Here is a 72,089-nt window from a genome sequence, read left to right on the forward strand (position 1 = left end):
TCCTTACTGAGTGACCATGGGATGCCTGGACCCCTTATTCCTGCCATCCAGGGCAGGATGATGACTTGACCCTTTATTCCTGCCACCCAGGACCCCTTATGCTGCCTCCAGAGCTCACACAGGGAAGGGGGTGCCTAGACCTTCCCAAGATTGCCAGGTGCAGCATCTGAGCTGACATATATCTGTGGATATGCAGGAGTCCAGGCCCTACAGTGTGAGCTCATGGAGGCCAGGTGAAAGTGAGGCCCCAGGCAGGTCCACCTCTCTGCTGGGTCATCCCATCTCCAGAGCTTCCTGTGAGATCAGCAAGGCCTTTGCTGTGGTCATATCAGGGTTCACTTCCCTCTGCCCATCTCTGTTCCCCTTATTTCTCTATAAGGGACAACCCCAGAGTGTCCCTACTTTCTAAGAAGCTTTCTGTGGGCAAATCTCTGTCTCAGCCACTGCTCTCCAATGACCAGACCTGTAGTCATTGGTGTGAAGAGTGATGAATCACAAACTAAGGCTAAAAGAAAAAGCCAGGGAGCATTCTTCACAGCATAGAAACCCATCTCCTGAACTTGGAGGACAGAAAAACTAAGGGGCAGGCCAAAGGTTTACCTGTGAAAGGAGCAGAGCTTCAGAGAAGGTTGACTTCTCAGCCTTCAGCCCTGCTAGGCCAAGGCCAGAAGCAGGCCCTCGAGACATGGATAGGTGTGTCTGGTTTGATGCACTAGGAAAGTGAGGATTCCCAGCACTTGTGAGACCTCTGGGCCAACAGGTAGCCCACTCCCCAGATATAGGCCAGTACCCTCCCTTGCTCTGCAGGACAACATGCTATTCCTCCTCCTCAGCTACCCAAAGCTCATGTCCTGGCCAGTAGATACACTTTGAAGGCTGAGGCTCACCACACCTTGGTTAGGGAAGGGGTGGGTTTGCTAGAAGAGCAAAGAGCCACACTCCAAAGGGTCCACAAGACCTGTAGTGGAGCCAGGACTGGGTCTTGGGAGTGCTGGGGGCTTTGTCTACAGGAGCAGAAAACAACCACACAAGAGCAAGTCTGTGGGTATGGGGACACCTCCTTGAGTAGAGTGACCCCTGACATGGACCCAGGAGAGCAGTCCAACATGCTGTGAGATGTTTCCTGCAACTTGGAGAAGTGGTAGCTCACATTACTCGACATGGAAGGGCAGGCCTACCAGGGGGATGGCAGAAAGTAGGGCTGAGAGACTCAGAGCAGCCATGATGGGTGGGTGTGCTTGACATTGGCATATGCTGCCTCCAGAGCTCACACAGGGAAGGGGGTGCCCAGACCTTCCCAAGACTGCCAGGCACAGCATCTGAGCTGACACATACCTGTTGACATGCAGGGAGTCCAGGCCCTACAGTGTGAGCACATGGAGGCCAGGTGACAAGTGAGTCCCCGGACAGGTCCACCTTTCTGCCTGTCCCAGGTGCACAGGCCCCCAGGAGGTCTCTTCCCCAGAAGTCAGTGGTGGCTATGAATGAGAACTATTGCTGCAAGGAAAGCCAAATCAAAATGACCCCTGTACTCATTGGCTAAGATAGTAAATAGGAAACTTGCCTAATTGGTCATGTTGACCAATAAAAAGAAAACAAAAAAAGAGTACTGCTGTATTTGCCAGGGTTCAACGGAGAGACACAACCAATAGCATGCACATACTACAGACGTGCAAGAGCATCTATCTGAGGACTTGGCCTGTGTCACTGTGGAGGCTGACAAGTGTGTAGGGTGGTGCCTGCAAGTCAGGCATGTAGCTCAGTCTGTGTCTGCAGGCCCCAGAAGCAGAGGAATAGAATGGCCTGAGGACCTGGAGTTCTGATGTCCAAGGGCAAGAGAACAGAAAGAGAGAATTTATCTTTCTTCTGCCCTTTTGTTCTATCCAGGCTCCCAGCTGATTGGATGGTGCCTGCCCATAATGGGTAAGGGTGAATCCTCCTCATTCAATTCACTGATTCAAATGCCAGTCTCTTCCAGAAATATCCCCACAGATATACCAGAGATAATGCTTTCTATCTAGCCAGGTTGACACCTAAAATTAAACATCATAACAAACGAGGGAGAATGGCAAAGATTAGCACTATCCTCAAATACCCAAAGGATGTGGCGGGAGGGGCAGAGTTGTCCCCATCATGTCTCCATTCATTAACAAGCCTATCCTCTACAGAAAGCCAGAAAGGGCTTAAAGAATGAAATAGTGGGTTAGCCAAACTCAACCAAACGGTAGTCCTGATTACAGATATTGTCCACATGTGGCATCTCTGCTACAACAGATGAACACGACCTGGACACATGGTATGTGATGAGAGTGCAAGGTCAGAAAGAGTTCATGATTACTTTAGAGAGTCAAGAGAATGCATCTGTGATCCTATCCCAGGACTATATTGACTCTCCCACCCTGTGTCATAAGATGTCAGTAGTGCCTCTAGGAAGGGACATGACAGGGTCAGAGAGCACAAGCCAGCTGTATGAGCAGGTGGCTGAGATCCCTGAGGCTTCCATGGATGAACTTGTGCCTCTCCCTCAGCCACATGGTGGTCCTCTCACGACTACCTGGCAATGGAGGGTAAAGGTCTAGCTTAGTTGGGTCAACGGATGGATCAGCTCAATACGTCAGTGCAGGCTGGAAATGCTCACAATGGCAGAGCTACAGGTGACTCACCCACTCTGCCCATCCCCTCTGGGTGGAAGTGGGCCTAAGTTAGAACATTTATAGACTCACAGACAGTAGTGAATAGTTGACTGGTGGGTCAGGGGCCTGGAGGGACAGAGATGAGAAGCTTGAGGATAAGCCACTCAAGGAGGGATTGCCACTGAGGATGATGCCACCCTCCAGGTGCATGGTGTGCCCTAAATCAACAGCCATGAGATGGCAATGCAGAAGCATAGAGATCCAGGGTAACTCTGCAGACCATCCAGCCCCCAAACTCCCTGAGGCATTAGCTGCAGTGCTTTGTGGCTGCAGCACAGTCCTCCCACTGTGCAGCCCTGATGCCTTCATGCCCCTCCCAGCACTCCCCGTAATCCACCTCATGCAAACCAGTGGAAAGAATGCTGGGTACTGGGAACCAAGGCATGGCCCCACTTTCCATCACTTCCAGGAACTTGCCTGAATAATTCTGTGTTTGGAGGCTCTGTAACTCTAGGTTCTGTGGTTCAGCGTCCCTGGTTCCCTGAGCGGAAATGCATCCACCAAACCTCAAACTATTACTTCCACCTGGCTGCTGTGGGCTTTCCATTCCAAGAAGCCAATATGGCAGCTGGGGTAATACTCCTTCCCCTGCTGATCACCAGGGGAAGGAGGGCTGCTGTCCTAACATGGGGGCAGGAGAGCCTGGGTGATGCTGTGTCATCTGCTTGGACAGCTCTTGGCCACCCTTGATGGAAAATGGACAAGAGCCTCACCTGTGGCTCACAGGTAAATGTGGGGTAGGTGCTACTCAGAAGGGCAGTGAATTCCTGGCCCAGCAGAGGTGCTAGGAGGGTACAGCTGTGGAGCTGGTAGCAGAGAGGGGTGATGAGACCACTTGTACCCTGAGACCAGCTGCAGTGGCAGTAATTGTAGTTCCCACCACTAACTTTTGTTTTAAAAGTGTTTTCCAGGAAAAAACTCCATGGTATCTGGAGGGAAGGAGCTCCCTGAGTACTCAGCCTATAGAGGGTGCAGGGGTGCTGTGCCAATGCTCTTCCTCCCTGTGCTAGAGGCTGACTGCTCTCATCTGAGTCCCTCTTGAGACTTGCCTGAAGATAACCACATAGGCGGAGGCCTCATCCCCTCTCCAGAGCAGCCCACATTCAATGACTGTGTCTGTCGCCTCAGTTCAGGACAACTCTGCAGCACCAGCCCAGCTCACAGCTCCCATAGGGTGAGCAGAGGCCTATATCATGGCTGCATCACTGCTGAGCTTCTTTCACAGAAAGCACCCCCAGTACCCTGGCTGCACACAGCCCCGCCTCAGAGTCCTGGAGACCCCACCCAAGCCCATTGCTGTGTGTGTTTTCCTAACTGGTATTTCATTTATAGGCTCCAGAGTGCTGTAGTCTGGCAGGCAGGCTCGTTGCTGTAAACTAAGTCAGAAGGGAAACTGGAAAAGGGAAGGAGCTGTTGTTGGGCCGGTCACCTAACAATTCAGCAGACAAGTCTTGCATGAGTCTTAGGCCCTATCTGTCCTCAAGTCTAAGATCAGCAATGATCCCAGTGGGTCCCTAGGGCTGTCCCCACTCTGTCACTGAGATCATCCAGTTCTGTGCCCACCTGTGATTCTCCTGACCTCACCCCAGCCCCTGGTGAGACATTAAGGAGTGGGACAGAAGACAACCTAAGACACAGCAGCAATCAGAAGTTACCTGTGCAGCGGGTCTGAAGTGCAGGCTCCTGGCAAATGCCAGCTCACCCCATCCAGTGGGGAGTAGGGCCTGAGGATCCTCCCATGACTCCACCCTGCCACCCACAGTGCGCCATTAGCCCTCCCAGTGTCCAGGGATGTGTCAAGCCTAAAACCTGTAAGGGTTTTTGTGCAGCCGCACCTGAAGGATGGAAAGAGGGGATTGTTTTGCCCTCAGTGACAGTGCATGGGTAAGGTGGCTGCATGAGGTCTCAGAAGAGCTGGCTGCTTGATGCCTGGTTCCCCTGGCCCCCGGCAGTGCCAGGTTTTCCTTTGGAGCCTCTGCAGGGTCGCTACCAGGTGACCATCTTCCCAGAATTCACCCTGCCATCCCTCTCCTTCATTTCTCCTCTCCCTCCATGCTTTCCCTCTCCCTCCCTGCCTTCCCTCTACTTCCCTTCACCTATACCTCCCTGCCTTCCCTCTCCCTTGCTGCCTTCCCCCTCCCTGCCTTCCCTCCTGCTCCCCACCTTCCCTCTCTTTTGCTGCTTTCCCTCTCCATCGCTTCTCCTCTCCCTCCCTGGCTTCCCTTTCCCTCTCTGCCTTCCCTCTCCTTCCCTTCACCTATACCTACCTGCCTTCCCTCTCCCTCTCTGTGTTAACTCTCCTCCCCTTCTCCTCTCCCTCCCTGGTTTCCCCCTCCCTCTCTGCCTTCCCTCCCCTTCCTTTCTCCCCTCTCTCCCTCCCTGCCTTCCTTCTTTCTCTCTGCCTTCCCTGTTCCTCCCTACCTACCCTCTTTCTCCCTTCCTTCCCTCTGCCTATCCCTCCCTGCCTTCCCCCTCCCTTCCTTCTCTCTCCCTCCCTACCTTCCCACTCCCTCTCTGCCATCCCTCTACCTCCCTACCTTCCCTCTCCATCCCTGTCTTCTGTTTCCCTCTCTGCCTTAACTCTCCTCCCCTTCTACTCTTTCTCCCTGCCTTCCCTCTCCCTCCCTGCCTTCCCCTTCCATGCCTTCTCTCTTCCTCCTGGTTCCCTCTCCCTCCCGGCCTTCCCACTCCTTCCTTTCTCCTCTCCCTGTCTTCCCCCTCCCTGCCTTTTCTCTCCCTCCCTGCCTCCCCACTCCCTCCCTGTATTTCCTATCTCTCCCTACCTTCCTTCTCTTCCCTTCTCCTCTCCCACCCAGCCTTCCCTCTCCCTCCCTGCCTTCCCTCTCCCTCCTGCCTTCCCCCTCACTGCCTTCCCTCTCCCTCCCTGCCTTCCCTCTCTCTCTCTACCTTCTCTTTTCCTCACTGCCTACCCAGCTGCGCACCTGTGGCCAACCTAATTGGAAGCTACTTGCCAACACTTTTCCTGAAGACCAGCCAGAGCAGGAGGGCCAGAGTGCTGGGAGGCAGGGAGGAGAAGACCAATCTAATTGCATGTGCCCCAACCCCCTTCAGACCTCTGTGCTTGCAGAGATGATACATTCAGCAGCTGTCACTGACCTTGGTTGTAAAAATCCCAAGAAGTTGTGAGCATGCTTTCTTAAGTTTGAGATTGTAGCGTCACCCCAATCTTCCTCTTTACTTTGCAGTTATGCTGAATCAGGAACCCCCACCTGGCACCAATTGGAATAACAGCCTCCCAGGTAGAAAAACAGTGGGTTGATGTTCTCATGTCTCTCCCCTTATGTAATTCATTCAATTATGTGCCTCCCTCTCACTTCCATGATGGGTGACAACACTGCCCAGCTTTTCTAGGATGAGACTTCTTGTTAATGTCAAATTTTACACATGATAGTGCTGTACTTTCAGTATCAGATTATTTTTAAAATATGTGATAAGAAGCATCTGGGTTCAGTAAATTTTAGGATTGATTTGTATTTTATTAGTCATAAAGGTGTCTAACTGTATTTAAAAACCCAGTGAGGACAGGGACCTTGAAGCACTCTGTAACTATTAGTGGGATGAATAGAGACACAGCTTGTGCTGAATATGAATTCATGGGCCCTTCACAATAACTCACAGAAGGGGGCTCACAGGAGGGTGAACCTCAGGAGACAAACAAGGGCCCAACTTGCCCAGCTTGGAGTGTGCCAGGCTAGGTCTGGGCAGCTAGTGAGCTCTCTCCCAGCATCTACGTGACCTAGGGGAAGATAGGTGTCAGAACAGGCCCACCGGGGGTGAGACAAGATGGCGGACTGAAGCCAGCTTTCAACAAAGGCTCCCGTCCAGAAGGAGAGTTAAGGGATAGGAATTTAGTAAGTATCCTGGTGGACTTGAGCCTCACCAAGAGAGAAGGCTGAAGAACGCACATCAACACCGCTGAGGCAAGTTGTGATCAGAAGGACGCAAACAAAAGGTACAAAATCCACCACCAAGCGGACGGGAGTCCTCCTCCCCCATGAGACCGGCTCTAGAGCCCCAAAATTGAACAAGCGGGCAGAAATTAAAGGCGCTCCCACTACACTCCACGGGAGAGACCTTCTAAAAACTGGACCTACCTCCCCTACTGGGGTGCCGTGGCGTTCTCCTGCCGGACATAGGGCTGAATAAAACTTTGGGAATCCTTTGCCGGCAACCCTGAATCCCTGGCGCTCCCCTCCCGCCCACTGAGGTCTGGAGGCCTGTCCCCCAGGACTTGGATCCGTGGGTGATTTCTCAAGGGGAGTGGACAGTCCCCGAGTTGCGACTGGTCAGCATTGACTCTGAGGAGAGCCGAGTGAGGAGAGGGCACCGGGCTGAGGGGGAGTCACGCCTCGCGGCACTTCCCTGCGGTGCAGTGCAGCAACCCTCCCCGGGCATACGGGGCCCAAGACTGAATAAGACTCTGGCCTCCCCGCTGAGAGCTGAGAGCCCCTACTCTCACTCGGGGTCTGAGGGCCTATCCCCCAGGAGTTCGGCTCCTTGGGTGATTTCTTGAGGGGAGTGCACAGTGCCTGAGCTGCGTCAGATCAGCGCCGACTCTGGGATACGTGAGCGAGGAGAGGGCACTCTGCTGAGGGGAAATCAAGCCTTGGCGGCACTTCCCTGCGGTGCAGTGCACCAACCCTCCCCGGGCATAGGGAGCCCAAGACTGAATAAGACTCTGGCCTCCCCACTGAAAGCTGAGAACCCCTACTCTCACTCGGGGTCTGAGGGCCTATCCCCCCGGAGTTTGGATCCTTGGGTGATTTCTCGAGGGGAGTGCACAGTGCCTGAGCTGCGTCAGGTCAGCGCTGACTCCGGGACACATGAGCGAGGAGAGGGCACTCTGCTGAGGGGAAATCAAGCCTTGGCGGCACTTCCCTGCGGTGCAGTGCAGGAGCCCTCCCCGGACCGTAGTGTTGCGTAAAACTGAATGAAACTCTAGCTTCCCCCCGCCCCACTCCCAATCGGGGTCTGGGGGCCCATCCCCCAAGAGTTCTGATTCTTGGGGGATCTCTTAAGGGGTGTGGACCCAGCACAAACTGCGGCCACTCAGTGCTGACTCTGGGGCGTGGGACAGAGGAGAAAAGGGTCGCCTGAGTGCCCACACCAGAGCAGCAGTTCCCTGGAGGTAGATCAACAGCCGTTTTTTCTTTAATGGCAGAACGCTCACTTCTGGATATTCTGAGGCTACACCCCCTGTCTCCCTGGGCAACCAGAGGAGGCCACCGGTGACACGGCTCACAAACCCGGAAGCCTCCAGGGCGGGGCCGACCCAGAGAGGTGTTCAGACGCAATTCTCCAACAGCAAAGACGTTTGAACTCAAAACAGCCCGTCTCCTGTAGGCGACGACAGGAACAGAGACAGAACCTCACAAAGTTGTCTGTTCTGTTCTGTTCTGTTAGCAGCATGCATCAGGGACGGGGCTAAGCCTGAGTGAACACCTCCTTCCCATCACCTGCATCAAACACTTAAAGATGTCAGGCCCCATCTCCTCCTGCTAGATAGCGGCAGTCTGCAGGGGCCTGGCAGACTTCCTTGCGATTCAGGCAGGTGCAAACCCCTGGAGTGTCTGTTCACTGCAGGCAACTGGGTTAGCCATCTGCAGAGATACCAGTGACTGGGTCCGACGGAGGGGCAAAGTGGGGAAGGAGACGTCAACCTTCCCAGACTGCTCTGTTTGCTGGGTGGCTCCTCCTGACTCCACGCTGCACTGGGGTGAGCTGTGTCAGAGGGGTCACCAGGCCCCTGTGATCCAGTTCCCAGAGACGTCTTGAACCCTTCCACCCAAGACAAGTGCCGATTGAGACAGTTGATTCGGACCTTTTGAACTGGGCTAATAGACTGAGGACTTTTCAGGCGGTGCCCTGGGTGTGTGATTGTAGGAAGGTTTGATTCTCCTTTTCCAAGGGGCCAGAGGTGGGCAGGCGGGGTGACTTAATTGCTGATTTTTCCACACAGCTGAGACTTCAAGCCAGAGTAGAAGTTGCAATAGGATCGAACAGAAACCAGCTGAAAACAAGACAGAACTACTTTGCTCCACCACACCAGACAGGGCAACAGTTTCTCAGGCCACAACACTGTACGGGCCCTCGATAAAACCCCAGGGGAAAAACCAAAGGGAGTAAACCATGGGGCGGAATCAGCGGAAAAACTCTGGTAACATGAATAACCAGAATAGATCAACCCCCCCAAGAAAAGACACGGCAGATGTGATTGAAGATCCCATTCATAAACAACTGGCTGAGATGTCAGAAGTCGAATTCAGAATTTGGTTTGCAGACAAGATTAATAAAATGGAATTAGGAATTCGAGGAGAAATTCAAAAACTGTCTCAAGAATTTAACGAATTTAAAGACAAAACCACCAAAGACTTAGACACACTGAAACAAGAACTTACAGCCCTCAAAGATATGAAAAATACAGTAGAATCCCTCAGTAACAGAATGGAGCAAGCAGAAGAAAGGATTTCTGACATTGAAGATAAAGTCTTCGAACGCTCCCAATCTCTCAAAGAGGAAGAGAAATGGAGAGCAAAAACAGATCACTCACTCAGAGAGCTCTCAGATAATTCGAAAAAAAACAACATAAGGGTTATAGGAATTTCGGAGACTGATGAAGTGGCTGCCAAGGGCACAGAGGCCCTTCTACATGAAATTATGAAAGAAAATTTTCCAGACATGCCTAGAGAATCTGAAATTCAGATAGCAGACAGCTTCAGAACCCCAGCACGATTCAACCCCAATAAGCCATCTCCCAGACATATCATAATTAGCTTCACTAAAGTTAACATGAAAGAGAAGATTCTCAAAGCAGCCCGGCGAAAGAAAACTATAACGTACAAAGGTAAGAATATTAGAATAACTGCAGATCTCTCTGCTGAAACTTTTCAAGCAAGAAGAGGCTGGTCATCAACTTTTAATCTCCTAAAGCAAAAAAAATTTCAACCCAGGATCTTGTATCCAGCTAAACTGAGTTTCATCTATGATGGAGAAATTAAATACTTCAATGACATTCATATGTTGAAAAAATTTGCCATAAGTAAACCAGCTCTTCAGGATGTTCTCAGACCTATCCTCCACAATGACCAACCCAATCCTATACCACAAAAGTAAACTCACTCAGAAACTTCGGATCAAACTCCAACTTCCACACTGGCGAAAGGATTAAAAATGTCCACTGGACCTTTGAAAAACTCGATACCCAAAATTCCACCAGACTTATCCTTACTCTCCATCAATGTGAATGGCTTAAACTGTCCTCTAAAGAGGCATAGGTTAGCTGACTGGATACAAAAACTTAAGCCAGATATTTGTTGCATACAAGAGTCACATCTCAACTTAAAAGACAAATACAGACTCAGGGTGAAAGGATGGTCATCCATATTTCAGGCAAATGGTAATCAGAAAAAAGCAGGTGTTGCAATTTTATTTGCAGATACAGTAGGCTTTAAACCATCAAAAGTAAAGAAGGACAAGAATGGTCACTTCATATTTGTTAAGGGTAATACTCAATATGACGAGATCTCAATTATTAATATCTATGCACCCAACCAGAATGCACCTCAATTTATAAGAGAAACTCTAACAGACATGAGTAACTTGATTTCCTCCAGCTCCATAATCGTTGGAGATTTCAACACTCCCTTGGCAGTGTTGGATCGATCCTCCAGAAAGAAGCTGAGCAAAGAAATCTTAGATTTAAACCTAACCATCCAATATTTAGATTTAGCAGACATCTACAGAACATTTCATCCCAAAAAAACTGAATACACATACTTCTCATCAGCCCACGGAACTTACTCCAAAATTGATCACATTTTAGGTCACAAGTCTAACCTCAGTAAATTTAAAGGAATAGAAATTATTCCATGCATCTTCTCGGACCATCATGGAATAAAACTTGAATTGAGTAACAACAGGAATCTGCATACCCATACAAAAACATGGAAGTTAAATAACCTTATGCTGAATGATAGCTGGGTCAGAGATGAGATTAAGAAAGAAATCACCAATTTTTTGGAACAAAATGACAATGAAGACACAAACTATCAGAACCTCTGGGACACTGCAAAGGCAGTTCTAAGAGGGAAATTTATAGCACTGCAAGCCTTCCTCAAGAGAACGGAAAGAGAGGAAGTTAACAACTTAATGGGACATCTCACGCAACTGGAAAAGGAAGAACATTCCAACCCCAAACCCAGTAGAAGAAAAGAAATAACCAAAATTAGAGCAGAATTAAATGAAATCGAAAACAAAAGAATAATACAACAGATCAATAAATCAAAAAGCTGGTTTTTTGAAAAGGTCAATAAAATAGATAAACCTCTGGCCAACCTAATCAGGAAAAAAAGAGTAAAATCTCTAATATCATCAATCAGAAACAACAAAGACGAAATAACCACAGACTCATCAGAAATCCAAAAAATCCTTAATGAATATTACAAGAAACTTTATTCTCAGAAATATGAAAATCTGAAGGAAATAGACCGATACTTGGAAGCACGCCACCTTCCAAGACTTAACCAGAATCAAGTGGAAATGTTGAACAGACCCATATCAAGTTCAGAAATAGCATCAACTATACAAAACCTCCCTAAAAAGAAAAGCCCGGGACCAGATGCTTTCACGTCAGAATTCTACCAAACCTTTAAAGAGGAATTAGTACCTATATTACTCAACCTGTTCCAAAATGTAGAAAAAGAAGGAAGACTACCCAACACGTTCTATGAAGCAAATATCACCCTGATCCCCAAACCAGGAAAAGACCCAACAAGAAAAGAAAATTATAGACCAATATCACTAATGAATATAGATGCAAAAATATTCAACAAGATCCTAACAAACAGAATCCAGCAACACATCAAACAAATTATACATCATGACCAAGTTGGTTTTATCCTAGGGTCTCAAGGCTGGTTCAATATACGTAAATCTATAAATGTAATTCAGCACATAAACAAATTAAAAAACAAAGACCATATGATTCTCTCAATTGATGCAGAAAAAGCTTTTGATAATATCCAGCATCCCTTCATGATCAGAACACTCAAGAAAATTGGTCTAGAAGGGACTTTTCTTAAACTGATAGAGGCTATCTACAGCAAACCCACAGCCAATATCATATTGAATGGAGTTAAATTGGAATCATTTCCACTCAGATCAGGAACCAGACAAGGCTGCCCATTGTCTCCATTGCTTTTCAACATTGTAATGGAAGTTTTAGCCACCGTAATTAGGGAAGAAAAGGCGATCAAGGGTATCCATATAGGGTCAGAAGACATCAAACTCTCGCTCTTCGCAGATGATATGATTGTGTATCTGGAAAACACTAGGGACTCTACTACAAAACTCCTAGAAGTGATCAAGGAATACAGCAGTGTCTCAGGTTACAAAATCAACATTCATAAATCGGTAGCCTTTATATACACCAACAACAGTCAAATTGAAAAAACAGTTAAGGACTCTATCCCATTCACAGTAGTGCCAAAGAAGATGAAATATTTGGGAATTTACCTAACAAAAGACGTGAAAGATCTCTATAAAGAGAACTATGAAACTCTAAGAAAAGAAATAGCTGAAAATGTTAACAAATGGAAAAACATACCATGCTCATGGCTAGGAAGAATCAACATTATCAAAATGTCCATACTACCCAAAGCAATATATACTTTCAACGCACTCCCTATTAAAGCTCCACTGTCATATTTTAAAGATCTTGAAAAAACATTACTTCGTTTTATATGGAATCAGAAAAAACCTCGAATAGCCAAGACATTACTCAGAAATAAAAACAAAACAGGAGGAATCACACTACCAGACCTCAGACTTTACTACGAATCGATAGTGATCAAAACAGCATGGTATTGGCACAAAAACAGAGAAGTAGATATCTGGAATAGAATAGAGAACCAAGAGATGAATCCAGCTACTTACCGCTATTTGATTTTTGACAAGCCAATTAAAAACATTCAGTGGGGAAAAGATTCCCTATTTAACAAATGGTGCTGGGTGAACTGGCTGGCAACCTGCAGAAGACTGAAATTGGACCCACACCTTTCACCATTAACTAAGATAGACTCTCATTGGATTAAAGATTTAAACTTAAGACATGAAACTATAAAAATACTAGAGGAGAATGCAGGGAAAACCCTTGAAGAAATTGGTCTGGGTGAGCATTTCATGAGGAGAACCCCCCGGGCAATTGAAGCAGCTTCAAAAATACACTACTGGGACTTGATCAAACTAAAAAGCTTCTGCACAGCTAAGAACACAGTAAGCAGAGCAAGCAGACAGCCCTCAGAATGGGAGAAGATATTTGCAGGGTATAACTCTGACAAAGGTTTAATAACCAGAATCCACAGAGAACTCAAACGCATCAGCAAGAAGAAAACAAGGGATCCCATCGCAGGCTGGGAAGGGATTTGAAGAGAAACTTCTCTGAAGAAGACAGGCGCACGGCCTTCAGACATATGAAAAAATGCTCATCATCTTTAATCATCAGAGAAATGCAAATCAAAACTACTTTGAGATATCATCTAACTCCAATGAGACTAGCCTATATCACAAAATCTCAAGACCAGAGATGTTGGCGTGGATGCGGAGAAAAGGGAACACTTCTGCACTGCTGGTGGGAATGCAAATTAATACATTCCTTTTGGAAAGATATATGGAGAACACTCAGAGATCTAAAAATAGATCTGCCATTCAATCCTGTAATTCCTCTGCTGGGCATATACCCAGAAGACCAAAAATCACAACATAACAAAGATATTTGTACCAGAATGTTTATTGCAGCCCAATTCATAATAGCTAAGTCATGGAAAAAGCCCAAGCGCCCATCGATCCACGAATGGATTAATAAATTGTGGTATATGTATACCATGGAATACTATGCAGCCTTAAAGAAAGATGGAGACTTTACCTCTTTCATGTTTACATGGATGGAGCTGGAACATATTCTTCTTAGTAAAGTATCCCAAGAATGGAAGAAAAAATACCCAATGTACACAGCCCTACTATGAAACTAATTTGGGGCTCTCACATGAAAGCTATAACCCAGCTACAACTTAACAATAGGGGGAAGTGGGAAAGGGGTGGGTGGGTAGAGGGAGGGGAATCGGTGGGATCACACCTGTGGTGCATATTACAGGGGTATTTGCGAAACTTGGTAAATGTAGAATGTAAATGTTTTGGCACAGTAACTGAGATAATGCCGGAAAGGCTATGTTAACCACTGTGATAAAAATGTGTCAAATGGTTTACGAAGTGAGTGTATGATGCCCCATAATCATATCATTGTATACAGTTATGATTTAATAAAAAAATTAAAAAAAAAAAAAGAACAGGCCCACCACAGGGAGCATGGTTTTGAGACCCCTCTTTTCATGGGTCAGAATCTTTCATAACAGCAAAGTCACCCTGCAGTCTGGGACTTCAGTTATGTCCTTGTGGTTCATGTTACAAACCTTATGAGGAAAAGTGACCTCATGGCACCTGGAGTAAGAGGGGAAGCTCAGTAGACCAGGCAGAGCCATAGCAGGTGCCTCCCCCAGAAAGAGTGATTCCAGGGTCTCTGCTCTCCCACAGATGTGTTGGGGACCGAAGAAGAGAGGTGTGTGCCAGAGTGTCAGCAACCTCTTCTCTGGCTTCCCAGGAGTGGGCGTTAACTCTTTGGCTGATGGATCAGGGAAAGGTGAGTGAACCCCAGTAGTTGGGTGGTCATGCCTCAGCATTTTCAGTATTGACAACTGCAAGATCCATCCCCTTGCACACTGGCAGCTGAGATCTGTCATCAAGAACTCTAATGTGTTTCATAGTAGGGCTCAGTACATTGGGTACTTTTTCTTCCATTCTTGAGATACTTTACTAAGAAGAGTATGTTTTTCACATGAAAGTTATAACCCAGTTACAACCTAAGAATAGGGGGAAGGGGGAAAGGGAGGGGAGGGAGAGGGGAGGTGGGTAGAGGGAAGGGGATTGGTGGGATTACACCAGCGGTGCATCTTACAAGGGTATATGTGAAACTTGGTAAATGTGGAATGTAAGTGTCTTGGCACAGTAACTGAGAGAATGCCAGGAAGGCTATGTTAACCAGTGTGATGAAAGTGTGTCAAACGGTCTGTGAAGCTAGTGAATGATGCCCCATGATCATATCAATGTACACAGCTATGATTTAATAAAAAAAAAAAAAAGAACTCTAATGTGGCTCACAGACGATCTGGAGCTGTGAAGCGAAAGTATTTATAGAAACCTGCCCCTTGTTTTCTCTCACTGTTGCTGTAATTGGTTAAAGTGCAAGCTCCCCTGTGCTGAGAGGATAAGACCTCTAGATAAAAGCACCTCTTCCCAGGGTGGGGAGGTGCACGCTGAGTGCCCATTGTGTGCTACCCCAAGCTGGGAGTTTCACAAACATGGCTTCATTTTCCCTGTGCCTTCTGCCTGGGAAGGTATTTATTACTCCCATGTTACTAGGAGCAGCCGAGTGCCCTGTTCTCATATCTACTAAAGCATGGGACCAAATTCCACCCAAATCCACCTGACTCCTGATCCTGTGCCCTCCTCTCACCAGGCGGCACTACAGTGTTAAAGGTTTTCTGGTGGTGACACATGTCTCCAGATAGGTGTCACTGCCATGCATGCCACCAGAGAGGTCCTCTATATTCTCTTTAACCCCTCGCATCAGTCTTCTGAAATAACAATATTTTCATTTTGTTTCCCTTTATTAACTCACCTAGTAAGTCATCAATGACACAGTGACAAAGTTCAGGAGGGTTTTTTTAAGGTTTTACTGGAAGTACTCACTCGCTCTCTGCGACACGGCCTTTAGGCTATCCTCTTTTTCCTCCTTATTATCTAATAAGATGCAGCATAATTGGGCGGTGCCTGTGGCTCAAAGGAGTAGGGCACTGGCTCCATATGCCAGAGGTGGTGGGTTCAAACCCAGCCCCGGCCAAAAACTGCAAAAAAAAAAAAAAAAGATACAGCTTAATTAAAAACACACATGTGGACATATGCGTAAACACTCCCCAAAAGACAAGTTTCAGTAATTCACGAAGATTTCCTTGGATCTTCACCAAACTCAACATTTTCCATGGAAGTCAGTTGCATGGACTCGCCACCATGAGCAGGCCCTGCACAGAGGTCCTGTCCTCTGCAACTCGTTTCCAGCCCTCATCGTGACATCAGCCCTTGGTCTTCTGCCCTGAGTTGATAATGTAACACTCTACACACCCATCGGATACAAATAAATGGTGATCAGTGTCCCTTCCCAATTAATTTTATCCAACATGTGGCACCTGCTGTCAGATAGCTAAAGGGTGACACAGTGGGAAAGCCTGTCTGGTGGGCAGGAGGGCTGGCAGGAACGACATGCCTCATCTTTGACCTCGCTCTCCTGCTTCTTCCAGACATGAGCTTGTCCCTGGCACGGGGTGTGTCTGAATGCCACCCTCCATAGTGAAAAGGCACAGCCATCACCTCTTCCCTGGGTCGGGCGTGGAAACAAGCTAAAGGCACTTTTCATACAAAAAGACAAAATCTGTAGCTTTTCTATTCTTTTAGGCCCAAGCAAGAAGAATGGTCTATGACACCTATTTTAAGATTCAGCTCAGTAGCTGATGGACCTAATTTCCTTTACCCAGGGCGGCAATGATTTAAAACTTCATAGGCCCTGGATAGGAAGTATCTTCTCTGGACTCCTTGAGAACACAGAGCTCTTCAGTTGTCCCCCAAATTCACCAAGCATAGTAAGTTTCAAAAGAAATTTCTACTGTCCTGCTTCACTGTCATCTCTTCTTAAATGTAACTTTACTTTTAAAAATGTATAGTGCAGTTTTTAAGACAGTTAAAAAAGGATAAGGAGAAATATACCAATACCTGTGGATCTACCACTGGGCCAAGAAACACAAGATGGGGAACATAGTTAGCTCCACTCCATGCTCAGTGGCTCCTTCTTATAGCCCAGGACTTCTGAGGTGCAAGACTCAGTTCTTGGCTCTGCCCCTCTCTGTAAGACCCTGGGAATGCCCCTGTGTCTCTGGCCTCTGTACTGGCAAAGTCAGGGCTGACAATAAGTTTTCCAGGCAGTGGGTCCTCCGTGTAATGTCTGGAGTTGGACTATGAGTGCTGGGCATACCTCCAGGACCTTGTCATCATATGGACGTACACACAGCTTCCCGGGCCACCTCTCCCAGAATGTTCAATGAGAAGCCCAAAGCTCCTGATCAGGAGGACTGACCTGAGGAGCCTGGGGCAGCTGGCCAAGCACTCTGAACTTGAAGGGGATTAGAGTTATCAAGGAGAAAGGGAGGTCACTGGCCCCTGGAGCCCCAGCCCTATAGTACATTTGTGCTGCAGGGTGGGCCCCTCTGGGGCTGGGACAGGGGCTGGGGTAGGCCCAGCAGTCCTTCCACTTGGCTTCTTCTGAGCAGGGTTTCTCTTTCCACCATGGTGTTGCCCTAACTGGAGAGCTGCAGGCCATTGCCTGCCCTGGGCCCTCATCTAGGTTCTGAGATAGCTTTGTGGGGCATTTTTGGTAAATAGAGAACTCAGAATATTACATTTATTTAATAGGCATCATTTTTGGCTAAAAATAACATTTAAGGCCCAAGGATTTTAAAGATAAGAATAAAATGCAAAAAATGTGATGAGCCACCTGCCCTGCAGCTCCTATGTATCATGACCAAGTAAACACATCCCATATTTATTTACACTGCAGACTAATCATTTTTCCTTACATGGGAATCTTATTAAAGCAATAAATCAATGTTAACCTGGGTTTTAAATTGGCCCAATATGTTTGGAGAACTTGCTGGTTTAATTTTCCTATTTTTCATTTTTCAATTAATTTAGCTCTCCCAGCTGGGATACCACAAACCTTAACATATGGATTCATCTTGAATGCAGGAAGCGCTAACATACCCTGCCACTAAAACAAAGAGGAAAACTCAACATTTTGTCCTGTAACAAGATAGCAAAAAAGCACAGGTCAGAACACATCTATCCTGATGATTGCAGACTACCTAAGTCTGAGCTCTGGGAAGCCCAGCTGCAAACCCTCCTGAAAATTCTGTTCTGTATTTTCTCTGCTTCTTCTTTGACCGAAAGTCTCCAGGGCATCTCTGTTATAGACTGAATGTCCCCCTCCCTTAAATTAATATGTTGAAGTCCTAATCCCCAATGTGACTGTATTTGGAGACAGGGCCTTTATGGAATTAATTAAGGTAAATTATGCCATAGGCTGGGGCTTTAATCCAATAGGGTTAATGTCCTTAAGAGACACCAGAAAACTTGTTCACTCTTTTTTTTTTTTTTTTTTTTTGCAGTTTTTGGCCAGGGCTGGGATTGAACCCACCACCTCTGGCATATGGGCCCTATCCCTGTGAGCCACAGGCACTGCCCAAGCTTGTTCACTCTTTCTGAGTGCATAGAGGTCATGTGAGTGCACAGTGAGACCATGGTCACCTACAAACTGAGAAAAGAAGCTCAAAATGAACCTACCTTGCTGACATTCTGGTCTTAGACTTGCCAGCCTCTGGGGAGCTTTCTTTCCCCCAACCCCAGAAGAGTGTGTGTGCATCAGCACTAGAAGTGTCCTCCACCCCATGGCCCCGTTGTCATTCTCCACCAGGCAGCCTGCAAATTAGGCTTGTGGATCTGGGCCTTAGGAAAGGACAGGCTCAGTTAAGGCTATATTTTTGAGAAGCTATTTTGTTTAGTGACAATAATATTGGCTTTAGAGTCAGATAAAGTGGGCTTGTTTCAAATTCCAGCATTTTGGAAAATTAATCAAAACCGTGTAAGCAAGGACTTCACTGGCTCATGTAGCTGGAAAATTCAGGCAGTAGTCTGGCTTTCAGGCACAGCTACATCCAGGTACCATTGGGAATCTGACTCCTTCTCTCTTTCTGCTCTGATTATTTCTCTATTGGTGTCATTCTGAGGACAAGACTGTAGGGGCCCGGGACACCAGGGCGCCAGCCCCAGCCTATCTAACTGTCCGGAAAGAACCTCTGTGCTACCTTGCTTGGGATCAACTCCCCTTAGGTGCCAGAGAGCAATTTGACTTAGCAGGAGAGAGAGAGAGAGAGACTTCAAGGGAGAGAAACAGTCTTAGTAGGAGAGCGAATCTTACCAGTCTTTGTAGAAGAGAACCAGGCAGGAACCCTCCAAGCAGGAGGAGCAAAAGAGTTAGAGTGAGCAAGTCCGTGAGAGAAAAAATGAGTGAATGAACCCAGACTGACTCTCCTGCAGCCTCTTATAGAAGTGATCCCGTGGCTATTTGCACCACAGGTGTGGAGACTGCCAAGCACCGATGCTCGTGCTTTCATGTTAAGGAGAGCCAAAGCCCTTCCCCATGCCCTTGTCACCAGGTGTTATCAAGTTGTTACATCACAGGTAGTTCTTAATTCTTGCTTCTCCTTCCCTTGAGTAATATGGTTTCCTACACAAGGCTACCTCAGCACTCCAGACTCCTGTGATCCTTGTGCTAATGAACTGGAGAAGGCGAGAGTCTTTTTGCCAAGACTTACAGCAGTGGTCTCCACAGGGGTGCTGATCGGTTGGTTCTGGGTCATATGTATGCTTCCAAAAGGATGTTGGATTGGGATAGGGGCAGAACAGTTCCCATATGAACTCAGGAAAGATGCTGCCATTAAGAAGGACACAGGGCAGCAACAGAAGACCGCACAGGCACAAAAGGGCTCCGGACGCTGGGCAGGTTATTTAAACTCTCTGACCTTTGAGTTCCCCTTTGTAATACAGTTAACCCAGTACCTACCACTGTCAAAGTTACTCCCCCTCCTTCCTTGTCCTGACCTGGCCCTCCCCTGGGGAGGGGTCTGGATGGCACTGCAGGTGTCACACTGTTTCAGTCTGTGGAGACCTCAGAAGAACCCACTCAATGAGGGTCCTATGCCTGGGGATGCTTCTGTGGGGGAACGGTGGCCTCAGAGCAGAGTGGGGCTCCTGGCTGGGCTGAATGTCCCTGGGCACATCCAGGTGGCTTGGCAGAGTTCTTCTAAAGCAGCAGTTCTCAAACTGTGGGTCGTGACCCACAGGAACTGTATTAAAGGGCTGTGGCATTAGGAAGGTTGAGAACCACTGTTCTAGAGGCACTTCTGCAGACAGGAGAGCTAGGATTAGTGAGCAGTCATCCTCCTGTTGTTCTCTGGAAGTAAAACCAAGCTTCCCCTGCACACGTGACTCTTCTATGAGCAGCACACAGTCCCAGGCAGACCTGTGGGGTTTCTCACTATTCCCGTGGAGCTGTGTGAACTCTAAGGAGTCCCAGCGTAAATTTCCCACTGCAAATGCCTAAAAGAGCCTACTTAATACAATGGGACCGTGGATCTGCCCCTCTGGTGACAGGGCTAAGACTGCCAAACCCATCTTCTCCCTGCCACCTGCTCTCCCTCCCCACCGATTCTTCACCTGCAAGCTAGAAGAATGTGGGTAATTTCTCCCTCAGCTCTGTCTGTGGTTAACACAAGCCAGCAGGAGGCCCTCCCCTGGGGAGGGGTCTGGATGGCACTGCTGGTGTCACACCGTTTCAGTCTGTGGAAGCCTCAGAAGAACCCACACAATGGGGCTCCTATGCCAGGGGATGCTTCCGTAGCCACCTGCTTGCCCTACTCACACCTGCTGGAGGGCATCTCAGGAGCCCACTTCTGCCCCAAGGCTGCATTTTTCCAATGACAGAATATCAGGGAGCACACGTGTTTTGTTTACATACTTTTGTTTTTTGCACAAATTGAGTCAAGACTATAAGTGTGGCTTTCACCAGTGTGCACCATATCCAATAGGTATGAATCTACTCCCCTGGCCCCACACCTCCCAGCTTGATTTTCATTGACAGGCACTTCCATGTGTGCAGTTAAGTGTTGCTGGGTCAGATCCAACCTGGTATTGAGGACATGTGTTTGGTTCTCTAGTTCTGTGGCATTTCACTTAGAAGCATGGTCTCCAGATCCACCCAGCTTGTCACAAAAGGTACTAATAGCCTTTTCCCTGTATGGCCAAGTGGTACTCCAGGGCACGCACACACCACAATCAGCGTGCTGCATTTTTAAAGATTACCCACAGATCTGAGGAAATCTAAGAGAGGCTAAATAAATGGTGCCATCTAATAGATTTGTTTAAGTCTTATGTAGTTTCCTTGAATTCCTTCAATGAGCCTTGTTTCACTCTGGGACATTGGCACAGGGACCTTGTTGGATATGGAAACCTCTCCTTGTATCTCTGCAGAGTCTCAACACCTCCCCACCACGGTAAGCAAGTGGTTTTGGTATGAACACTTACGAGGTGTTAGGGCCATCACCTCCATCTGAGACAGTGACTTAAGGGTAAAATTGCCAACATTGGGTGGTTCACAAAGGCCTTGGAGGAAAAGGGGCAAATGGAGCTGCACCAGGAAGGAAGACTCCCACCCACGAGCCTGACTGGTCCTCTTTGAGGGGTCCAGGCAGCAATTATGGAATTTGAGTCTTTCATTCAAAATTCATTTCCTCAGGACAGATTTATCATGCATAGTAATTGTGGGACTGCTAATTTTTAGAGATTCCCTTGATAGAATGAGGAAAAAGCCTTTTATACACTGGTGAGAGGGTGAATTGATACAAGTTATTTTAAAAGCAATTTTGCAATATCAAGCCAAATTAAAAACGCAAACATTCTGAAACACAGTGATTACATTTCAGGGTAAGACCCTGCACACACACTAACGTCTGTGCACAGAGGGCTGCGTGTGGCCTGTTGTATTTGAACAAGGGACTAGACCCAAGTTCTCTTCAGCAGAGAGCTGGGAAGATGCCAACGCATGTCCACATGTCCACATGGGCAGTAGGACACGAGACAGGCAGAGACTTTGAAAAGTCTGTGTAACACGTCAGATGAAAAAATGCAGCACACACACAACAGTGTGCATGGTAGGCTTCCATCTTCATAAAACTTGCTCTCTGTGTGCGTGGACAGCTGCTGTAAGGATGCACCAGAAATTATTGACAGAGGTGGCAAGACTGGAGGTGTGGACTGAGGGAGAAACTTGCTTTGCCTCAGGTCTGCATGTCCCCTTTGAATGTTTGTTTTTTTAAATTTTGTTCACGCATTTCTTTTTATACTAGGGAAACACACTATAAAGCAGAAACAAATAGATCCCGTGCAAGGAGGCCCCATTTTCAAGGCAAAAGCTTCAACCATGTGGGAACGGGCAGCTCTGGTCCCGGGAAGAAGGAAGCATTTATCCTTCTAGCCAAGTGCATCTTAAAGTTCATGTTTGTCCACCGGTCAAAAGAACAGACATCAAATCTGGGTTCTGTTTGAATCCCCAGGAAGGAGTCATGGAGGGTTATGTGGAGACACAGCATTTGGGGATTTGGGGAGGCTGAGAGAGGGTACACCATCAGGCAGGTGGCGCACCATGGGTTCTGGAACTCCCCAGGCACGGACAGCTGAAGAGGGCGCATGCTGCTTCCAACATGAAGCTGCCCCCTTGGTCACCTGCACTGTTATTTGGTGATTCATTAAACCTAGAGAAAGCTTAAGAAATAAGCTAAATGTCTTCATTACTGCTCTGTTAATTTAGTAACTTACTATTAGTAAACGCTTACACACTAACTTCATATCTTATATAGCAGTAAATTCAGATGAAAGAAATTTAAGAAAAATATTTCTTCGTCAGTCAGATCAGGAAAGCTTTAAAACTTAGTACAAGTATTAGCCAAAACATACGAGGAAAAAGCAGGCTAATTTATGTGATAATGGGAGTATATAAATTGGCTTGATTCTTTTAGGAGACAGTTTGGCAGTGAGTGTCAAAACTAAAATATGCATGGTCCCTGACACAGCAATTCCCCTTCTAAGAATTTATCTTGCAGAAATACTTGCAGATGTGCACGAAGTTTATTATACAAGTATCTTATTCGTTACTGTTGCCATTCAGGATATTTGGAAACAACCCAAATGCATATCAACAGCAGATGAAACAATCACGGTGATGCCTTCTGTACAACAGGATAGTGTGGTGGCGTGAGGAGAGGAGCAACATGGATAAATATTCATTCCTGTGGTCCAAGTTAAGGGAAATAAAAAGGCAAAGTGACAACAGCATTATGCATGTTCTTACTTCAATTTATCCCTACTGTGAACCATGCATCAAAAAGTATTTGGGGGGAACAAATACAAATCAGCAATGTTAATCTCTGGGGGTGGAGGAATTTGCACTATTTTATGGCTCCCATTTTGTAATCTTTATTATGGCCATGTGTTGTTTTTATTATCAGAGATAATAATAATGATTTTTAAAATAAGAAAAAAAAAAGATTGGTCAGAAAAAGAATGCTGCAGACTAACTCTGAAAAACTGGCACCAGTGAGCTCATGACACTACTCCTGAAGGTCAGAGTGTTCATCTCAACAGATTTGTGCACCAGTGACTAAATTTTGGGAAGAGAAATCTCTTTGTCACCGCAGAGTCCCAGGACGTGTGTTCTAACTTGTCATGCCTTACCAAGGTGAAGCGATAAGACAAATTTTCCCCGTTGACTGCAGAAGCAGTGGGCTAAGACCTTAATTCCTGATATTTTAGCTACACGCTGTCTAAGATGCTTACATAAACACAATTTAGGACATGAAAAGCCTCTCTACAGAGTGCATTAATATTCAGAAGAAGAAGGAGAAAGAACATTTGGAAGTACTCAGAGGCTCTATTTAGGAAATATTTCTTTCCACCTTCATCATTGGAAATACTCTAAAGTCTCAAGCTAGAACAAGGTGCTTAGAGATTCTTTCATGCCTCCTCTTTTCTTTTTAACTTTTCAGGCGCCAAGGTTTTCATGAATTTGCACAACTTCTAACATGACATGATGTAAAATGCTCTACACTTTTAGAATGTTTATGGTGCCCTCTCTTAGGTTTCCTGTGAACTCTCAGGCTGGTTCATGACCTGTCTGCTCTAAGAGGAACCTAGGGAAAATGACAGGGGACATGTCTCCATGGTGGCTAATGGCCTGTCTGAGTTGGCTGGGATATGAGGGTGAGGATTCCCACACAGTCTTGTCTGGCTAGTCCAGGGCCCTTGAGGGGACGGAGGCAGTGATCCATTTTAGCATTTTCATTTGCAGACAGGAATTATAGGCTGGAAATGCTGTGGCTTATTGGTTGCACTGTGCTCTTTCTGTGGCTTGTAATGAAGGGTGTTCAGGTGAAGATTTATGTCTTTATTTGTGGACTGTCTCAGGTGTTTGATTTGAGTGATGAGATGCAGTTGCTTTTCGGCTCATGCACAGTCTGGCAAATCTTCTCATAAACGCATTCAGCTCAGTCTTTGCTCATCAAGCTCTGGCCTCCTTCCTGGAATAAGAGAAGGCTTCACCTCCAGAGGCTGCCTGGCCTTCTCCCCCTAACTCAGTGCTGCCAGCAGTGGCCTAGATCAAAGGCCATCATGTCACCGAGCTTCAGTCTTCAAACTGAGAGACTCTTGGGGGCAGAGTGCCAGCTCCGTGGGGAGCAGCAGGCTCTGTCCCTGGGCACTGAGCCTTGATATCAGATCCACAAGGTGAGGACCAGAGTGCCTGAGTGTTCAGTTCAGAGGCTTGGGGCCAAGGGATTTCTGACCTCAGAGGTGGCAGGGTGGACGGCTCCACACCCTGGGTCCCACCTAGACTCTGGCTTATGAATGTCATGACTTCACAAGAGCATGTGGAGGGATCAGGGCAAGATGGCCAACTGGAAGCAGCCTCCGACAGGAACTCCTGTCCAGAGAGAAGGATAACATCCAGAAAGTATCCAATTGAGCTGAAGACAGGGAGCCCAGCCATGAGAGGAGAGAGATAACAGCAGGTCACCCCTGCTGAGGCAAGCTGTGATTCCAACACAATAATCTTCAGGTACAAAACTCAACCAAGAGGAAAAGTGTCCAACCCCTCCCCTAAGAAAGCTGCGAGTTCTTTTTTCCTTTTCCTTTCGCTCTTCATTTGCCTCTGCCCCCAAGAAAGCTGTGGGCTCTTTTTTCCTTTTCCTTTTGCTCTTCGTTTGCCTCTGCGGGTTTTCTACAGGCGAGTAACGAACTGAGGATCTCTTGTCTCAACCCATGGGCGAGAGCAGGAGGAAGTGAGGACTACTTCCTCCAGAGGGACCCTGCGGTGACTCTGAACATTCTCATACCAGGCAGAAAAATTGAACTAACATTTTCCCTGCCATTCTGAACTTCCACTCCACCCTTCCCCCCTCACCAGATAAACCAGATTCCTAACCCCTGCAGAGACTGAGGGAGGAGGCTCATAAGCAGCACCCCCACCAGCCTGCCTGACTGAATGCCCTGCCCCCAGCCTGACCAGTCCCCCATGCCCTACCTGTCTCCAAGCCATGCCATGAGTCCCAAGCCCTGTTCCCAGTGCCCTCCCTGCCTCTGCACCATGCCTGTCCAACCAGAGACTGCTGAGGCTGTGCACCACACCCTGCCCAGCCGGAGACTGCTGAGGCCGCATGCCACATCAGCCCTGCCTCCACACCAGGTCCCTGACTGACCAGAATTGCCAGTGGAATAGTGTTCTCCTTGCTGAAATCACCAGGCACTTGACACTGCCAGAATCACATGCAGCGTACCCCGCCCTGCTGCTAGATCCATGTGCAGCACAGTCCTGGAGCTACTCCTACAGCCAGAATTCTCTGGCTTTGGCAGTGGCAGAGGAGCTGTGCAGGGGCACTTCCCACAAAGATCCAGCAACAATAGAGTGATCACACCAGGGTCTAATCTTGGAGAAACACCCCCCACCCCAACTCTGTGCACTGCCAGAGGAAACCAGAACTCACTCTATAGGGATACTGGAGCTGCAGAATGGCAGGGACAAAGGCGCGATGAGGGAGATAAGCATTTGCTGGCTTGGTACCCCCAGGATTAGACTGAGCCCGAGTGGAACACTTACCAGTGGCTATTGAACACCCAAGGCAGGCAGGCCTCAGTATCCCAGCTGGCTGGTACCCAAGGACAGTGGCCAGGCCTCAGGGGCATTAACATTCCTTTGACTCTGACAGGTGCTAAGCCCTGGCACTTCACATTATTGGAGGAGCAGGACTGCAGCCCTACTGGGTCACCAGTGATTGGGTGTGAAAAAGGAACAAAGTGGAGAAAGAGACTCAGCCCTCTGGTCCTACTGTGCTACCCAGCGGGCCTTTCTGACTCCATAGAGCACGGGAGAGAGCCAAATTTGAGCAGCCAGTAGACCTCTGCTATCTAGCTGCTGGAGACCTTTCAAACTCTCCCACCTGAGAGTTCGTACTAACTGGGTCAATTGGCTCAGAACCCCTAACTTGGGACAATCACTCAAGGACCCTCTTGGGTGATACCCTGGTTGTGTAGTAGCAGGAAGGGTCGATTTTCCCATTCCAGTTGTTGTCTGGGGAGGTGGGGTTTCTTAATTGCTTGTATTTCTTCATAGCTAAGACTTCACCAGAGTCACTGATCCACCAGGATCGGACAAGAACCAGTTGAAAACAAGACTGAGACACCTAACCCCACCACACCAAACAGGTTTCCCCAGCCTAAGACTGTAATACTGTACAGGTCCTTTGCAAAGGTAAAGGGGAAAAAGCTCCATTCATCAGTCCCAGATCCTTAACAAAGGGCTGGTTAACCACAACTCCAGGAAACCCCAATCCAATATCACCTTACCAGACCACCTAGCCAACAGTGAAAAACAATCATGAGGCAGAATCAGCAGAAAAACTCTGGCAACATGAACAATCAGAGTAGATCAACTTCCCCAAGAAACAATAAAGCAGACACAGCATAAGATCCCATTCACAAACAAATGGCTGAGATGTCAGAAACCGAGTTCAGTGTTTGGATAGCAAATAAGATCAACAAAATGGAGGAAATGAGGAAACTAGAATTCAAAGCAGAAATTCAAAAGATTTCTCAAGAATTCAACAAATTTAAAGACAAATGACAAAAGATTTTGACACATTAAAGCAAGAATTTGCAGCCCTCAAACATCTAAAAAAATACAGTAGAATCCCACAGTAACAGAATGGAGCAGGCAGAAGAAAGGATCTCTGACATTGAAGACAAAGCTTTTGAACGCTCCCAAATGCTCAAAGAGGAAAAAAAGTGGAGAACAAAAATGGATCATTCTCTCAGAGAGCTCTGGGATAATTCAAAAAGGTCTAATATTTGCCTTATAGGAATACCTGAAAGTGATGAGGTTGCTGCAAAGGATACAGATACTTTGCTTCAGGAAACAATTAAAGAGAATTTTCCAGACATGCACAGAGATTCTGAAATTCAGATAGCAGACAGTTTTAGGAAACCAGCATGACTCAGCCCAAATAAAAATTCTCATAGATACATTATAATTAACTTTGCTAAGGTTAATATGAAGAAGAAAATTCTGAAAGCTGTAAGACTTAAGAAAACCATAACATACAAGGGGAAGAACATTAGAATGACTGCAGATCTCTCTGCTGAAACTTTTCAAGCTAGAAGAGGCTGGTCATAGACCTTTAATCTCCTTAAACAAAATAACTTTCAACCCAGGATGCTATATCCAGCTAAACTAAGTTTCATCTATGATGGAGAAATTAAATACTTTAATGACATTCACATTTGAAGAAATTTGCCATAACTAAACCAGCTCTTCAGGATATTCTCAGACCTATCCTCCATAATGAACAACATAATCCTCCACCACCAAAGTAAACTCACTCAGAAACTTTTGATCAAATTCTAACTTCTATAGTGGTGAAAGGATTAAAAATGTCCACTGGACTTTCAAAAAACCCAATACACAAAACTCTGTCTGGCTTATCATTACTCTCAATTAATGTGAATGGCTTAAATTGCCCTCTAAAGAGACACAGGTTGGCTGACTGGCTACAAAAACTCAGGCCAGACATCTGCTGCATTCAAGAATCTCACTTTGGGGGCGGAGCATGATTGATGGCGGACAGGACAGACGTGTAGCCCACCTCTCCCAAGCCATCAGGTGAGAGGAAAAGCAAACTGGACCTTCCCTGTGTGTGGATTATTGGAGTGGACAGACAGCTAGAGACACCCAGTGAACTGGTGGATTGCTATATATGAGGGGCAATTTAAAATCACAGACTCTGTTGTAGAGATTCTTCCCTGCTCGGCCGTGCCGGCCAGCAGGCCCCTCCCCTACGGAGGTCAGCAGCTTGTAAATGCTGACAAAACCCAATGAGAAATAATTATTCCTGAACTGAGGGAGGCATCCGAAAGGAGAGCGACTCAAAACCACAGGGAGCTGGGCAAACTGTTGGACAATTGAAGGGAAGGGATCTTGCCCAGGAAACAGACAATTTCAACTACCCAAAAGGGCAGGCACCTTTCCCCCAGGTGTTGGAGGGGGCTGGCGGTTCAGGCTGCGCAGTGAACTGGCAGGCGCCAATCCAAAAGGGAAACTCTGAACCATAAAACCCAGAATAAGTCCCCCAAATGCTCCAACCACGGGAACCGTCTTGAAGCCACAGACCCGGCTTTGGCTGCTAAAGCCCCGAAGCTACTGAAGCCGCAGACCCGGCTTTAGCTCCTAAAGCCGCGAACTTGGCTTCAGCCCCGGGAGCCAGCTACAGCAGATAAAACCACAAGCCCGCCAACGACCGCACAAACTCAGCACCACTCCCCCTACAGCCGATTGCAGTCGCCAGTTTGCAGGAGAACTGGGAACAGAGTGGAAAGACATAAGAAGTGTGGACACCTGCACTGAGTGGGAAGGTTGGTCGCAAGTGCTGTCTGGAAAAGAACAGCCAAGGTTACACAATTCTTAGGCGACAAACTTTTACAGAAATTCCAAAATGGCAATTGGCCATGGAAGGTGGTTACCATGGTAACAGTATAAACTGTAAATCAGGTACAAGTCTCGGAACCACTCACAGCGCCACCTGGTGTCCAGAAAGTATATTGCAGTATGAATATATTCCTACGAAAGTTGATCCCTACAGCAGACATATAGATATATATAGGTATATTTCTACACACAAGAATATTTTTGTAGTTGGTGTCTTTTGTTTGTTTGTTTTGCTTTTTTTTTTGGTTTTCGTGGGTTTTTTTGTTTGTTTTGATTTTGTCTGTTTTTTCGTCACCATTTTCTTAAAGGAGATTTCGATAATTTTTTATTATTACTTCCTATATAGATATATATTTTATTTCTATGTCTTCTAATTTTAATTTCTTCTTTCTCCTCATTTAACATTCCTACTAACACCACTTTTTTCTCTCCTTTTTTCCCTTTCTTTCAATTATTTTACGATTATCACTATTTTTATTGCAGTTGTTCTTATATTGCTGTTGTCGTGGCTGTTACCTGTATGTCTATGTGTTTCCGTCTATCTCTGTATCTATGGGCCCGTGTGCCTGGTAAACTTTGTATCTGTTTGTTTGTTCATTTGGTCTCAATGAGCTTGGTGTTATGACCTACAACTCTGAGCTCCTAACACTCCCCTCCACTCTCACTCCGTGATCTGGAGACCTGCCCCCCCAGGAGATTCTTGGGTAAACTCTTGAGGGGTGCAGACAGGACCTGGACTGCAGCTGGCCAGTGCTGACTCTGTAGCAAAGGAGCGAGAAGACGATGGTCGGCTAAGAGGGAATTACACTGGAGTGGTGGTGCCCCGAGGTGCAGAGCAACAGCCATCTTCAGCAATAACAAGGCCCACCCCCAGATATCTCATAGCCTCTCCTCCTGTCTTTGTGGGCAACCAGATGAGGCCGAGCATCTTCTCAGATGGCAACCACCATGGAACAGACCTGGGACTGAAACACAGGCCCCGTGAGTAAAGGGTTTGCCTGAGGCGGCACTGACCTGGGTGGAACACGGGGACTAGAAAACACACCCGCAGAGCCGGGAAACTCCCAGGGTGGGGCTGATCCAGAGGACCACTTTACTGAGTGTAAGATGCACCTGGCCCTTAGGGGATCAACAGCCTATAGACAAAGGAGGCCAAGAGGCTACAGCCGACAACTGATCGTGCTGCGAATACAAACCCAGAGGACTAAATACAGGGCCTAAGGCACAGGTTCTGGGAACTCAAATCAGCCTCTCCTCTGCAGAAGAATCTACCAGGGTCAGAAACAAACTCCCACAGGGTTGTTCCGTTCACCCAGTAACATAAACTAAGGGTGGGGCTGGAACTGAGTGAACACCTCCAGCCTCCATCAAGTGCCCAAAGTTGACAGGCCACACCACCCCCTGCTGCATAAAGACAGAGAGTAGCAGCCTAGATGAGCAGACACAGACTACCCTGTGACTTAGGCAGGTGCAACCCCCTGGAGTATCTGCTTACTGCAGACAAATGACTGGGTCACAGCCCTGTGGGGCTGGCAGTGACTGGGTGTGACAGAGCTCAAAGGTGGGGAAGGAGGCATCAATCATTCCAGACTAATCTATTTACTGGGTGGCTCTTCCTGACTCCACGCAGCACTGGAGCAAGCCATATTAGAGCAGTCACAAGACCTCTGTGATCCAGTTCCCAGGGACCTCTTGAACTCTCCCACCCGAGGCAGCTGCTGACTGAAACAATTGATTTGGACCTTTTGAACTGAGCCACTCACCTGGGGACTATCCAGGTGGTGCCCTGGGTGTGTGGTTGTAGGAAGGTTGGATTTTCCTTTTCAATTTGTTACCTGTGATGGGTGGGGTGACTTAATTGCTGGTATTTCTCCACAGCTGAGAGACTTCAACCCAGAGTAACTGTTTCACTAGGGACAAATAGAAACCAGCTGAAAACAAAACTGAACCACTTACCCCTCTACACCAAACAGGGCCCCAGTTTCTCAGGCCACAGCACTGTACGGGTCCTCAACAAAACACCAGGGGAGAAATCAAAGGGAGTAAAACAATCATGGGGCGGAATCAGCAGAAAAACTCTAGTAACATGAATAACCAGAATAGATCAACCCCCCCGCCAAGGAAAGATACGGCAGATGTAATTGAAGATCCCATTCACAAACAACTGGCTGAGATGTCAGAAATCGAATTCAGAATTTGGATGGCGAACAAGATTAACAAAATGGAACTAGGAATTCGTGGAGAAAATCAAAAGCTGTACCAAGAATTTAACGACTTTAAAGACAAAACCACAAAAGACTTAGACACACTGAAGCAAGAATTTGCAGCCCTCAAAGATATGAAAATACAGTAGAATCCCTTAGCAACAGAATGGACCAAGCAGAGGAAAGGATCTCCAACATTGAAGAAAAAGCCTTTGAATGCTCTGAAACTCTCAAAGAGGAAGAGAAATGGAGAGCAAAAATGGATCACTCTCTCAGAGAGCTCTGGGATAACTCGAAGAAGGCAAATATCCGACTCATAGGAATTCCGGAAACAGATGAAGTGGCCTCACTGGATGCAGAGGCCCTTCTGCATGAAATTCTGAAAGAGAATTTTCCAGACATGCCTAGAGAACCTGAAATTCAGATAGCAGATAGCTTCAGAACCCCAGCATGACTCAACCCCCATAAGACATCCCCCAGGCATATCATAATTAACTTCACTAAAGATAATATGAAGGAGAAAATTCTCAAAGCAGCCAGGTGAAAGAAAACTATTACTTTCAAAGGGAAGAACATTAGAATGACTGCAGATCTCTCTGCTGAAACTTTTCAAGCCAGAAGAGGGTGGTCATCAACGTTTAATCTCCTCAAGCAAAATAACTTTCACCCTGGACTTTGTACCCAGCTAAACTGAGTTTCATTTATGATGGAGAAATTAAATACTTTAATGACATTCATATGCTAAAGAAACTTGCCATAACCAAACCAGCTCTTCAGAATATTCTCAGACCTATCCTCCATAATAACCAACCCAATCCTCTACTACAAACGTAAACTCACTCAGAAACTTCTGATCAAACTCGAACTTCCACAATGGCAAAAGGATTAAAAATGCCCACTAGACTTTCGAAAAACTCAATACCCCAAATTTCACCAAACTTATCAATACTCTCTATTACAAGAAACTTTACTCTCAGAAATATGAAAATCTGAAGGAAATTGACCGTTACTTGGAAGCATGTCACCTTCCAAGACTTAACCAAAATCAAGTGGAAATGTTGAAAAGGCCCATATCAAGTTCGGAAATAATATCAACCATACAAAATCTCCCCAAAAAGAAAAGCCTGGGGCCAGATGGTTTTACGTCAGAATTCTACCAAACCTTTAAAGAGGAATTAGTACCTATATTACTCAAACTGTTCCAAAAGGTAGAAAAAGAAGGAAGACCACCCAAAACGTTCTATGAAGCAAACATCACCCTGATCCCCAAACCAGGAAAAGACCCAACAAGAAAAGAAAATTATAGACCAATATCACTAATTAATATAGATGCAAAAATATTCAACAAGATTCTAACAAACAGAATCCACCAACATATCAAACAAATCATACATCCTGACCAAGTCGGTTTTATCCCAGGGTCTCAAGGCTGGTTCAATATACATAAATCTATAAATGTAATTCAGCACATAAACAAATTAAAAAACAAAGACCATATGATTCTCTCAATTGATGCAGAAAAAGCTTTTGATAACATCCAACATCCCTTCATGATCAGAACACTTAAGAAAATTGGTATAGAAGGGACATTTCTTAAACTGATAGAGGCCATCTACAGAAAACCCACAGCCAATATCATATTGAATGGAGTTAAATTGGAATCATTTCCACTCAGATCTGGAACCAGACAAGGCTGCCCATTGTCTCCATTGCTCTTTAACATTGTAATGGAAGTTTTAGCCACCGCAATTAGGGAAGAAAAGGTGATCAAGTGTATCCACATAGGGTCAGAAGAGATCAAACTTTCACTCTTCTCAGATGATATGATTGTATATCTGGAAAATACTAGGGACTGTACTAAAAAACTTTTAGAAGTGATCAAGGAATAAAGCAGCATCTCAGGTTACAAAATCAACATTCATAAATCGGTAGCTTTTATATATACCAACAACAGTCAACTTGAAAAAGCAATTAAGAACTCTATCCTATTCACAGTAGTGCCAAAGAAGATGAAATACTTGGGAGTTTATCTAACAAAGGACGTGAAAGATCTATATAAAGAGAACTATGAAACTCTAGGAAAGAGATAGCTGAGAATGATAACAAATGGAAAAATATACCATGCTTATGGTTGGGAAGAATGAACATTGTTAAAATGTCAATTCTACCCAAAGCAATATATAATTTCAAAGCAATCCCCACTAAAGCTCCACTGTAATACTTTAAAGATCTTGAAAAAACAATACTTCGTTTTTTATGGAATCAGAAATAACCTCAAATAGCCAAGACATTATGCAAAAATAAAAACAAAGCAGGAGGAATCACGCTACCAGACCTCAGACTATACTACAAATTGATAGTGATCAAAACAGCATGGTACTGGCACAAAAACAGAGAAGTAGACATCTGAAACAGAATAGAGAATCAAGAGATGAATCCAGCTAATTACCATTATTTAATCTTTGACAAGCCAATTGAAAACATTCAGTGGGGAAAAGATTCCCTATTTAACAAATGGTGCTGGGTGAACTGGCTGGCAATCTGTAGAAGACTGAAACTGGACCCACACCTCTCACCATTAACCAAGATAGACTCTCACTGGATTAAAGATTTAAACCTAAGACATGAAACTATAAAAATACTAGAAGAGAGTGCAGGGAAAACCCTTGAAGAAATTGGGTTGGGCGAGTTTTTTATGAGAAGGAGCCCCCCCAGGCAATTGAAGCAGCTTGAAAAATACACTATTGGAACTTGATCAAACTAAAAAGCTTCTGCACAGCTAAGAACACAGTAAGTAAAGCAAGCAAACAGCCCTCAGAATGGGAAAAGATATTTGCAGGTTATGTCTCCGACAAAGGTTTAATAACCAGAATCCACAGAGAACTCAAACTCATTAGCAAGAAAAGAACAAGGGATCCCATCACAGGCTGGGCAAGGGACCTAAAGTGAAACTTCTCTGAAAAAGACAGGTGCATGGCCTTCAGACATATGAAAAAATGCTCATCATCTTTAATCATTAGAGAAATGCAAATCAAAACTACTTTGAGATATCATTTAACTCCAGTGAGACTAGCCTACATCACAAAATCCCAAGACCAGAGATGTTGGCGTGGATGTGGAGAAAAGGGAACACTTTTGCACTGCTGGTGGGAATGCAAATTAATACATTCCTTTTTGAAAGAGATATGGAGAACACTTAGAGATCTAAAAATAGATCTGCCATTCAATCCTGTAATCCCTCTACTGGGCATATACCCAGAAGACCAAAAATCACAACATAACAAAGATATTTGTATCAGAATATTTATTGCGTCCCTATTCATAATTGCTAAGTCATGGAAAAAGCCCAAGTGCCCATCGATCCACGAATGGATTAATAAATTGTGGTATATGTACACCATGGAATATTATGCAGCCTTAAAAAAAGATGGAGACTTTGCCTCTTCCATGTTTACATGGATGGAGCTGGAACATATTCTTCTTAGTAAAGTGTCTCAAGAATGGAAGAAAAAGTACCCAATGTACTCACCCTTATTATGAAACTAATGTAGGACCTCCACATGAAAGCTATAACCCAGTTACAACCTAAGAATAGGGAGAAGGGGGCAAGGGAGGGGAGGGAGGGGTGAGGGAGGTGGATTAATGGGATTACACCTGTGGTGCATCTCACAAGGGTATATGTGAATCCTAGTAAATGTGGAATGTAAAGGTCTTAGCAAAATAACTAAGGAAATGCCACGAAAGCTATGTTAAGTAGTGTGATGAAATTGTATCAAATGGTCTATGAACCAAGTGTATGGTGCCCCATGATCATACTAATGTACACAGCTATGATCTAATAAAAAAAAAAAAAAAAAGAATCTCACCTTACCTTAAAGGATAAACATAGACTCAGGGTGAAGGGATGGTCATCTGTAATTAAGGCAAATGGAAATCAGAAAAAAGCAGGTGCTGCAATTTTATTCACAGATACAATAGGCTTTAAACCAGTCAAAATAAGAAAAGAATGATGGTCACTTCTTATTTGTTAAGGGCAACACTCAATATGAGGAGATTTCAATTAGAAACATTTATGCATCCAACCAGAATGTGCCTCAATTTATAAGAGAAACTCTAACTGACATGAGCAATTTGATTCCCCCCAGTACCATAATTGTTGGAGACTTTAACACTCCTCTGGCAGTGTTGGATAGATCCTCAAGAAAGAAGCTAAGCAAATAAATTTTAGAATTAAACTTAACCATTCAACATTTGCATCTGATAGACATCTATAGAACATTTCATCCTAACAAAACCAAATACACATTCTTCTTATCAGCCCATGGATCATCCTCCAAAATTGATCACATCTTAGGTCACAAGTCTTACCTCAGAAAATTTAAAAGAATAGAAATCATTCCTTGTATTTTCTCAGATCATCATGGAATAAAAGTTGAACTCAGTAACAACAGAGTTGTTACATGGAATTGTATACATGGAATTTCCACATGTATACAAAAACATGGAAACTAACTAACCTCATGCTGAGTGATAGCTGGGTCATAGACGAGATTAAGAAGGAAATTACCAAATTTTTGGAACAAAACATTAATGAAGAAATGAACTGTCAGAACCTCTGGGATACAGCAAAGGCAGTCCTACGAGGAAGATTTATAGCATTGCAAGCCTTCTTCAAGAGAATGTAAAGGAGGAAGTCAATAACTTAACAGGACATCTCAAGCAACTGGAAAAGGAAGAACTTTCCAACCCTAAACCCAGCAGAATAAAAGAAATAACTAAAATTAGAGCAGAACTAAATGAAATTAAAAACAAAAGAATCATACAACAGATCAACCAAGAGTTGGTTTTTTGAAAAGGTCAATAAAATAGATAAACCTTTGGCTAACCTAACCAGAAGTAGAAGAGTAAAATCCCTAATTTCATCAATCAGAAATGATAAAGGCCAAATAACAGCAGACTCCTCAGAAATTCAAAAAATCCTTAATGAATACTACATAAAATTCTACTCTCAGAAGTATGAAAATCTGAAGGAAATAGATCAATACTTGGAGACATGTTACCCTCCCAGACTTAGCCAGAAAGAAGTGCAAATGTTGAACAAGCCTATAACAAGCTCTGAAATAGCATCAACTGTAAGAAATCTCCCCAAAAAGACAAGCCCGGAACCAGATGGCTTCACATCAGAATTCTACCAAACCTTTAAAGAGGAACTAGTACCTATATTACTTAATCTTTTCCGAAACATAGAAAAAGAAGGAATACTTCCCAACTCATTCTACGAAGCAAATATCACCCTGATACTTAAACCAGGAAAAGACCCAACAAGAAAAGAAAATTATAGACCAATATTTCTAATGAATATTCATGCAAAAATATTCAATAATATCCTAGCAAACAGAATCCAACAACACATTAAACAAATTATACACCACTACCAGGTGGGTTTCATCCCAGGGTCCCAAGGATGGTTCAGTATACGTAAATCCATAAATATAATACATCACATAAACAAATTAAAAAACAAAGACCATATGATTCTCTCAATTGATGCAGGAAAATGCTTTTGACAATATCCAGCATCCTTTCTTGATCAGAACGCTTAAGAAAATAGGTATAGAAGGAACATTTCTTAAACTGATATAGGCCATCTACAGCAAACCCACAACCAATATCATAGTGAATGGAGTAAAATTGAAATCATTTCCACTCAGATAAGGAACGAGGCAAGGATGCCCACCATCTCCACTGCTTTTTAACATAGTAATGGAAGTCTTAGCCACCACAATCAGGCAAGAGAAGGCAATCAAGGGGATCCAAATAGGACCAGAGGAGATCAAACTGTCACTCTTCACAGACGATATGATTATATATCTGGAAAACCCCAGGGAATCAACTACAAAACTCCTAGAAGTGATCAAGGAATATAGTAATGTCCCAGGATACAAAATCAACACTCATAAATCTGTAGCCTTTATTTACACCAACAATAGTCAAGGGGGAAAAACAATCAAGGATTCTATTACCTTTACAATAGTGCCAAAGAAGATGAAATATCTGGGAGTGTATCTAACTAAGAACGTAAAAGATCTCTATAAAGAGAACTATGAAACTCTGAGAAAAGAAATAGCTAAAGATGTTAACAAACGGAAAAATATACCATGCTCATGGCTGGGAAGAATCAACATTGTTAAAATGTCTATACTATCTAGAGCAATTTACAGATTTAACGCGATCCCTATTAAAGCACCTCTCTCATATTTTAAAGACCTGGAAAAAATAGTACTTCTTTTTATATGGAAACAGAAAAAAAACCAAATAGCCAAGATATTACTCAGAAATAAAAACAAATCAGGAGGAATCACACTTCCAGACTTCAGACTATATTATAAATCAATAGTGATCAAAATAGCATGGTACTGGCACAAAAATAGAGAGGTAGATGTATGGAACAGAATTGAAGACCAAGAGGTGAACCCAGACACTTATCATCATTTGATTTTCGATAAGCCTATTAAAAATATAAATTGGGGGAAAGATTCCCTATTCAATAAATGGTACTGGATGAATTTGCTGGCAACTTGTAGAAGACTGAAACTGGACCCACACTTTCTCCTGTAACAAAAATTGACACTCACTGGTTAAAGGACTTAAAGTTAAGACATGAAACTATAAATATTCTTAGAGAGAGTGCAGGGGAAATGCTTGAGAAAATTGGCCTGGGAGAATACTTCATGAGGAAGACACCCTAGGCAATTGAAGCAACATCAAAAATACATCACTGGGATCTGATCTAATTAAAAAGCTTCTGCACTGCCAAGAACACACTAAGTAAAGCAAATAGCCCTCAGAATGGGAGAGGATTTTTGCAAGTTATACTACTGATAAAGGTCTAATAACCAGAATCCACAGAGAACTCAAACTTATTACTAAGAAAAAAACAAGTGATCCCATTTCATTGTGGGCAAGAGACATGAACAGAAGCTTCTCTGAAGAAGACAGGTGCATGGCCTACAGACACATGAAAAAGTGCTCATCATCTTTAATCATCAGAGAAAGGCAAACCAAAACTACTCTGAGATACCATCTAACTGCAGTAAGAGTAGCCCACATAACAAAAATCCCAAAACAACAGATGTTGGCATGGATATGGAGAAAAGGGAACACTTCTGTGCTGCTAGTGGGAATGCAAGCTAGTATGTTCCTTTTGGAAGGAAGTTTAGAGAACACTCAGGGATCTAAATGTAGACCTGCCATTTGATCCTGCAATTCCTCTTCTAGGTGTATATCCAAAGGACCAAAAATCATTTGGCAATAAAGATATTTGCTCCAGATTGTTCATTGCAGCTCAATTCATAATTGCCAAGTCATGGAAGAAGCCCAAGTGCCCATCGACCCATGAATGGATTAATAAATTGTGGTATATATATATATATATATATATATATATATATATATATATATATACACCATGGAATACTATGCAGCAGTAAAAAAAATGGAGACTTTACCTCCTTTATGTTTACATGGATGGAACTGGAAAATATTCTTCTCAGTAAAATATCTCAGGAATGGGGAAAAAAGTATCCAATGTACTCAGTACTACTGTGAAACCAATCTATAATAACTCACACTTTCATATGAAAAATGAAACACAACTTTAGCCTGTACTCAGTACTACTGTGAAACCAATCTATAATAACTCACAGTTTCATATGAAAAATGAAACACAACTTTAGCCTAGGATGAAGGAGGGAAGGGGAGGGAGAGGGATGGGGACGGATAGTGGGGGATAGTAGGGGGACCACAACTATGGAGCACATTGCAAGTACAAGTTGTTTCTATCATGTGTAGAACTCAAATGTCCTAATGCTATAATTGGGTAAATGAGATGAAAGCTATGCTGATTAGTATGATGTAAGCACTCCAATCTGTACAAATAATTAACACTGAAATTGGCATAAATGTATTTATGATTTATGTAAAAAAGACTTAATAAAAAAGGCCTCACAAAAGATTTCATGTATATTACAAATAAAAATAAACAAAAAGAAATAAAAACATTTTTGCTTTAAAAAAAAAACACAAAAAAAACCCCACAAAAAGAGCATGTGACCGGAGTCACAACACAGTAAGCCTAGAGAGTGCCTGAGAGTATTAGCTCACCATAGAAGGGCTGTGTACTCAGGGTCTCCCCAAAGTAGACAATCATTCTAAAATTTGCACAGTATCTCTTATCACGTAAAACTGAAATACAGTGCAAAACTGCTGGCATTTGAAACACATTCCTACCTATTGTGCTACAGGAAAGAATGAATCTGTTCCTTGGGCTCTCTTTAGTAAATGACATTACAGAATTATTGATGATATATGGAGAGGGGATCAAAGATTCTGCATCTAATAAGATAAGAAAAAAAGAACTTGAGAGGCAAGTCAGGTGCTAATACATTACGTTGTTTTCTTGGATGTTGTAATGTTTGTAGGATTTGTCACAATTCCCACATTTTAATTTGTTGTGCTTTCTTTTCCCTAAATAAATACTCATTTTTGTATCTAATTTTGAATTCTTCTTTTTAAGACAGACCTCAATTGCCTAAATACGATCTCCACCACAAGACCTGAATGAGCTTTTGTTTCCCCTCACTGCCTGGCTTCTGGGTGCACAGCTGTGCCTAGCCCTGGCCAGGCATCATCAACACTGTCACTTTCCACAGTCACCATGTCCCTCTGCAAGGATCTATTGGTTCTGATTTTTCAAAGAGCTGTAACATCTATTATCCTGGATGTAGTCAGAGACCATGGAGAGCTTGTAACATCTGGTTATTTAAACCCTCGGTGCCATACTTTTCGCATCTGTAAAATACAGGATAATCCTGGGACTTCTTTCATAGGGTTGCCATGAGGGTTAAATGAGTGTTTAGAACCATGCCTGGAGCAAAGCTAGCACTGCTAGGAGCATGCTGTTGTTTTATTCTTCGCCTGTACTTATTAATGTGTCCACTTCACAATATGCAGTAGAATAAGATCACGCTTTCTCCACCCTCCCCTCACTGTAATTACATGGGGAGTTTGAGGGAGGAAGGGGGGAAACTCATGATAGTAGTAAAACTAGTAGTAAACTCATGATAGCAGTAAAACTCATGATAAAAGGTGTCAAAACCTTTATCATGTATGAAGTCAACAGATGAAGTAACACTGGGTAACTCAAGAACTCATAGAAGGGCGGCGCCTGTGGGTCAATGAGTAGGGTGCCGTCCCCATATACCAAGGGTGGTGGGTTCAAACACGGCCCCGGCCAAATTGCAACAAAAAAATAGCCAGGCGTCATGTGCCTGTAGTCCCAGCTACTAGGGAGGCTGAGGCAAGAGAATCGCCTAAGCCCAGGAGTTGGAGGTTGCTGTGAGCTGTGTGATACCACCGCACTCTACTGAGGGCCATAAAGTGAGACTGTCTCTACCAAAAAAAAAAAAAAAAGAAGAAGAAGAAGAACTCATAGCAGAAGCATAATATCTAGAAATAATAGAGATTAACATCAGAAGAAATAGCTAAAAGATTTTAAAGTTGTAGCCTCTGAGGAAGTAAGGAGGAATGGAACTGGAAATTGCTGGGAATTTTTCAATTTACTTTTTAATTTGAAGTAAATCATATACAATAGAATCTCTGTAAGTGACCACCCAAGGGACTGTAACAAACTGGTCAACATATAGAGGTGGCCAATGGAAGGAACTAGGCCTACTGCACTAATGTGTACCTGTGGTGCATGTCCAGTCTATGAAAATCGGGTCAACGTAGGGAGGTGGTCAGCTGCAGAGGGTCTACTGTGTATTTATTTATTGTGTACAACATGTTGTTTTCAAATATATGTATGTTGTGAAGCGGTTGCATCTAGCTCAGAAATTAGTGTTTCCTCGTAAGCTTTGACACTTTTAACTATAGTGCATGTGTAACTTTTTCTTTTTAATAACTTTGATTTTTAAACGTTTTGAAATATTTTTAAATGCTGCAAATACAAATATTCAACTAAACCCCTGTCGCGGACCGCCAGTCGAATGAGTCTCAGTCCGAGGGCTTTCAGGGCGAACGGCTCAGGTTGATTGGAAGGTCGACGCAGGGTGATTTGACAGACTACTAGACACCACAAGTGATGAGGAAAGTAGCTGCAACTTTACTGAATTTTAAAAGTGTCTTTTATACATTTTTGACAAAGCATTACAAATCACAAAAGACATTTTTATGACTTGCAGGTGGTCACAAGTTCTTATCTTGTCTTACAAATGTAAGCATTCAACCATCTATCTTACACAGTGTTTTGCCCGCAAGGGGGAACAAAGGCAGTTGTGAGGTAGCTGATAAGCAGCAGTTACTTTTCAGCTTCCTTTATCTAAAGTTGAATGTGTTTTTTAACATACAACACTACTTTCTTTCATAGTTTTAGTTTCATGATTATATATAGTTGTTATGATTAGAGGTATATTATGAATCATATAAGTGATTAGAGTGTGAAGGAAACATGAGAAATAAAAGGATATTGTATGAAAACTAAACTATATTGAAAGTGAGGTTAGGAAAGACAAGGTTAGAGATAGGGGGAAAGGGTGGGTGGATATCAGGTTGGAAACATCTTGTTTGTGGTATTTACATTCTTTTGATGCACTGTATATTTTCAAGGTTTTGCTCTTTGGAAGGAGGTGGTTTATTTTTTTAAGGTTTTTGTTCTAGGGAAGTGGTTTCATTAGTAACACCTGGTTGCTTCCCCTTATCTAGGAATGTCAAGGCTTGTAACTTCTCTTAGTTCTTTAATTGGTCTCAGTTTCTTATGATCTCTTTTAAAAACAGCTGAACATATTCTTTTATGTATAATACTTGGCTACTACTATATATTCTTACTCTAATTAGTAACTATATTTTGATTCATAGTTAATTGTTTATTAAACATTAAACTACTCTATTGATTTGTGTTACATATGAAAATTAGTGAAGTAAGACATTTTTCTAAGTAAGGTTTTACTAATTAGTGAAGTCAGATGTTTTTCTAAGTAAAGTTTTACTGCAGGAGGTGTCATGTTGGAACATCTTGTTTGCCGTGCCTGCATTCTCTCGATGTACTATTTCAATTCACTGACATTTATGGTGGGGACGTGCTGTTGTACAGGCTCTCTTGGAGCCACTGAGTCCGGCACAGCCATACTTGCTGTGTTTAATTGTGGATCAGTAAGTCACTGTGTTTATTCTTAGTTTCTCAAAACAATCAGGCAATAATCAGTCATTCAACTGAACAGACAGGTTTCAGGGTAAAGGTTTCTTAGGCTTTTATGCCGCACCTCATGACTTCCTACGTTCACTAAAAGGCATGCTAGGCAACTTATGCGCTGCTGTCGCAAGCCAGGGGGACTGGGGGCAACGCTCCGGGGAGCACTCACCGCCTTACCACAGTTTTTACAACGCGGACAGAGCCATCCCGCCACGGCTTGATGCCGGGGGTGCGGCAAACCCCCCCCCCCTTTCAAAGAACTCTTTTGATTGGAAGAACTGGGTGGTTTCCCCTGGAGTGGTAACAGTGCTCTCGGTCACTCTTTGCAATAAGAAAAATTAACAAGCAGCAAATTGCTACAAAAAGAAGAGCGGTTGTTTGGGTAAATTACAAGTAAGCTTTCCCTTGTGGAAATCTTTGCTTAATTGGGCTTCAGCTGCTGCTAATTTATTCTCTTCACTATATCTCATTGTGGTCTTGCATGGGTATTCATGCTTCTGTTTTAAACATCACATAATCTGAGGTTTTCATTTGATGGCATGAATTTGGATACAATTGCAGGGGATCATGAGAGGCTTACTCTAAAGAAGAATTTACTTTTCTATGAACAGTTTTGTGCTGTACGCCCAGGGGCTACTGCATATAATAGCGCAGCTGAGAGGAGCTGGGCTCCGGTCACTATGAGATCAGACTTGAGCTTATCTTCCCATTACCTTGCTTTCTCAGCCCATTCATTTCCCCCAGACCCATTCAGCATTTAAAGCACTGTGTGAGTTGGGGAGGACAGTGTGCCAGCCACTCTGGGGGACTGGTCAGTTTGCACAGTCCTCACTGAGCACTGATGTCAGTGCCTCAGCCTCTGCAGAAGGCAGAGTTCTGAGCCCAGAGTGGACAGGCAGTGGACGTCTTTGGTTTGAGAAATGGAAATACCGGCTGAGTGTATTTTTCTTGTACCTAGGAGTATTTCTGCTGAGTCTGCAGACACTTACTGCATTTCATTGTCCTCTAACAAGTGGCATTGATCATCACCCCATCTCTCCGCAGCTCACAGGCAGGTGCAGTGAACAGAAGATATTGTTAGTTTTTTTCAACTGAGATAGGAGGGGACGATTTCATTTCATTACTGAAAGGCAGGGTGCACTCAGCTGAGGGGAGTCACTCTGTGAGGAGCCTTACTCTTCTCCTGTTCCCTGGTCATATTTTACAGAGCCTATAGCTGGATTAAAAAAAAAAAAATCAATCAGAGCCCAACTGCCATCTGGTTTATAATGCAAAACTGGGGAATTTGAGTTTGAGAGATACTAAATCATATCACAAGACTGTGTTAAGTTGTTCTTTGTAGAAGGGACTCACAAATAAGGATTGAAAGTCACTTTGTTTAAAAATAATGTAGTGTTGAACCTTGAAACCAGCCTGTTATATGAAGTAAGCCAGACACACAGGACACATGTTGCATAATTCCACTTATCTGAGGCAAGAAAAATAGACAAACGCATAAAGACAGAAAGTACAATAGCGGCTACCAAGGACTGAGGAGACGGCAAACACAGAATCATGGTTTAATGGGCACAGTCTCTGTTTGGGATGATGGAAAGTTCTGGAGATGGATGATGGTAGTGGTCACACATCTTTGTAAATGTATTTAATGTACACTTACTGATTAAAATGATAAATTTTATGTTTTACGTATTTTACCACAATTTTAAAAAAGACACAAGAAAGCCATGCTTCTTGTATGATGCCAGGATATTCTATATTATATAACTTGGTACTTTATGCAACTTTATAAAACTCAGTGATGTCTACTGCTCTCCTGCCCCCACTTATCCTCTGTTCCCCACCCATATTGTTCCTCAATAGGAAAATAATAAATTTAAGCTTTTAAACAGGGCTTGATACTGGCACAACCCACAGTCCTGTTGGAATGTGAAGTTTATTATAGCCTAATCAATATGTAAGGTTAGAGATTATCAGCAGGTTCAATATTCACATTCTACTTATCCTCAGCAACTGTGGATATTGTGTGCTGAACGTGCAATAGCTCAGTGCTGCCTTTCCTTCTTTCTGCCTCCGATCAGCCCCCTCAACAGCTGTAGGAAGAATTTTCACAATTGCTCTGGCAAAGGGGAGTGGTGGGAATGCTGTAGGATTCGAGCTGGAATTTGAGTTCTGGCACAGAAGATGCTGCAGGTGAACACTTGGCTACTTGTTACATAATGTTCCCAAAGCACAGCTTTGCCTGTGTTTCCTTATCTCAAAATAATCTCCTTCCTGTGGTGCTAATAAGTAGGAACCAGCAGAAACATTCCATATCAGGTAGCAGCACTCCCCAGAGGTCTGCTGGGAAGGATAGGCAGTCACTGAGCTGGGCACAGGTTCTATGCATGACAGAAGTCATTTGCTATTCAGAACATATGTGATCAATAGACCATCGGAAGGCAGATAGTCAGAAGACTGGTATGTTTTACACTTCCTTTCCTGTAAATACATTTTAAATCATGCACGTCACACAGAAGAATGGACTAAACTTCAATTATTCCTAGGGTTTTATAAGTTTAGTTTGATGTGTAAAAACTAATGGAGATGACAGGTACAGTGGGTCACACCTGTAATCCCAGGAATTTGGGAGGCCGACACAGGATGATCAGATAAAGCCTGGAGTTCAAGACCAGGCTAAGCAACAGAAGTGAGACCCTGTCTTTAGAGAAATTAGAAGTATTAGCCTCCCAGCTGCTCAGGAGGCAGAAGTGGGAGAATTGCTTGAATCCAGGTCTTTGAGGTTGCAGTGAGCTATGATGATGCTACTGCAGTGTAGCCTGGGCAACAGAGTGAGACCCTGTCTCAAGAAAAACATACTAATAATAATGGAGAGGAAGTAAGTTGCCAAGTCTGTGTATATCTGATTAAAACATAATTATGCTGCCAAAGCCCAATGTTTAGTTATGCTGTGTCATGCTGCAGAAACCCGGTCAGCATTGGTCAGTTTTCTGCATATATAGCCATATCTCGTTCTAGAGAATAAAGTAAATGCACTCAACCTATCAATAGACTATTCTAAATCAGAGAATATTTTAAGGGTTTGGGGAAGGCTTAAAACTTGGAAGTGCATTAAATAAATTCATCTTTAAAGTATTAGGCTTGGAGGTGGAGCATGATGGCAGACAGGACAGACATGTAGCCCACCTCTCCCAAGCCATCAGGTGAGAGGAAAGGTGGTCTGGACCTTCCCCGTGTGTAGATTATTGGTGTGGATGGACAGCTGGAGATGCTCAGCGAATTGGCAGATTGCTATATGTGAGGGGTAATTTAAAACCACAGACTCTGTTGTACAGATTCTTCCCTGCTTGGCCGTGCTGGCCAGCAGGTCCCTCCCTTACGGAGGACAGCAGCTTGCAAATGCTGACAAAACCCAATTGATGAGGATGGCGCCTTGGCTCAGTGAGCAGGGCACTGGCCCCATATACCGAGGGTGGCGGGTTCAAACCCAGCCCTGGCCAAACTGCAACAAAAAAATAGCCAGGTGTTGTGGCAGGCGCCTGTAGTCCCAGCTACTCGGGAGGCTGAGGCAGGAGAATCACCTAAGCCCAGGAGTTGGAGGTTGCTATGAGCTGTGTGATGCCACGGCACTCTACCGAGGGCAATAAAGTGAAACTCTGTCTCTACAAAAAAAAAAAAAACCCAATTGATGAATATTTATTCCTGAATGGAGGGAGGCATCCAAAAGGAGAGCCACTCAAAACCACGAGGAGCCTGGCAGCCTGATGGAAAATTGAAGGGAAGGGATCCTGCCCGGGAAACAGACATTTTGAACTACCCAAAAGGGCAGACGCCTTCCCCCAGACCTGAATAAACCAGAGCATTCCTGGTGAAGAATGTTGCAGGGGGTTGGCAGTTTAGGCTGCACAGCAAACTAGTGGGTCCCAATCCAAAAGGGAAACTCTGAACCATAAAATTCAGAATAAGGTCCCCGAGTGCTCCAGATGCGGAACCGGCTACAGCTGTGGTAACCTGCTACAGCCGCGGTATGCCCCGGACCCGCCGCAACCACGCAAACCCAGCAGCACCCTCCCCAACAGCCGATTGCAGTCACCAGTTTGCAGGAGAATCTGGGAGCAGAGTGGAAAGATTTGAGAGGCATGGACTCCTGCACTGAGTGGGAAGGTTGGTCACGAGTGCTGTCTGGAGCAGAACAGCCGAGGTTACACAATACTTAGGTGACAAACTTTTACAGAAACTCCAAAATGGCGACCAGCAATGGAAGGTGGTTACCATGGTAACAGTACAAACTGTGAATCATGTGTAAGCCTGGAAACCACTCAGAGTGACACCAGGTGTCCAGAAAGTATATTGCAGTATGAATATATTCCTATGAAAGTTGATCCCTACATCATACATATAGATGTATATTTCTACATACAAGAATAATATTTTTGTGGTTGGTGCCTTTTTTTCTTTTCTCTTTTTCCTTCTTTTTTTTTTCTCTTTTGTTCAGTTTTTTCCTCACCATCTTCTTGGAGGAGCTTTTGTGAATTTTTTATTATTACTTTTTATATAGATATATTTTGTTTTCTATTTTTTCTATTTTTAATTTCTCCTTTCTTCTCTTTTAACTTTTAACTTTTCTATGAACACCACTTTTTTCTTTTTCTTTTTTTTCAATTATTTTACGATTATCACTATTTTTATTGCAGTTGTTTTAATGTTGCTGTTGTCGCAGGTATTGTCTGTATGTCTATGTGTCTCCGTCTGTTTCTGTATCTATGGGCTCATGTGTTTGGTAGCCGTTGTATCTGTTTATTTGCTCATTTGCTCTCAATGAGCCTGGTGTTATGACCTGCAACTCTGAGCTCCCACCACTCCTGTCCACTCTCACTCTGAGGTCTGGAGGCCTGCCCCCCAGGAGTCCAGATTTTGGGGTGATTTCTCGAGAGGTGTAGACAGGACCTGGACAGCAGCTGAACAGTGCTGATTATGCAGCACAGGAGTGAGGAGACGACGGTCAGCTAAGAGGGAATCACGCTGGAGAGGCGGGGCCCCGAGGTACAGAGCTGCAGCCATCTTTAGCAATAAAAAGGCCTACTCCCAGATATCCCATAGCTACTCCTCCTGTCTCCCTGGGCAACAAAATAAGGACAGGCATCTTCTCAGATGGCAACCACCATGGAACAGACCTGGGACTGAAACACAGGCCCCATGAGTAAAGGGTTTGCCTGAGGCTGTACTGGCCTGGGTGGAATGCAGGGACTAGAAAATGCACGCACAGAGCTGGGAAACTCCCAGTGTGGGGCTGATCCAGAGGACCGCTTTACAAAGGTTGAGATGCACCAGGCCCTCAGGGGATCATCAGCCTATAGACAAAGGAGACCAAGAGGCTACAGCTGACAACTAATCGTGCTGCGAATACAAACCTGCAGGAGTAAAGACAAGGCCTGAGACACAGGTTCTGGGATCTCAAATCAGCCTCTCCTCTGCAGAGGAATTTAGCAGGGTCAGAAAAAAACTCCCACAGGGTCGTTCTGTTCAGCCAGTAACATAAACTAAGGGTGGGGCTGGAACTGAGTGAAAACCCCCCAGCCTCCATCAAGTGCCAGAGGTTGACAGGCCTCACCACCCCCTGCTGGATAGAGGCAGAGAGCAGTGGCCTGGACGAGCAGATACAGACTTCCCTGTGATTTAGGCAGGTGCAAACGTCTGGAGTATCTGCTCACTGCAGACAACCGACTGGGTCACAGCCCTATGGGGGTAGCACCGACTGAGTGTGACAGAGCTTCAAGTTGGGGAAGGAGACACCAACCTTCCCAAAGTGATCTATTTTCTGGGTGGCTCCTCCTGACTCCATGCAGACTGGAGCAAGCCATATCAGAGTAGTCACCAGACCCCTGTGGTCCAGTTCCCAGAGACCTCTTAAACTCTCCCACCCAAGATAGGTGCTAACTGAGACAATTAATTTGGACCTTTTTAACTGAGCCAATTTTCTGAGGCCATTCAGGTGGTGCCCTGGGTGTGTGGTTGGTTGTAGGAAGGTTTGACTTTCCTTTTCCAATTGTTGCCTGTGGTGGGTGGGGTGACTTAATTGCTGGTATTTTTCCACAGCTGAGACTTCAACCCAGAGTAACTGTTTCACTAGGGTCAAACAGAAACCAGCTGAAAACAAGACAGAAGCAATTAGCCCCACTAAACCAAATATGGCCCTAGTTTCTCAGTCCACAGCACTGTTCAGGTTCTCGACAAAGCTCCAGGAGAAAAATCAAAGGGAGTAAAACAATCATGGGGTGGAATCAGCGGAAAAACTCTGGTAACATGAAAAACCAGAATAGATCAACCCCCCCAAAGAAAGATATGGCAGATGTAATTGAAGATCCCATTCACAAACAACTGGCTGAGATGTCAGAAATCAAATTCAGAATTTGGATTGCAAACAAGATTAATAAAATGTAATTAGGAATTCAAGGAGAAATTCAAAAGTTCTCTAAAGAATTTAATGAATTTAAACACAAAACCACCAAAGACTTAGACACACTGAAGCAAGAATTTACAGCCCTCAAAGATATGAAAAATACAGTAGAATCCCTCAGTAACAGAGGGGAGCAAGCAGAAGAAAGGATTTCTGACATTGAAGACAAAGCCTTTGAATGCTCCCAAACTCTCAAAGAGGAAGAGATATGGAGAGCAAAAACAGATCATTCTCTCAGCGAGTTCTGGAATAATTCAAAGAAGTCTAATATCCAACTCATTGGAATTCTTAAAACTGATGGAGTGGCCTCGCTAGGCACTGAGGCCCTTCTCCATGAAATTCTGAAAGAGAATTTTCGAGACATGCCTACAGATTCTGAAATTCAGATAGCAGACAGCTTCACAACCCCAATACGACTCAACCCCAATAAGACATCCCTCAGGCATATCATAATTAACTTCACTAAAATTAATATGAAGGAGAAGATTCTCAAAGCAGCCAGACGAAAGAAAGCCATTACCTACAAAGGGAAGAATATTAGAATGACTGCAGATCTCTCCGCTGAAATTTTTCAAGGCAGAAGAGGGTGGTCATTGACTTTTAATCTCCTAAAGCAAAGTAACTTTCAACCCTGGATCCCGTATCCAGCTAAACTGAGTTTCATTTATGAAGGAGAAATTAAATGCTTTAATGACATTCATATGTTGAAGAAATTTGCCATAACCAAACCAACTCTTCAGGATATCCTCTAACTGTCCTCTAAAGAGACATAGGTTAGCTGACTGGATACAAAAATTCAGGCCAGATATTTGTTGCATACAAGAATCACATGTTAATTTAAAAGACAAATATAGACTCAGAGTGAAAGGATGGTCATCCATATTTCAGGCAAATGGTAATCAGAAAAAAGCAGGTGTTACAATTTTATTTGCAGATACAATAGGCTTTAAACCAACAAAAGTAAGGAAGGATAAGAATGGTCACTTCATATTCGTTAAGGGTAATACTCAATATGATGAGATTTCAATTATTAATATCTATGCACCCAAACAGAATGCACCTCAGTTTATAAGAGAAACTCTAACAGACATGAGCCACTTGATTTCCTCCAGCTCCATAATAGTCGGAGATTTCAACACTCCTTTGGCAGTGTTGGATCAATCCTCCAGCAAGAAGCTGAGCAAAGAAATCTTAGATTTAAACCTAACCATCCAATATTTAGATTTAGAAGACATCTACAGAACATTTCATCCCAACAAAACTGAATACACATACTTCTCATCAGCCCATGGAACTTACTCCAAAATCAATCACATCTTAGGTCACAAGTCTAACCTCAGTAAATTTAAAAAATTAGAAATTATCCCATGCATCTTCTTGGACCCCACCATAGAATAAAACTTGAGCTGAGTAACAACAGGAATCTGCATACTCATACAAAAACATGGAAGTTAAATAACCTTGTGAAGAATGATAGCTGGGTCAGAGATGAGATCAAAAAGGAAATTGCCAAATTTTTGGAAGAAAATAACAATGAAGACACGAATTATCAGAGCCTCTGGGATACTGCAAAGGCAGTCGTAAGAGGGAAATTTATAGCACTGCAAGCCTTCCTCAAGAGAACAGAAAGAGAGGAAGTTAACAACTTAATGGGACATCTCAAGCAACTGGAAAAGAAAGAACATTCCAACCCCAAATCCAGTAGAAGAAAAGAAATAACCAAAATTAGAGCAGAGTTAAATGAAATTGAAAACAAAAGAATTATACAACAGATCAATAAATCAAAAAGTTTGGTTTTTGAAAAGGTCAATAAAATAGATAAACCTCTGGCCAACCTAATCAGGAAAAAAAGAGTAAAATCTCTAATCTCATCAGTCAGAAATGACAAAGACGAAATAACAACAGACTCGTCAGAAATTCAAAAAACCCTTAATGAATATTACATGAAACTTTATTCTCAGAAATATGAAAATCTGAAGGAAATTGACCGATACTTGGAAGCACATCACCTTCCAAGTCTTAGCCAGAATCAAGTGGAAATGTTGAACAGGCCCATATCAAGTTCTGAAATAACATCAACCATACAAAACCTCCCTTAAAAGAAAAGCCCAGGACCAGATGGTTTCATGTCAGAATTCTACCAAACCTTTAAAGAGGAATTAGTACCTATATTACTCAACCTGTTCCAAAAGGTAGAAAAAGAAGGAAGACTACCCAACACATTCTATGAAGCAAACATCACCCTGATCCCCAAACCAGGAAAAGACCCAACAAGAAAAGAAAATTATAGACCAATATCACTAATGAATATAGATGCAAAAATATTCAACAAGATCCTAACAAACAGAATCCAGCAACACATCAAACAAATTATACATCATGACCAAGTTGGTTTTATCCCAGGGTCTCAAGGCTGGTTCAATATTCGTAAATCTAGAATTATAATTCAGCACATAAACAAATTAAAAAACAAAGACCATATGATTCCTTCAATCGATGCAGAAAAAGCTTTTGATATTATCCAGCCTTTTGATAATATCCAGCATCCCTTCATGATCAGAACACTTAAGAAAATTGGTATAGAAGGGACATTTCTTAAACTGATAGAGGCCATCTAAGGCAAACCCACAGCCAATATCGTATTGAATGGAGTTAAATTGAAATCATTTCCACTCAGATCAGGAACCAGACAAGGCTGCCCATTGTCTCCATTGCTCTTTAACATTGTAATGGAAGTTTTAGCCATCGCAATTAGGGAAGAAAAGGTGTTCAAGGGTATTCACATAGGGTCAGAAAAGATCAAACTGTCGCTCTTCGCAGATGATATGATTGTATATCTGGAAAACACCAGAGATTCTACTACAAAACTCTTAGAAGTGCAAGGAATACAGCAGCGTCTCAGGTTACAAAATCAACATTCATAAATCAGTAGCCTTTATATATATCAACAACAGTCAAGATGAAAAATCAGTTCAGGACTCTATTCCATTCACAGTAGTGCCAAAGAAGATGAAATATTTGGGAGTTTATCTAACAAGACGTGAAATATATGTCTATAAAGAGAACTATGAAACTCTAAGAAAAGAAATAGCTGAAAATGTTAACAAATGGAAAAACATACCATGCTCATGACTGGGACGAATCAACATTGTTAAAATGTCCATACTACCCAAAGCAGTATACAATTTTATGCAATCCCTATTAAAGCTCGACTGTCATACTTTAAAGATCTTGAAAAAATGATACTTCATTTTATATGGAATCAGAAAAAACCTCAAATAGCCAAGACATTACTCAGAAATAAAAACAAAGCAGGAGAAATCACGCTACCAGACCTCAGACTGTACTACAAATCGATAGTGATCAAAACAGCATGGTACTGGCATAAAAACAGAGAAGTGGATGTCTGGAACAGAATAGAGAACCAAGAGATGAACCCAGCTACTTATCCTTATTTGATCTTTGACAAGCCAATTGAAAACATTCAGTGGGGAAAAGATTCCCTATTTAACAAATGGTGCTGGGTGAACTGACTGGCAACCTGCAGAAGACTGAAACTGGACCCACACCTTTCACCATTAACTAAGATAGACTCTCACTGGATTAAAGATTTAAATTTAAGACAGGAGGCTATAAAAATACTAGAAGAGAGTGCAGGGAAAACCCTTGAAGAAATCGGTCTGGGCGAGTATTTTATGAGGAGGATCCCCTGGACAATTGAAGCAGCTTCAAAAATACACTACTGGAACCTGATCAAACTAAAAAGCTTCTGTACAGCCAAGAACACAGTAAGTAAAGCAAGCAGATAGCCCTCAGAATGGGAGAAGATATTTGCAGGTTATGTCTCCAACAAAGGTTTAATAACCAGAATCCACAGAGAACTCAAATGTGTAAGCAAGAAAAGAACAAGTGATCCCATCTCAGGCTGGGCAAGGGATTTGAAGAGAACTTCTCTGAAGAAGACAGGCGCGCGGCAGACATATGAAAAAATGCTCATCATCTTTAATCATCAGAGAAATGCAAATCAAAACTACTTTGAGATATCATCTAACTCCAGTAAGATTAGCCCATATCACAAAATCCCAAGACCAGAGATGTTGGCGTGGATGTGGAGAAAAGGGTACACTTCTACACTGCTGGTGGGAATGCAAATTAATACATTCCTTTTGGAAAGAGATATGGAGAACACTTAGAGATCTAAAAATAGATCTGCCATTCAATCCTGTAATTCCTCTGCTGGGCATATACCCAGAAGACCAAAAATCACAACATAACAAAGATATTTGTACCAGAATGTTTATTGTAGCCCTATTCATAATTGCTAAATCATGGAAAAAGCCCACGTGACCATTGATCCATGAATGGATTTATAAATTGTTGTATATGTACACCATGGAATATTATGCAGCCTTAAAGAAAGATGGAGACTTTACCTCTTTCATGTTTACGTGGATGGAGCTGGAACATGTTCTTCTTAGTAAAGTATCTCAAGAATGGAAGAAAAAGTATCCAATGTACTCAGCCCTACTATGAAACTAATTTATGGCTTTCACATGAAAGCTATAACCCAGACACAACCTAAGAATAGGGGGAAAGGGTAAGAAGGGGGGAGGTGGGCAGAGAGAGGGGGATTGGTGGGATTACACCTGCGGTGCATCTTACAAGGGTATATGTGATACTTAGTAAATGTGGAATGTAAATGTCTTAGCACAATAACTAAGAAAATGCCAGGAAGGCTATGCTAACCAGTGTGATGAAAATGTGTCAAACGGTCTATGAAACTAGTGTATGGTGCCCCATGATCACATTAATGTACACAGTTATGATTTAAAATAAATAAATAAATAAATAAAATTTACAAAAAAGTGAAAAAAAATAAAGTATTAGGCTTTATTACAAAACCGATATGGAGCAAAAAAAAAATTAAATAATGTACTAGAGAAGTTTAGAGAAAAATTCAATTGTTTTCTAATATTAAGAAAAAGACATATTCAAAACTTGGAAACAGGAAAGCATGACCACATACACTGGAGGAGAGTCTAGTGTGCCTGCTTGACTTGCCCAGCACTAAGGAGTCTAGCGTGCGTCCTTGAACTGCCTAGCTCTCTAGGAGTCTAGCATGCCTCCTTGAACTGCTGAGCTCTCTAGAAGTCTAGCATGCCTCCTTGAACTGCCTTGATATCTAGGAGTCTAACATGCCTCTGTGAAGTGCCTAGCTCTCAGGAGTCTAGTGTGCCTCCTTGAATTGCCTATGAACTTCCTAGCTCTCTAGGAGTCTAGTGTGCCTCCTTGAACTGTCTATGAACTGCCTTGCTCTCTAAGAGTCTAGTGTGCCTTCTTGAACTGCCTAGCTCTCTAGGAATGTGATTTGTTCCTTTGCTTGACTTATTATTCACTATTTATTTGTGGATATTAACCCACAGTAAATTTAAAGCAATGTAAGTGATTCTTCTCTGATAAAATTAAAATCAATTTTGCCCACAGAGATAGAAATGGTTTCTGGCTAGTAAAAAAAGATTACATCCCAGAGGTCTAAGTTGCATTGCCCTGTATAATATTAACTGATTTTGTGTATAATTTAGTAATTTGTTCCAGTGTCGCTTTTTTCAATGACTACAATTACCTCTGTTTCTCTCATACTCCTTTGAGCCCAATTTACAATCCTACAAGGTCTTTTATTAACAAGGTAAATGTCCACTTATTTTGTTCTTGTGTGAGTCATGTTTTTAACTTTGCAAAAATTATACCCCAAAGCTCATCTTTCGAAGCCTACAAGGGCAAGTCACCAATGGTCACGACCAATGCTGGTTAAAAGCCCCATTTTTCTAAGTAAACATCAGAGACTGAAAATTGAGTTTCCATAAAACATCAACATTACTTGTTTTTGACATTCTTGATGGGTTTTGAATTGCCTACAACTTGCTGGGCTTTGCATTGAGACACCCTAAGCTCGCAGTCAGGAAATAATGGGCGTGGGGGTGGCAGGGCTGTGTGGAGAGGGATAACAAAGTGAAAAGACACTATCCTGTCTAAGATGATTTTTCTATGTTAGCTGTAACACCTATGAAATGATCATTTTGGTGGCCAAGAGTTATGAACACAAATAAAAATGGTGTAAGCTGTACAGTACCAAATCCTGGAGCCCTGCTAATAATTCAACTCTGAATACAATGGAAAGAAAATTTTTTATTTCTGATTAATCTGAGGGTACAAACGATTAAGTTAGAAACTTTTTATATTTAAAAGGGGGAAGAGAAATGTCAATACCCCTTCTGCCCTAAACAGTCATGATGAGATTCACTATAGCATGGCTCTTCCTGGTTGCACAAAGCAAAGAGAAGATTCAAATGAAGAGAGATAAATTGGGCTGTGTAATAAAGTAAAAAGGGATTAGAGAATTTTCCCTTAGCTTCTCTAGGGGGAAAATTGGGGGTCCCTGAGTGACTTAGAAAAGGTGAAGAAAAGAAATGAATTTCCGTCAGGAGGATACACCCTGAGACTACAGAGGCATATCCTTGCATGGAATGAATTATCTTGAAGAAAAATCATGTTGAGTATTTGGTTTTATCCTGTTGCTGTATAATTGCCTCAGCTCCTCAATCTTTCAGTTAAAATCTGTCACTGTGAGGACTAGACTTTGTAAAGTAGCACTAGGTGGAATGTAGTCATAGGAGAAGGAGTGCATGGAGGAGATAGCCAGCAAAGCAGCTGAGACAGCCAGACCAAGATCTGTGCAGAAGCCAGGAGGAGGGAATTTAGCCTGAGAGGGATCAGGACAAAGTCACCTTTCTCCCCCTCTACCCAGCTCTCAAGAAACTGTAGAATTAGGGGAAGCATGTTGGATTCCCTATATTTATATGAAAGGAGAACTCAATTCATTTTTCTTAAGTAAAAGAAAGAATAATCCCAGAATCCTAGAGAATTTAAGAATACAAGTTATAAGTGAGACTCCGTCTAAAAAAAAAAAAAAATTAGTTTGGGCGGTGCCTGTGGCTCAGTGAATAGGGTGCCAGCCCCCTATACTGAGGGTGGCGAGTTCAAACCTGGCCTGGCCAAACTGCAACAAAAAAATAGCCAGGCGTTGTGGCGGGTGCCTATAGTCCCAGCTACTTGGGAGGCTGAGGCAAGAGAATCACCTAAGCCCAGGAGTTGGAGGTTACTGTGAGTTGTGACACCACGGCACGCTACTGAGGGTGACAAAGTGAGACTCTGTCTCAAACAAACAAACAAACAAACAAAAGAATACAAGTCACATGCGTAAATATAACCTTTAAAATCATTAATGAAATTGCCACGAGAAGGAGACTGAAACCATCATGCCCAATTTCAGGGCTGTCTCAGTAATTCCCAGGTCTAGTGTGTTCTTGCTAGTTTCAGGTTTTTGAGAACTAACTCTTTAAGAAAAAGATAGAAAATTACTAAGATAAAACAGGTGCAAGGGGGGAGGCTGCAAGACAGCTCACTAGAGACACCAGTCCTTCTACAAAGAAGAACCAAAATAATAAGGGGATAATCACACTTTTTCACTAGAGCATCTAATAGAGAGCTCTGCAATTCAGCAGAAAAGTGATATAAAATGTACAAGGTGGGTGGCACCTTTGGCTCAGTTGGTAGTGCACTGGCCCCATATACTATGGGCGGTGGGTTCGAACCCAGCCCTGGCCAGCTAAAACAGTGGCAGCTGCAAAAAAACATAGCTGGGCATTGTGGAGGGCACCTATAGTCCCAGTTACTCAGGATACTGAGGCAAGAGAATTACCTAAGCCTAAGACCTTGAGGTTGCTGTGAGCTGTGACGCCATGGCACTCTACTGAGGGCAACAGAATGAGACTCTGTCTCAAAAAAAAAAAATGTACAAGGCATGAAAGCAGAAGGAAATGTGGCATCTGGAATTAGGCTGGGGCACAAAGAGGGTCCCCAGTACAGAGAAAGGATAAGTGAGAAATTCCACCATGAATTCCTGCAAGCCTAGCCCCAGAAGAGTCCTTCAGTGCTTGCAGCCCTGAGCCTAGGAGCCGCCCACAGACCACTTCAAGACAGTGCTGTAGAGAGTGAGCTCAGCTTGGTCCCACACCTCCTCGAGATCCAAGCAATTGCACAGTGCCACACTGAGAGACCAGTTCCTACCAAATTGCATCCTTCTCTGCAGCCCAACAGCCCCTGCATCTCCATATCTTTGGAGCTTCATGGACATCCCTCAGCAGCAGGGCCCCAGCCCACTTACACACACCCTGAGGACAGTGTTTCCTTGCCCATTGGTGCTGCCCCACCATCCCTTGAGCTTACACTCCCAGTGTCTGGGGATTGCCTCACCCCACCCACCATAGCCTACACCTGTGCACACCACCAGGGGGACTGAGGACATGTCCACCAACCTAGGATCATACCCCCAGTGCTGGAGCATACCTCCCAGGAGCCTGGGGTTTGCCCTACCCATTGATTATCCTAAACACACACATGCACCATCAGAGGGTCTGCCCTGCTGGTATTCCAGCACACCATCCAGAGTCCCTCCTTGCTAACCAAAGCCTGCACTTATGCTGACTATCAAAAAAGAATGAGCACAAACCCACCGCACCTGGCACCCCCTGCCCCACAGTGTCTAAGCACACCACTTAGGAGCCTGAAGATCAGCCTGCCTGTCTACCACTGCTAGCACTTGTGCACTCCTCCTGGGGACTGCTGCCACCACCACCACTGGCAGCCACTTATATGCACTACTTGGGAACCTAAGGACTGGTCTCCCAAGCCACTGCTGTCACCATTAACACCAGTGTGTGCAACCTGGGAGCCTGAGAGTTGTCCTGCCACCACTAATGCCACCACCTATTCTATTGCCATCATCGATGTCATGCACACAGCCCAAGGGCCTGAAGACCCACCCATCCACCCTACCCACTGATGCCACTGCCAGCACAAGGGCAAGCCTTCTGGAGGTCCAAGAATTGGCCTGCCTATACCTAATACTGGTGCCTACATACAGACCTGCGTGGCTTGCTTCTATGATAGCTGGGCCTTGAAGACTGGCCCACCTCATTTTCCCATCCCCCAAAAGCCTCATCACAATTTTCACTAACAATTGCAGCCTAATCTATTGAGAAAAATTCAGAGACACCTCTGACACTGTTTCCAATAAAAGAAATGATGTGGATACTACACTACTGCATGCACCCAGAATTAAAGCTAAAGTACACTACCCAAGTGGTGTACATAGATACACCCATAGGAAAAAATACTACCCTATGAGCCAATCCAAAAAAAATGAAAGAAGTGACTATTGTACCAGATGTACAAATATCAATGTAAGGACATAAGAAACATGAAAAAGCAAAGAAATATGGCACCTCTAGAGAAGCATAATAATTCTCCAGGAACAGATTCCAGTATTAGTTTTTGTGTGTGTGTTTCATATGTTACATACACTTTCTTCATCCCCCCATTTCCCCACATTTTTTGTCTGAGTTATTTTAAAAGCTTTGTCTTTAAGTTCAGAAATTCTTCTGCTTGATCTAGTCTATTGGAAAAGCTCTCAATTATATTTTTTATTTCATTCAATGAGTTCTTCAATCCCAAGATTTGTTTGGTTCTTTTTTAAAAATAGTATTTATCTTTTTGGTAAGTGTTTCATTCATATTCTGAATAATTTTGATTTCTTTGTATTTTCCTATATCTGACTGAACCTTTTTTTTTTTTTTGTAGAGACAGAGTTTCACTTTATTGCCCTCGGTAGAGTGCTGTGGCATCATACAGCTCACAGCAACCTCCAACTCCTGGGCTTAGGCGATTCTCCTGCCTCAGCCTCCTGAGTAGCTGGGACTATAGGCACCCGCCACAATGCCCGGCTATTTTTTTGTTGCAGTTTGGCCGGGGCTGGGTTTGAACCCGCCACCCTCAGTACATGGGGCCAGCGCCCTGCTCACTGAGCCAGAGGCGCCACCCCTGACTGAACCTTTTAATATCATCATTTTGAATTCTTTTTTCAGACATTTCTTAAACTAATAGAGACCATCTACAGCAAACCCACAGCCAATATCATACTGAATGGAGTTAAATTGGAATCATTTCCACTCAGATCAGGAACCAGACAAAGCTGCCCATTGTCTCCACTGCTCTTTAACATTGTAATGGAAGTTTTAGCCACCGCCATTAGGGAAGAAAAGGCGATCAAGGGCATCCATATAGGGTCAGAAGAGATCAAAATTTCTCTCTTCAAGATGATATGATGGTATATCTGGAAAACACTAGGAACTCTACTACAAAACTCTTAGAAGTGATACAGCAGGGTCTCAGGTTACAAAATCAACATTCATAAATCGGTAGCCTTTATATATACCAACAATAGTCAAGCTGAAAAAACAGTTAAGGACTCTATCCTATTCACAGTAGTGCCAAAGAAGATGAAATATTTGGGAGTTTATCTAACAAAGGATGTGAACGATCTCTATAAAGAGAACTACGAAACTCTAAGAAAAGAAATAGCTGAAAATGTTAACAAATGGAAAAACATACCATGCTCATGGCTGAGAAGAATCAACATTGTTAAAATGTCCGTACTACCCAAAGCAATATATAATTTCAATGCAATCACTATTAAAGCTCCACTGTCATACTTTAAAGATCTTGAAAAAACAATACTTTGTTTTATATGGAATCAGAAAAAACCTCAAATAGCCAAGACATTACTCAGAAATAAAAACAAAGCAGGAGGAATCACACTACCAGATCTCAGACTATACTACAAATCGATAGTGATCAAAACAGCATGGTGTTGGCACAAAAACAGAGAAGTAGATATCTGGAACAGAATAGAGAACCAAGAGATGAATCCAGCCACTTAGCATTATTTGATCTTTGACAAGCCAATTAAAAACATTCAGTGGGGAAAAGATTCCCTATTTAACAAATGGTGCTTGGTGAACTGGCTGGCAACCTGCAGAAGACTGAAATTGGACCCACACCTTTCACCATTAACTAAGATAGACTCTCACTGGATCAAAGATTTAAACTTAAGATATGAAACTATAAAAATACTAGAGGAGAGTGCAGGGAAAACCCTTGAAGAAATCGGTCTGGGTGAGTATTTTATGAGGAGGACCCCCTGGGCAATTGAAGCAGCTTCAAAAATACACTACTGGAACTTGATCAAACTAAAAAGCTTCTGCACAGCCAAGAACACAGTAAGTAAAGCAAGCAGACAGCCCTCAGAATGGGAGAAGATATTTGCAGGGTATGTCTCCGACAAAGGTTTAATAACCAGAATCCACAGAGAACTCAAACGCATTAGCAAGAATAGAACAAGGGATCCCATCGCAGGCTGGGCAAGGGATTTGAAGAGAAACTTCTGGGAAGAAGACAGGCGTGCAGCCTTCAGACATATGAAAAAATGCTCATCATCTTTAATCATTAGAGAAATGCAAATCAAAACTACTTTGAGATATCATCTAACTCCAGTGAGACTAGCCTATATCACAAAATCCCAAGACCAGAGATGATGGCGCGGATGTGGAGAAAAGGGAACACTTCTGCACTGCTGGTGGGAATGCAAATTAATACATTCCTTTTGAAAAGAGATATGGAGAACACTTTAAGATCTAAAAATAGATCTGCCATTTAATCTTGTAATCCCTCTACTGGGCATATACCCAGAGGACCAAAAATCACATCGTAACAAAGGTATTTGTACCAGAATGTTTATTGCAGCCCAATTCATAATTGCTAACTCATGCAAAAAGCCCAAGTGCCCATTGATCCACAAATGGATTAATAACTTGTGGTATATGTACACCGTGGAATATTATGCAGCCTTAAAGAAAGATGGAGACTTTACCTCTTTCATGTTTACATGGATGGAGCTGGAACATATTCTTCTTAGTAAAGTATCTCAAGAATGGAAGAAAAAGTACCCAATGTACTCAGCCCTACTATGAAACTAATTTAGGGTTTTCACATGAAAGCTATAACCCAGTTACAACCTAAGAATAGGGGGAAGGGGGAAAGGGAGGGGAGGGAGGGAGGAGGTGGGTAGAGGGAAGGAGATTGGCGAGATTACACCAGTGGTACATTTTACAAGGGTATATGTGAAACTTGATAAATGTGGAATGTAAGTGTCTTGACACAATAACTGAGAGAATGCCAGGAAGGCTATGTTAACTAGTGTGATGAAAGTGTGTCAAATGGTCTGTGAAGCTAGTGAATGATGCCTTACGATCATACCAATGTACACAGCTATGATTTAATAAAAAAAAGAAAAATAATATAAAAAAATAAGAAAATAAAAAATATTAAAAAAATAAAGACCATAGCAAAATGAAAGAAAATAGAAACTAAAAATTATAAAAGACCAAGAAAACAAAAAGTTGGTTTTTAAAAAAGATAAACAAAATTGATGAACCTATAGCTAAACCAACCAATAAAAAAAAAGCAAGAAATCCCAAATAAGAAAGAAAAAGGAAGTATTACACTGATATCACAGACATACAGAAGATCATCAGAAATTGTTATGAACAAATATACACCAACAATCTGGAAAACCTGGAGAGAGTATATACATTCCTGGACACATACAACTTTCTAAAATTGAACCAAGAAAAACAAAAAAGAAAACCTAAAAAGACCAATAATAAATGACAAGATTGAAATAGTAATGAAAAGTCTCCAAACAAAGCCCAGGAATGGATGGCATTACTGCCAAATGCCAGTAATAACTTTGTGACCAAAGTCACAAAGAAGAACTCACATTAATTCTCCTCAAACTATCCCAAAAAATCAAAGAGGAGGGAATTCTTCCTAACTCATTCCATGAGACTAGCATTACCTTGATACCAAAAGCACACAAGAATGCAAGAAAAAAAAAAAAAACCTATACAACAATATCCCTGGTGAAAATAGATGCAAAAATCCTCAACAAAATGTTTGTGAATTGAATCCAACAGCACATTAAAAAGATAATATACCATGATCAAGTGACATTTATCCCAGGGAGCAAGGATAGTTCAACACACACAAATCAATAAACATGATACATCCCATCAACAGAATGAAGTACAAAACCATCTCAATAGGTATACCTATTTCTATAGAAAAAAAAACATTTAATAAAATTCTACACCCTTTCATGATAAAAACTTGAACTAGATATAGAAGGAATGTACCTCAACATAAAAAAGGCCATTTATGACAAACCCACAGCTAACATCATATGCATGTGGAAAAACAGAAAACCTTGCCTCTAAGAACTAGAACAAGACAAGGGGAGCCACTTTCCCCACTTCTATTCAACATGGTGCTCGGGGTCTCAAGCAGAACAGTCAGGTGAGAAAAAGAAATAAAAGGCATCTAAGTCAGAAAAGAGGATGTCAAACTGTCCCTTATTGCTGATGACATGTTTTTATAACTAGAAAAACTTACAAACCCCACCAAAAACTCATAGATATGATCAATTCAGTAAAGCTGTAGGATACAAAATTAAAATACAAAAATCAGTAGCATTTTTTGGCACCAAAAATGAACTAGCAGACAAAGAAACCAAAAAGGCAATCCTATTTATTAATTTAATAGCTACAAAAAATATATAGGAATAAATTTACATTTAAAAAGATGAAAGCGTTCTATAAAGAAAGCTACAAAAGCCTGATGAAAGCAACTGAAGAAGACACAAATGAAAAGACATCTCATGCTCATGGTCAGAGGAATTGATATTGTTAAAATGGCAGTACTATGCAAAACAATCTACAGATTTAATGCAATCCTTGTCAAAATATTGATGTCATTTGTCAAAGAAATAGAAAAAAAATCTAAAACTTTGTGTGGCACCAAAAAAGAGCTCAAATAACCAAAGCAACCCTGAGCAGAAAGAACAAATCTGGAGGCATCACACTACCTGACTTCAAAATATATTATAATGCTGTAGCGACCAATATAGCAAGATACTATTATAAAAACAGACAACAGACCAATAGAACAGAACAGAGAATCCAGAAACAAATCCATGTATGTATACCCAACTGATTTTTGACAAAAACACCAAAAATATACATTAGGAAAAGGGTAGTCTCTTCAATAGTTGATGCCAGGAAAACTGGATATCCATATGCAGAACAATGAAACTAGACCCCTATCTCTTATCATACACAAAAATCAACTGAAGATTAAAGACTTAACCATAATATTGAAAACTATAAAAGTACTAGAAAAAAACAGAGGTAACATTTAAGAATATTGGTCTTAGCAAAGATTTTATGGATAAGACCTCAAAAACACAGGCAACAATAACAAAATTAACAGTAGGAGTGGTGGTTATGAGGGATGCTTTGACATCTGGCAGCAGCTGACAGCAGTGGTGGCAGCTATGGGTGGTGGAGCCTGCCTGCAAGTGCACCACAGCCTGACTGACTCCTGGGAGTGGTGGGATTACTGTCATTGGCTTGAGATCCAGCCCCAGTGCAACAGCCAGCAGTGGCAGTGGTTGTAGGTGTGGGGGGTTAATGGAGCTCCAGGAATGTGGAGATGCAGGGGCTGAAGAGCTAAAGGGAAGGATATGATCTTGTAGGGGGTGGGCTCTCACGCTGTAATTGCTTAGATCTTGGCAGGTATAGGGAACCCAGTGTGAGCTCCCTCTCTTGAGCAGTCTCCAGGCAGCTTCCTATGTTAGTCTCAGGACTCATGAGGAGCAAGGGGGTCTTCTGTGCCTAGAAACACAGGGGTGTGAGTGGTGATGTGGACCACTGGTGATCTCTCACCTTTTCCCCATGGGGTTGGGGGGAACCTCCCCAGGCTTTCAGCCAATTCTAGCCAAGCAGGCCGCCTTACTTTCCTCTCCTTCCTTGCCCTAAGCATTTCTTGTCACCTCTTTGTTGAATTCCAGTGTTTTCTCTTAGAGACTTAGATGACCTATTCAGAGTATGATTATGCATTGTTTTGGTTCTTTTTGGTGGAGGAGGTGAGTGTGGATGACTCTATTCATCAATCTTGAATCCCCTCTTCTTTGCATTTCTTATCTATGTTCTCTTGTATTTCCTCGAGTTTCTTTATATATCATTACTTTGAGTTCTTTTTCAGAGGTGTCACAGATTTCCTTTTTCTTTGGGATCATCTATTAAAGGATTATTGTGTCCTTTGGAGTTGTTTTGTTTCTTTGCTTTTCGTATGTCTCCTGTCCTTGTGTTGACATTTGCACATCTGGAGTAACAGCACTGCTTTCAATTTTATGGATTGGCTTTCATAGGGTAAGATTTTTCTTGTAGGTATATCTACCATGTTGGTTGGACAGGGTGCTTTGCTTTGATTCTGAGTGGGCCCAGTGCTGGTGTCTGCATGATTTCTTTGACTATAATCAGTGTCAGTGGTGTCCATGATTTCCTCAGTGGCTTAGGTTGCAGTAGTTAGTTGAGGTTCGGTCAAAACTTCACTGGAGATGCCATGTGAACCAGCAGGAACCAAAAGTGGCAGGGGTGGGCCCCGCATGCCAGTGCTTGGGCCCCCAAACTGTACATTAGAATCTGTGATGGCAGCTCAAGTGAGCAGGTCCTTGTGTCTCCAGGTGGCATTCTCAAGTGCTGGTGGGCAGGTTCATAGGCCCCAGGCAGTGTGTGACATCGACGGTAGCAGTATCAGTAGCAGTGGCAGTTGGGGACCAATGCTTAGGCCCTACTGCTAACACATGGGAGAGTCCCCAGGTCCCTAGGTGGTACACTGAGCAGCAGTAGGCTAGGCAGGTGCAGCCCTGGGGCACTGGTGGCAGGTGGGGTGAGCTCATTCTTGTGCTCAGGATGGCATGTACATGCCCCAGCAGTGTCAGTCAAGGCCCCAGACAGTGTGTGTGGGCAGCAGAGCAAAAGGGGCAAGCCTTCCCTCAGGCCTCTGGATGGCACATATGGGTACTAGTGGTCACAGGTAGATGGCACCCTCTGAATGTGTGTGTAAGTGTGTGGCAGCCTTTCTTCTGGAGGGGGCAGGGCTGTTAGTAGCAGTGGACCAGACAGGTGGCTCTTGGGCTCTAGAGAATGCTTGGCTCAGCTCCTTTTGTCCAAGGGTCAGCCTTCCTGTTGCTGCCCATCCATTCCCTGGGATCTAGGACAGTGCCTGAGCTAGAGTGCTGGGTGTCTGGCCACACCACTGGGTGCTGCTGGATTACAATGCAACCACCTTCATGGTGGGTGTATGCGGATGTCAATGAGGTTCTAGGGGTGCAGAGATGGGGGGCTGTTGGACTCCAGAGCAGGATGCAGTTTGATGGGAGCTGGGCTCTCAAAATATCACTGTGTTTCAGCACTTGAGTCCTAGAGTTTGTGGGGACTGGGGAAGACTCACTCTCTGGAACAATGCTGAGGGCTCCAGAACTCCCTTCCCTGTATCTCATCTCAGGAAGGAAAGGAAAATAATACTGCACAAACTTAATGGGATTCATATAACGATCTTATGAGATTAAATGCCTAGACACGCTTTGGAAAACATATACCATCAGATACTTTTCTATATGATATAACAATTAAAAAATAATCTTGTAAAAATAGCAGGTGGTCAACATCCTTCCATACCTCAGAGACTCCCTGCCATGCCCATCAAGTCCAATGTTCTCTTAGAAGCTGAGCTTGAGGTATGGTTACCTGCCTCTGCTTGGCCCTTCCCTGCAGAGTGCCTGTGCCTGGAGTCAGCCATCTTCTTGTCAATTCTCCTCAGCTTTTAAAACAGACTTGAAGACTGGCATAGTGAAAATCCTTCCGTTTTTGCTGTTTGGCTTGGGTGGTCCTGACTCTATATCGTTAAAATTCTATATTTGTCTTTTCCTTGCATCAAAAACAGATTTTAGAAATTTTTTCTTTGTTTTTGTTTTTCAGTTTTAGTTAGAAAAATATATTTTGCTAGCAGAAGGATTAGAAAGAGATAAAAGGCATTCTTGCAACTTTTAGGAATAAATGCCTGGAAACTCTCCAGATTCATAAATTGCATGTGCTATTTTTATAAGATTATTTTTTAATTGTTATATCATATAGAAAAGTATCTGATGGTATATGTTTTCCAAAGCATGTCCAGGTATTTGATCTCATAAGATCTTTATATGAATCCCATTAAGTTTGTGCGGTATTATTTTCCTTTCCTTCCTTTTCTTTCCTTACCGCAGTCCCCTGTCCTGAAATTTAATGATGATGACATTGAAATGGCAGACAGAGAAATCCCCAGGCTGGCACTCTAGGCCAGTGGGGCCACTAAGACTGGATCTCAGGTTTCCTAATTCTTTTTTTGCAGTTTTTGGCCGGGGCCAGGTTTGAACCCACCACCTCCAGTATATGGAGCCGGCACCCTACTCCTTTGAGCCACAGGCGCCACCCAGGTTTCCTAATTCTTATTCTAGTGGTCTTTCCCTGTGGATCTGTAAACAAATTCTCCCATTAGTTTCTTCCACAAAGTAACTGGAATTTCATTCTGTGCCATTATTCCTTATTTCTCTTTGCCCTGACCTAGGTTCTTGTGGCTGGAAAGATATTACCTTCCTAGGGACTGGCTCTTGGTGTTGAACCTAGCAGGGCACAGTCACATGTATGATGAATGAATGAGAAAATGAACAGACTAAAGGAAGTACTGTCTTTCTTAGAATACCGGGAAGGGTTTTCCTGCTTCTGGAGAGTTCTGTCCGTTGTACTCACACGCTCTTTCCTGATCTCCGACTTTCTCCTCTGGCCACTTCTGCCTTGTCTGCAGGCCCATCCTTCTCTGCCTGGCACTAACGGGGAGCTACCCTTAGCCCATTTATTCTCCTATAAACTCTCCTGTGTGGATTCAACCATGTCTTTCCTTCAAAGGTAATCTAAATCCAGCGACTCCCAAGTCTACTTTTGCCCTGGACTTCTCTGAGCTTTGTCCCTGAAATCCAATTCTGTGCTTACTATGTCTATTAGGGTGTCTAAAATTCTTAATATGCTCCAGACACAACTCAACGTCTTCCATCCTCCCCCACACTGGTTTTCCTCCAGGATTTCCTGCCTGACACACACCCCGTTGCACAAGTCAGAGACCCATAGGTCCTCCTGAGAGGTCCTCAGCCTTCACACCCTGCAGCCTGCATGGAGCCAAGTCCTCCTCTCTGGCAACTTTGACAACCCCTCCACTCCGTCTAAGCATCCTCCTCCCTTACAAGTCCCCACCCTCTCTCATCTGTGCCTGCAGTAGTTTCTTACCGTTCTCCTCAAGTCCACTCTTCCTCTCTGCTTTGCTCCTTGCAGCAAAGTCTGTTGTGCATATCTCCATCACTCCTCACTCCCAGTGCAGGGCTACGCTGGCCTTTCAGTTCCCTGCAACAAGTCATTCTCCTCACACCTCCTCCTGACTCCCTGGCCCACCTGCCCCCACCATGGGGCCTTTACCTGTGGTCTTATCTGTGCCAGGGGACTCCCCACCCCAAAGCACACACAGCCACCAAGGTCACCTCACCCTTGTCCTCCAGACCTGTCTAAGGCATCATGTTCCCAGGCCCAGGACCGGTTCCTGTGCTAGGCATGCAGCAGCACGGGGCTCTGCGCCCTCTCAGATGTGCCTCTGTGCCCCGCATTCAGCTGACTTCCCTTTACTGAGCACCTGCTCTGTGTCATGCACTATTCTAGGTGCTTGAGTAATTATTCAAACTATAAAAAAAACTTGAGTATCTTCTGTTACTCAAGTAACAGAAAAATTAAAAATAGAATATAATTACTCCAGGTAATTGTGTACTATGAATAATTATAAGTTCATTTCTGGGTTTATCTTTTTAATATCATTTCCACACTAGGCTCTGTGTTCAGAGAGTGGAACTGTATCTGTTTCTACTACATCTGTCATCAGCTCTCGGCACAGAGCCAGCACCTAGAAGGTAATCTCAGGCGTTCAGGAAGTTAGTGAATGTTTACATTTGTAAATTAGTAAATGAATAATTTTAATACTGTAACCTGGTTTACACTGAGCTTGTGATACTTTGAATATTTAATAAGTATTTTGATAAATGATCAGAAGAAGTCCATGTCTAAACTCCAAGACACCTTAACCCTCCTACCTGTTAACCTTTAAAAGATGTGACCGGCTGTCCCCTTCTCCCCTTACTTTGGGAGGTGGTTTCTGAAGAGCTGGTTGAATTTTGCTGCCATCTTTTGACTGAAGCTGAAAGCACAGCAATGAAAGCCACATCACATATTTTAGGTTCTTGTGAGGGCCTCTGAATATCAGTGACAAAGTCCCACTCTTGAGTTCTATCTATGCCTAAAAGACCAGAACACGTTACTAATGAAGAGGGTATGCATGGCCACACTCACTGCCTATCTCTGTGTTTGCTTGTTTGTTTGCGTAGCTGTCTTCCACTCTTTCTTCTGTATCCCAGCACCATGGTAGGCCTTAATAAATGTGTTTATGTGAACATGTTATGTGAACCCCTTATGTGAACAATTAGTAAACAACTGCTTTGTATCAGGTTGGGGTGCATGCAATAGACATTAGCTTTTATAGTTATTCACATTATCATTATTGAGACCCTTTCCATGCAAGGCAAGATGAGCTCGGTAAGATCAGTGCTGTTCCGTGCATGAGAACATTCCCCCAGGCTCAGTACAGATTTATTTCTCTCCTTTTTCTCCCTCTCTCTTTTCCTTTCTCTCTCTCCCTTCCTTTCTCTCTCTCCCTTCCTTTCTCCTTCTCTCCCCCCACCTCCTCAGAAAACCCTGTAAAAATTACTTTTTGTTGCTGTCTCAATCCTTTTTACATATATGTATGTGTATATACATACCACACATATATACATGTTCTGGTTGCAAAGGAATTTTATCGTAAACTTAAGATCTTCCAAAACACTCAATAAATGTTTATGGACTGCATTAAAGGCCCTTTTCTGAAATGAAGGATTTGAAGAAATATTGTATTTTGCTCTAACATATTTTGTGCGAAGACTATGTTAAGAATATTGTGACATGTTCTCAGAGAGCTGGCACATTTTTAAAACAAATATTTAAAAATTATGTTCCCTTGGCAAATTTACAAATTTGATAATATGTCGTCTTTGAAATAGCTGTAATGCCCAGGAGTCCATATATCTCTAGATTTGGGGTGGGGGGGGCATAGCATGATGGCAGACAGGAAAGACATTTAGCCAACTTCTCCTGGAGCAGCAGGGGAGAGAGAGAGAGGTGGATCATACCTGGTGGGGAATATTGGTGTGAAGTGGTAGTTCAAGTTGTGTAGTGAGGTGATGGACTACTGGACTTGGAGTGCTAGCTGGAGCTGCAGTGACCCAGAACACTAGGCAAGTTTCTGCAAGCCAGCCCTGGCTCTAGCAGCCAGCCCTGCCACAGAGGTCACAGAAGAAGCATTTCACAGTTCTTGGTTCTTGGGGGAAGCTAGGCATTGAGTGGAAAGATTGGAGAAGTGTGCACTCCTGAGTAGAATTTGGTGGCCAGATTAGGGTGCTGTCTGGAGCAGTTCTGCTGCAGTTTGGCGGTGGGTGAGACATCCATAGAGGGAAAGTTCCTGGTCAGGGAGCTGCCATTGTCGTAAAGGTGGCCAGAATGTTGTGAGGGCTGGGCTTTTGCTAGTGGCCTAAGGCTCCAGTGGTCTGAGTTCTGCTTACAGGGAGGGGACCTATACTTGAGACAGGCCCAGGGACTCCTGCACTCCACAGTAACTGTTGTAGGGAAAATCTGTGAGACCTGCCTCTAAAAGAAATTTTGAGAGTGTGGAACCCCAGATTGGCAGGGTCTGAGTGCTGAGTGACTAAAGGGGTGATCACCAGGAACAATTAAGCTGGGAAACAGGTCTAAGTCTGGGAACCAGAGAGGGGTTAATAAGCTGTGCTGTTTGTCCCCAAAATTCACTGCTTCACCTGGTGTCCAGGAAGTATATTGCAACATAAATATATTCCTACTAAAGTCGTACCCCTACATCATATATATGTGTATGTTTTTATATATTTGTTGGTTTTGTTGTTATTTTTTCTTATTTCTTTCTTGTAGTTGTCATTGTTAACTTTTTTTCACTTTTTCCTTCCTCTATTGGTTGCTGAGATTGCTTACATCAGGCTATTTGAGCTTTTTTTTAATCTTGTTTCAGTGAGTTTTGTTTTTTGCTAAATTGTTTGGTTGGTTCTTTTCCTAACTTCCATTTTTACATTCAACAAGATCAAGGGCTCTTGTATTTTTTATTTATTTTTTTTTTTTTTTTGGTTGCAGAATTTTAGCTTGATTTATTCTCTCTCCCTACTTCACTCCTCAGCATTCTCTCAGTTGATAGAGACTCTTCTACTTTTCTCATCTCTCCCATATAATGTGCTTCTGCATTACCTAAGACATTCCCCTCCTATTTTTCTTTCTGACCTCGTACCAAGAGGTGCCTTTATCACCTAAACTCTGAGACAAAGTAACTTGAAGCAAAGGAGGAAGTGCAAAGGATAAGATGAATAGAATTCTACCACACTTATCGATACTCTCAATAAATGTCAACTGATTGAATTGCCCAGTGAAGAGGCACAGGCTGGCTGAATGGATAAAAAAACACAAACCATCCATATGCTGCCTCCAGGAGACACACCTAGCCCTGGGGACAAATCAAGACTTAGGGTAAAGAGATGGAAAACAGTGTTTCAAGCTAATGGAAATCAGAATAAAGGTGGGGTTGTAATCTTATTCTCAGATACAAGCAGATTCAAAGCAACTTTAGTTAACAAAGATGGACAACTTCCTGCTGGTCAGAGGAACAATACAACCAGAAGACATCTTAATTTTAAACATTTATGCACCCAACTTAATGCTTTCAGATTTATGAAACAGACCTTGAGGGTCTGAGCAATGCGATATCCTATAATACCTTAATAGTCAGGCACTTGACCATCTCTCTGACAGAACTGGACAGATCCTCTGAACAGAAACTAAACAAGGATGCAAAGGACTTAAATGTAATACTAGAACAAATGGAATTGATAGACATATACAGCACACACCATTCCAAAGTAAAAGAATATAGTTTTTTTCTTGTCAGCTCATGGCACATACTCCAAAATAGATCACATCCTAGGATACAAATCAACCCTCAGCAAAATTAAAGGAATAGAAATTATACCATGTCGGGTGGCGCCTGTGGCTCAGCGGGTAGGGCGCCGGCCCCACATGCCGAGGGTGGTGGGTTCAAACTCGGCCCCGGCCAAACTGCAACAACAACAAAAAAAAAAAGCCAGGCATTGTGGCGGGTGCCTATAATCCCAGATACTTGGGAGGCTGAGGCAAGAGAATCGCCTAAGCCTAGGAGTTGGAGGTTGCTGTGAGCTGTGTGACGCCACGGCACTCTACCAAGGGTGATAAAGTGAGACTCTGTCTCTACAAAAAAAAAAAAAAATTATACCATGTCTCTACTCCTACCACAAGGCTATAAATGGCTCAACTCTAACAAAAATGTTCATACCCACACAAAGTCTTGGAAACTAAACATTATGCTGAATGATAGGTTCAAGAAGAGATAAAAGAGAAATTTGTTAATTTCCTCCATCATAACAACAATGAAGACACAAGTTACCAAAACCTCTGGAATACAGCAAAAGCAGTCCCGAGAGAAGAATTTATTGTACTAGATGTCTACCTTCAAAAAACAGAAAGTGAGTGCATCAGCACATGGAGAAAACATCTTATGGAATTGGAAAAAGAAGAACAATGTAACCCTAAACCCAGGAGAAAAATATAAATAGCCAAAATTAAATCAGAGATTAATAAAATTGAAAAAAAAATCATTCAGAAAATTAACAAAACAAAAAGTTGGCTTTTTGAAAAAATAAATAAAATGGAATAAACTTTTGGCCAGACTAACTAGAAACAGAAAAGTAAAATCTCTAGTAACCTCAATCAGGAATGATAAAGGAGAAATAACAACAGCTGCCACAGAGATACAAGAGATTATTTCTGAATACTACAAGAAACACTATACTCAGAAATTTGACAATGTGAAGGAAATGGATCCATACGATCACACTCTCTCCCTAGACTTAATCAAGAAGAAATAGACCTTCTGAACAGACCAATTTCAAGCACAGAGATCAAATAAACAAAAAAATCTCTCAACAAAAAAATGCCCTCATTGTGGTATATGTACACCATGGAATATTATGCAGCCTTAAAGAAAGATGGAGACTTTAATCTCTTTCATGTTTACATGGATGGAGCTGGAACATATTCTTCTTAGTAAAGCATCTCAAGAATGGAAGAAAAAGCATCCAATGTACTCAGCCCTACTATGAAACTAATTTATGGCTTTCACATGAAAACTATAACCCAGTTATAACCTAAGAATAGGGGGAAGGGGGAAAGGGAGGGGAGGGAGGAGGGAGGTGGGTGGAGGGAGGGTGATTGGTGGGATTACACTTGTGGTGCATCTTGCAAGGGTACATGTGAAACTTAGTAAATGTAGAATGTAAATGTCTTAACACAATAACTAAGAAAATACCAGGAAGGGGCGGCGCCTGTGGCTCAGTGGGCAGGGTGCTGGCCCCATATGCCGAGGGTGGCGGGTTCAAGCCCAGCCCCGGCCAAACTGCAGCAACAACAAAAAAATAGCCGGGCGTTGTGGCGGATGCCTGTAGTCCCAGCTGCTCGGGAGGCTGAGGCAGGAGAATCGCGTAAGCCCAAGAGTTGGAGGTTGCTGTGAGCTGTGTGACGCCACGGCACTCTACCCGAGGGCG

This window comes from Nycticebus coucang, chromosome 9 (assembly GCF_027406575.1).
Source record: "Nycticebus coucang isolate mNycCou1 chromosome 9, mNycCou1.pri, whole genome shotgun sequence".
NCBI lineage: Eukaryota > Metazoa > Chordata > Mammalia > Primates > Lorisidae > Nycticebus > Nycticebus coucang.